The 60,948-nt window shown below is 43.8% G+C and overlaps 2 protein-coding genes across 4 annotated transcripts; both read left to right on the top strand.

The window, feature by feature from the left end:
* The first annotated feature begins 3,075 nt into the window (after positions 1-3,075).
* LIPA (lipase A, lysosomal acid type) lies at positions 3,076-45,575 on the top strand. Of its 2 annotated transcripts, none has more exons than XM_086378485.1 (10): positions 3,076-3,114; positions 6,746-6,857; positions 9,757-9,874; positions 27,015-27,213; positions 28,329-28,438; positions 30,975-31,111; positions 33,158-33,304; positions 34,209-34,280; positions 43,140-43,211; positions 44,087-45,575. In XM_086378485.1, the coding sequence occupies exons 2-10, from the start codon at positions 6,747-6,749 to the stop codon at positions 44,318-44,320; spliced, it is 1,200 nt and encodes a 399-aa protein (XP_086234611.1). In that variant the 5' UTR covers positions 3,076-3,114; position 6,746; the 3' UTR covers positions 44,321-45,575. The 2 variants fall into 2 exon arrangements, with proteins under 2 accessions (XP_086234611.1, XP_086234612.1); XM_086378486.1 differs by having other exon boundaries at positions 3,076-6,494.
* A 9,668-nt stretch (positions 45,576-55,243) lies between these two features.
* On the top strand, positions 55,244-57,575 carry CH25H (cholesterol 25-hydroxylase). 2 transcript variants are annotated; one of them, XM_086378468.1, is made up of 2 exons: positions 55,244-55,616; positions 56,088-57,575. In XM_086378468.1, exon 2 carries the CDS (start codon positions 56,200-56,202, stop codon positions 57,010-57,012), a length of 813 nt encoding a protein of 270 aa, XP_086234594.1. In that variant the 5' UTR covers positions 55,244-55,616; positions 56,088-56,199; the 3' UTR covers positions 57,013-57,575. The 2 variants fall into 2 exon arrangements, with proteins under 2 accessions (XP_086234594.1, XP_086234593.1); XM_086378467.1 differs by having other exon boundaries at positions 55,307-55,689.
* Positions 57,576-60,948: the final 3,373 nt, after the last annotated feature.

Here is a 60,948-nt window from a genome sequence, read left to right as displayed (position 1 = left end):
ATAGTTGCTTCCTTAACTATATTCAGATCTGTGCTTTCTATAAAATGCAAATAAATTCTGTAATACTTGAAAAGACAAATTTCATGAGTGTAATTGTGAGATTGGCTTGTCTGGAACTGACTGGCACTTAGAATTGACACTGATTCCCATATTCCCAGGGTTTACAGTTAACCAGGATCTTGTGGAAGAATTCAGGACTGCTGACCACTGTAGCCTTTATTCAGGTCTCAGTCTGCTCCATTTCACTCCTTTTCTCCTGAAGATCCCAGGGATTTAGCCTGGTTCTTCTCTGGTTTGGAAGATTCTTTCTCTATAATAAAATGAATGGTACAGACAAAAAATGTAATTGCCTACTGTCCCTCTACTTTAATATTGCCTTTTTTCATTTGTCTGAAATGTCATTTTCATTTCATTTGTCAAATGATTCATTTGAACCATGAATCATTTTAAAAATGATAATATGTTACAGAACTCCAACAGAAACTTGTGGATTATACTGTGACAGGTGGTATTGAAGAAGCTGCAGACAAATTGTTAAAGATATCAGCACAATTTCATTGCTTAAAAATATCATGTGTTTTATAGAACAACTGCAAACTCAATAATAACCAATATTAGAATAAGAACGTTTCCAAATCCATAAAAGCCAAAGTTCTCAGAAGGATTTATGTGACCATATATACATAAGGCTACCCTGTTCATCACCAACTCCCAGAGCTTGCTCAATTCATGTCCATCAAGTCAGTGATGCCATCCTCTGTCATCCGTGTCTCCTCCTGCCTTCAATCTTTCCCAGCATCAGGGTCTTTTCCAATGAATCAGTTCTTCGCAGAGATGGGAATCAGTCTTCAAGAGATGGGACCACCAGACCACCTTACCTGCCTCCTGAGAAATCTTTATGAACGTCAAGAAGCAACAGTTAGAACTGGACATGGAACAACAGACTGTTTCCGAATTGGGAAAGGAGTACATCAAGGCTGTATATTCCCATCTCTTGAAGATGGGAATACAATCTTCCCTCATAGCTCAGTTGGTAAAGAATCTGCCTGCAATGCAGGAGACCCTAGAGAAGGGATAGGCTACTCACTTCAGTATTCTTGGGCTTCCCTTGTGGCTCAGCTGGTAAAGAATCTGCCTGCAATGTGGGAGACCTGGGTTCGATCCCTGGGTGGGGAAGATCCCCTGGAGAAGGGAAAGGCTACCCACTCCAGTAATCTGGCCTGGAGAATTCCATGGACTGTATAGTTCATGTAGTCACAAAGAGTCAGACACGACTGAGTGACTTTCACTTCACTTCACATACATAAATGATGGGCTCCCCCATCCTTACCCCCATCCCTGCCATCCTCTGAATCTCTAGCTGGTATGCTCTGCTGCTCTGATATTGACAGGGCAAGCTCCCTATTTCCTTCAGCTTGACTCAACCATCCCCTTCTATGTGATAAAGTGAAAAATGGCCTGCTTAAGAGTTAAACTATTAAGAGGAAATGGAATAGGGAGACCAGAAATAAACCCACACACCTATGGCCAATTTATTTATGACAAAGAAAGCAGGAACATACAATGGATAAAAGACAGTTTCTTCAACATGTGGTGCTGAGAAAACTGAACAGTTACAGGCAAAACAATGAGATTAGGACATTTCCTTCATATCATATACAAAAATAAACCCAAAGTGGTTTAAAGACCTAAATGTAAGACCTGAAACCATAAACCCCTAGAAGAGAACATAGGCAGAAGATTCTTTGACATAAAATCACAGCAATATATATAATATATATAACATTATAATTATATTTTATATATGTGATCTTTCTCCTGAAGCAAAGGAAACAAAAACTTAAAAATGGGACCTGATTAAACTTAAAAACTTTTGCATAGCAAAGGACATCACTGATAAAAGGACAATCTATGGAACAGGTGGCAATAGTTACAAACGATATGGTCAACAAAGTTATGTTGCTTTTTCCTGAATACCTTCCAATGGCTTCTCTTCTTGGTAAGAAGTAATAGAGTCATTCCAGTTGGTCCCCAAGGCCCCCAGTTACCTCTAGGACATCATGATCTACTGCTCTCCACCTCCCACTTTCTGTTCCAGCGACACTGACCAAATTCCGCTTATTAAACACCACTAAGAATATTCCTGCCGCAGGACCTTTGCACTTGCTATCCTCTCATCTCAGAATGCTCCTTCCCAGTATCCACATGGTTCGAAATCACCTACTTTTTGTTTGTGCTCGAAGTGCCATCAGAGGGTCCTTTCCTGATTACTTTAGACATAACATAGCACCCACCTTCATTATCTCTTTATTGTTCATCATGGCATTTTTCACTACTTCATTTTTATATTTATTCATGATGTCTCTTCCCATTAGAATGTAAGCAGGAGATGACGGTTCTTGTTTGGCTGCTATACCCCTAGTATCTTCAAAAGTTAAAGTGTTAGTCACTCAGTCGTGTCCGATTCTTTGTGACCCCTGGACTGTAGCCCACCAGGCTCCTCTGTCCATGGAATTCTCCAGGCAAGAATACTGGAGGGGGTTGCCATTTCCTTCTCCAGGGGATCTTCCCAAGCCAGGGATCGAACACTGTTCTCCCGCATTGCAGGCAAACTCTTTATCCACTAGGCATTTTAGTAATAAAAATAAAATGTACAGAAAGATTGCCCTGCCTCAGGCACGCCGCTGAGGGATTCATAAGTAGCATGTAATTACATCTACAGAGCCCACGTTCTCTGTGCCAGGGGCGGAGCTTAGTGGCTCTGCAGGAGCTCCTGCGGTGGAGCCCACGCAGCCTACTAGACCCGGCCGGCGCGGCCAGTGGGTGGAGCTGGTGATCCGCTCCGCCCGGGAGCCGGCTGCGGGACGCCGCAGCGCTCGAGCGCGCCCATGGCGCATGCTCCGCGGGAGCCGAGAGCCCGCTCGGAAGCGAAGGAGTCTCCGCTGCACTTCCCGGCGGCAGGCTGATCTGATTGGGAGCGCTAGAGCCTGAGCCTGGCGCGGGCGCGGGCCCCGGGTCCAGCAAGGCTCCGCCCCCTCCAGGTTCCCTGCGGCCGCCCCAGCCTCTCGAGCAGGCACTGCGGCTCTCGACAGCGGCCCGGGAGGACGGCTGCAGGTGAGTGCCGGCCCTGCTGCACTGCTAGGGTTCCGCAGCATCGGCCTTCCTCCGCGGGCTCCGAGGGCCTCGTACCCTGCCGGGTGCTCAGTCTCACCGCCTGTGAACCTCTGCAGGACCCCTCTGCGCTGGTTCGCGGAGCACCCGAGGACGGGCAACTTTAGCCCGTCCTTCTCTGCGCTGCAGCGACACCCGGGATTTCTGATTCCCAGTTCCCCTACTTCCTCCTCGTCCTTCACTCGCATTAGCTCCGCCAGGCAGCCCCCAGACCTCGCTTACTTTTTAGCCAAAGGCATGGTCAAGGAACGGCTTGATACCTGTCCTGGTGAATATCCCGGAGATACTATTTAACCACTGGACATTTTGCTTCCAGTAATAAACCTGGGTCAGCCTCAGTTTCCTGGAAAAAGGATTTAACGGTACTGCAGAGAGTTGTTGGAGGCGTAATGAACATAGTAGGACCGAAGCGCTGCCTGCGAAATCTGGAGCATAGCAAGAGCTTAAATGGGAGTCAAAATTACTAGTGTTGTTCTTATTGTTAGCTGAATAACAAGCTGCTTTGGAGCTTATCTTTTCTTCAGCTACTGAACTCTGGACTGCCCCAATCCTGTTTTTCAGAATCTGTTCTGTGTCCACCCTTTGCTGGGTCCTGGGAGTTCAGAGTTGACCCAGAGACTGGCTCTGCCCTCAGGCTGGTGTAAAATGAAGACAGACAAGTACTTAGTTGGGCTGTTAACAGTACCAAAAGAATTGAGATAAAGTTGCAGAGCCCACTGAATCCATCTTGGAGGAGGCTTTTTCTCCTTGAACTTCTTAGTCATCATCCTATGACAGTTATTTGACTGATAGGTTGAGAAACTGTCCAGTGTTTTGTTGGAGGGAAAAATCAGTTGGATGATTTTTCTAGTTGAGTAGCTTCAGATGTTATCCTTCTGGAGCTTTCTTTGCAGACAGCTGCCAAGGCAATGGCAACCCACTTCAGTACTCTTGTCTGGAAAATCCCATGTACAGAGGAGCCTGGTAGGCTGCAGTCCATGGGGTCCCTGGAGGTCGGACACAACTGACCGACTTCACTTTCACTTTTCACTTTCCTGCATTGGAGAAAGAAATGGCAACCCACTCCAGTGTTCTTGCCTGGAGAATCCCAGGGACAGGGGAGCCTGGTGGGCTGCAGTCTATGGGATCGCACAGAGTCGGATACGACTGAAGCGACTTAGCAGCAGCAGCAGCCCCAAATCCAGGAGCATTGGCACTGAGTGGAAAAGCAGCTGCCACCGGAGGTGTTACTATTTGAAACTGTGGTTACAAACTTTTTCTTTTCTTTTTCAATCTACTTGGTATTCCCTAGTAATAATAGGCTTTCGGAAGGTTGTATTTATGATAAAGGTAGACCTGAACTGTACAGCCCTTCCTAACCACCATAAAGAAATGCAAACTTGTGACTTTGTCTGTACAGATTCAAGATAGTATCTGTTCCTGTCTAGAAATTGCAGGTTCACCACTTCTGGGAGAAATCACTCCATCACCAGCAGGAGATGCATCAGCAGACGGGAGCTAGTTCACTTTTGCAATCATCCGAGAACCAATTTCTTAAGACTTGTGGAATTCTGGGTTTAAGCCCATCTTAAAAACAGCTCTGTTGAATTACTGACATATAGTACTAGCAGGACATGTTTAGAATGTACATTTTATGCATTTTGATATGTTTATACATGTGAAACTATGATTATTCAATGTCATTAACCCATCCGTTACCCCCAAAAGATTCCTTGTGCATTGGGTACCCCTTTGCAATGCTTACTTCCTGCCCCTCATTTCCCCAGGCAGCCATTTATCTACTTTCTGTCAATAGAGATTAGGTTGCATTTTCTAGAGTTTTATAGAAATGAAATCATATCTATTTATTTGATCTGGCTTTGTAAAGAATCCACCTGCCAATGCAGGAGACACAAGAGATGCAGGTTCAATCCCTGGATCAGAAAGATCCCCTGAAGTAGGAAATGGCAAACCACTCCAGTATTCTTGCCTGGAAAATTCCATAGACAGAGAAGCCTGACGGGCTATAGTCCATGGGGCCGAAAAGAGTTGGACACGACTGAGCGACTGCACACATCATGTGCTTGGGACTGTGGACTTTCACTCACCAGGATTATTTTGAGATTCATCCATGTTATTTATGTGCATTCCTTTTTATTGCTGAATAGTATGTATATATCATAATATATTGATCCATTCACCCATTCAGGGCATTTGGGTTTTTCTCGTGTTTGGCTATTGCCCATAGAGCTGTTATGAACATCTTTATACAAGTCTTTGTATTGGGATACACTCATCCATATCTTTTTAAAAAATTAATTTATTTATTTTAGTTGGAGGATAATTGCTTTACAGTATTGTGACGACTTTTGCCATACATAGACAGGAATCAGCCACAGGTACACATGTGTCCCCCCATCATGAATCCCCCTCCCACATTCCTCCCTACCCCATCCCTCTGGGTTGTCCCAGAGCACACTGGCTTTGAGTGCCCTGCTTCATGCATCAAACTTGCACTGGTCTTACATATGGTAATATACACGTTTCTATGTTATTCTCTCAAATCATCCCACTCTCTCCTTCTCCCACATAGTCCAAAAGTCTGTTCTTTACATCTGTGTGTCTTTCTGTCTTGCATATAGGGTCACTGTTAGCATCTTTCTAAATTCCATATTTATGCGTTAATATACAGTATTGGTGTTTCTCTTTCTGAGTCTGTATAATAGGCTCCAGTTTCATCCACCTCATTAGACTGACTCAAATGTGTTCCTTTTTATAGCTGAGTAATATTCCATTGTGTATATGTGCCACAACTTCTTGTCCATTCATCTGCTGTCATTCATATCTTTAAGGGACTATATTTATTTTAAAATATATGGGAGGCTGGGGCTGTAGTCCCACTTTTGCCTCTAACCATCAGCGTGTCCTTGAAAGAGTCACTTCATTTTGCCTTTAATATCCATCCCCAAGGTCTTTGCTGTGCTGTGATTTTGTGCCATCACTGTTAGAACTGATCCCTGGAGAGGGTCTCAGAAGCAGAGAGGGGCAATCTTCTTTCCTTCTATTTCTTCTGCATGCTCTCTTATTTTTTTCATTTCACTTTTTTCCCCTTGGGTGACAAATTCAAATCCTAACGTGTAACTTTGTGCAAGAAGGGAAGTGAATAACTAGCGAGAATAGGAGCTCATATCAGCTGAACTTCAGAACATTTGAATCACAGTTAGAGAGGAAAAGGTGGGAGGTTAACAGGCTCTGGAATTTTGGGGATCTTCCCTTTTCTTAACGTATAGTCCTCTCTTCCGCTCTTGCTCCAGGAACATTACGTTTAACTTTGTGGTGAGCAGGTGGGTGGGTGTTCTGGGCTCCATGTGTCACAAATTAACTGAGGGTGGTGGGTGGGAGGTTTCCTAGTTAAAAAGAATTCCTGAATTTTTTCTTTGAGGTGTGGCTTGAGTCATTTGTTCCCTATTTGGCCTTTGCCTAACTTTTAGCTGACGTAAACTGGTTCAGAACCTCGTATGGGAGCATTATTTACCAGTGTAATTTTGTGTAGTAAAATTGGTGTGGGCAAATAACAACAGACTGTTTTATACAGAATGAAAATGTGGCTCTGGGGTTTGCTGGTCTGTTTGGTCCTTGGGACCCTGCCTTCCCAGGCATCTGGATGGAAGCAGACACCTGTGGATCCTGAAACAAATATGAATGTGGTAAGTTTCTTAAAGGCGTCTGCTTCTTAAAACGCATCTGTGATCAATGTTATTTCTGAAATCCAGTTACATAGCTACATGAAGCTACAAACTCCATTCTCTTTATATCTCATTGTGTTTTTCATGTTCTCTGAATCTCCAGTTCAGTTAGCTGGACTTTACCCACTAGGTAATGTGTATTTTACAAACCTCTTTTTACTGATGAAATGATATACTTCTTAATAAGATAAGTGATATTTTTAGACATGCATTTCATTTTTAAATCTCACTGATTGTGTTTAAACAACAGTAAAAAAGTGTTAAAACTTCCGAAGAATGTTAATACTGAGTGTGTTGAACAAGGACAGATTACCGGTGTTCATAGTTCAGTACAAAAATCAAAGTATCTGAAAACAATTTTGTTAGAACAAATAAAAATATAATCCGTCAAGTAATGAAAACATTTGAAAGTTATTCGTCTTAAGCAAACAATTAAATCTGGAGACACTTTATTTAGGCATAAAATATCAGGAAAGTGTAGATTGCTATAGAAAACAGCAGGTTTAAAACAATGACACAACTGAAGAACCAGGTAGCTTTAGAGATTTTGATAAATTTATAGTCAAGAGAGTGCGACCTGTTATCAGGGTCTTAAGGTTGCATTTTATCTCTTGTTCCTGATTTCTTCTTTTTAAGGTTTTTTAAAATTAAAAGCATTTTTCTTTTTGAATTTTTTCTGTAAGAATGATAAACTTAAATCCTTTCAAGTGTTTGTGGTAGAGAGAATCACAAGCACTTATTCACATTGTCTTCTGGATAACTGAGTTAGCTGTATGCCACTGAGCTCCTAATTAACAGTTGCCCAATGGATTAAGTGGTACAAACTGCTATATGTAAAATAAAGAAGCTTCAAGGATATATTGTACAGCACAGGGAATATAGACAATATTTTATAATAACTATAAATGGAATTTAACCTTTAAAAATTATGAATCAGTGTGTTGTATACCTGAAACTTATATTAAACATCAACTATCAGTTCAGTTCAGTCGCTCAGTGGTGTCCGACTCTTTGCAACCCCATGAACCACAGCACGCCAGGCCTCCCTGTCCACCACCAACTCCCTGTGTTTACTCAAACTCATGTCTATTGAGTCGGTGATGCTATCCAACTATCTCATCCTCTGTCATCCACTTCTCCTCCCACCTTCAATCTTTCCCAGCATCAGGGGCTTTTCAAATGACTCAGTTCTTCCCATCAGGTGGTCAAAGTATTGGAGTTTGAGCTTCAGCATCAGTCCTTCCAATGAATATTCAGGACTGATTTCCTTTAGGATGGACTGGTTGGATCTCCTTGCAGTCCAATGGACTCTCAAGAGTCTTCTCCAACACCATAGTTCAAAAGCATCAATTCTTTGGCACTCAACTTTCTTTATAGTTCAACCCTCACATCCATACATGACTACTGGAAAAACCGTAGCTTTAACTAGCTGGACCTTTGTCGGCAAAGTAATGTCTCTGATTTTTAATATGCTGTCTAAGTTGCTCATAACTTTTCTTCCAAAGGGTGTCTTTTAATTTCCTGGCAGCAGTCACCATCTGCAGTGATTTTAGAGCCCAGAAAAATAAAATCAGCGACTGTTTCCACTGTTTCCCCATCTATTTGCCATGAAGTGATCAGACCAGATGTCATGATCTTAGTTTTCTAAATGTTGAGCTTTAAGCCAACTTTTTCACTCTCCTCTTTCACTTTCATCAAGAGTCTCTTTAGTTCTTCTTCGCTTTCTGCCATAAGGGTGGTGTCATCTGCATATCTGAGGTTATTGATATTTCTCCCGGCAATCTTGATCCCAGCTTGTGCTTCATCCAGTCCAGTGTTTCTCGTGATGTACTCTGCATGTAAGTTAAATAAGCAAGGTGACAATATACAACCTTGATGTACTCCTTTCCCTACTTGGAACCAGTCTATTGTTCCATGTCCAGTTCTAACTGTTGCTTCTTGACCTGCATACAGATTTCTCAGGAGGCAGGTCAAGTGGTCAGAATTTTCCGCAGTTTATTGTGATCCACATAGTCAAAGGCTTTGGCATAGTCAATAAAGCAGAAGTAGATGCTTTTCTGGAACTCTTTTGCTTTTTCGATGATCCAGTGGATATTGGCAATTTGATCTCTGGTTCCTCTTCCTTTTCTAAACCCAGCTTGAACATCTGGGACTTCATGGTTCATATACTGCTGAAGCCTGGCTTGGAGAGTTTTGAGCATTACTTTGCTAGTGTGTGAGATGAGTGCAATTGTGCAGTAGTTTGAGCATTCCCTCAATAAAAAAAAAAAAAGAAAGAAAACCTAATTGCCCCATGGATCTTTCCTTATGTGAATTTGATCATTATTCCTTTTCATCTTTCCCCCTGGTTTTATTGAAATGTAATGGACATATAGCATTGAATTAGTTTAAGATGTACAAGATAGTGATTTGCTCTGGGTCTGTATCATTTTATCTTGTTCAACTCTACCTTGACATTCTAGTGTAGATTTATTGGTCCACTGATTAAAAACAGATTAATATTTTTTATCCTTCATTTCCCAGGATGGGGTCTCTTGAAACAAGGAAAATTGTAGATTACAGAATTAACTGGCATATTTAGAAAAGAAAGAAAGAAGTGGTTATTTGTGCCTGGGAGCCAGGATGGAACCAAAGAAGCCCAAAGCTATGGTAAAATAAGGCACAGTTGGTGCAGAACATGTTAGAATGGTGAATCCAAGGTTTAAGTAAGCATCTGTGAGTAGAATGCAGGGGTGAAACAAGGGGAGGATTTACTCTTGTGATGGAGATTGGCTACTAGATAGAGCAGACTAAAATTTCAGTAATGGTTTCTTAAATAAAACTTGGTCATTGACATTTTGTCTTTTCCTTTGCTCCACAGAGTGAAATTATCTCTCACTGGGGATTCCCTAGTGAGGAACACCTGGTTGTGACAGCAGATGGGTATATTCTTTGCCTTAACCGAATTCCCCATGGGAGGAAAAACCGTTCCGACAAAGGTATGGGTATCTTCAGTGCTGAGATAGGAAAGTTCTGAAAATCTAATTGCATTGCTGGAATTTGGCTGGTTTTTATATCAGTCACAAGTTCAGATTTAACATGAAAACATTGAAATGGGATTGTCTTTTAGATCAAAGTACTCAACATATTACATTTATGCAAGATATATAGAAACACTTCTTTTAAAGAAGCAAGGACAAGAATCATCTAATTTCATTTTCACTTAAAGATTCAAAGGTCAGGTTTGTTTGAGAATATGCTAAAATATCTCATTGTTATAAGGAAGCATTTTATTTAATAAAGTGATTTGAACATTAAGTAGATAGCTCTTGCTATTTGAAGATTACTTAATTTTTTGAGTAGGTAATGTCACATAGTTCAAAAATTGAAGAGAATGAAAAGCTACACAGTAAAATACCTCCCTCCTATTTCATTCTTGACCTCCCCAGTTTTTTTATGTATCCTTCCAAAATTTCTTTATTTTAAATTTATCTCTAAAAAAGCCTCTTTAGAAACAAACATAAATTATTATTTTCCCTGCTTGCCTTTTAATTCAGAATGTGGCATATAACGCACATTTTTGTTTCTTGAATTTTTTTGTTTAATGTTTTGAGTATTTTTCATACAGTACAAAGAGTACTTGATCATTCATCCCTACCAATACATAGTATTCCACTGTATAACTGTCATGATTTATTTAGCAAGTGTTCTCTTAGTGGCATTTGGACTATTTCTACTCTTCTGTTAACAAGTACTGCTGCTGTAAATAACCTTGTTTGTGTGCAAGTTTATTTATAAGATACACTTTCAGAAATAGAATTTTTGGGTCAGAGGATATGTGGATTTGTGATTTTGATGTGTGTATGTTAGTCACTCAGTCATGTCCGACTCTTTGCGACCCCATGGACTATAGCCCTCAGAGCTCCTCTGTCCATGGAATTCTCCAGGCAAGAATACTGGAGTGGGTTGCCATTCCCTTCTCCAGGGGATCTTCCCAACCCAGGGATCAAATCCAAGTCTCCTTGCATTGACAGGCAGACTCTACCATCAGAACCACCAGGGAAGACCCAGATATTGTTAAATTACTTTCCATGTGGTCTTGTTCTGGTAACTACACTTATTGGGAATACTTGAGCTTTGGCTTAAAATATATGCATATTTAAGTATTTAAGCTTTGGCTTAAAATATATGCATATTTTTTCTGTCTCATAACTCAAGCAAAACTGTGGTTTCCAGTGCAGATTGAAGAATTTCTAGATAGACTTCTTGAAATCACTGAACAGACATCAGAATAAGGATCTGATCCTTAGTCAATTGTCTCTCTAGATACAGATTTTTTTCTTTTTTAACACTTTTTGTTTTTAGAAACTTTCCTTAGGCTACTAAGGTGAGATTAAGGTAAATGGATAACTGTCTTCTTCAAAATTTTATGTGAGTAGAAAATATTTATTCAAAATGAATTTAAAAGCCCTCTGTGTTAATTGAGCTTTATATCATTGTCTATTTTTCTCTTAATAAAATCTGACTTATCTATGTTTTTCTCCCATAAATTCTAGCCATAATGAGTCTTTTGATGATGTTACCTGGTGAAGACAGCCAGTGCTCTTTTTGAAATTTAATTTCTGACTCTTGAGAGTTTTATGATTTATAGATCCTGCTAAATGTATGTTACAAAATCGGAAATGAGTTACAACAAGGGCTTCTGTTTTTCTTCTGCTCAAGACACGCAAAACATTTCAGAGTGAACATATGATCTTGATTTCCTTCCTCTGTTTTACTTTTAAAGTGAACTTTGTATACAGATTTCAGAGTCAATATAAAGAAAGATATGTATTGATACTGTTTCTCTTAAAAGTGGCTAGTTGACTAATATAATTACTAATGTGAGCCATTGTTAAAAGATACAGGAAACCTCAGTGAAAACAAGCTTAAAGAATGTGCCTCCTTCCTCCAGGCTTTTCTCTCCTATAGCAATCAAAGCAAATAGTGCCAGGTGCCTTCCTGTGGTATTTATCTCAGCCACCGCAGGTGAAATTGCTGTACCCTAGGAAGCGAGCATCCTTCTTGACTTGCTCTCAGGTGATAGAAGAAGAGACGGGGGAATTCTGTCTGCCCATAAGCACTTCTGTGCTTTCACCTCTGTAGGTCTTGGGTTCTTCATTTTTAAAAATAGTCGATTGCCTGAGATGATCTCAGAGTTCCCTGTTAGTCTTTATTGCTCCCTAGTTATATGGGTTAGATTTCTTCTTTTTTTTTTTTGGCAGGGGTATGTGGATTGGGGCAGTGACTATCCTTGGTCTTCAGAATGGGGAACAGATCGAAGGCACTCTTAAGTCTGGTCATAGCATCAAGTCCCCGCCCTTTTCCTCTGCTCTGCAGAGGCCTCCCTGTAGATCAGTGATGTGTATGTAACACCTTCTATGAGCTAAGCTCAGAGACAAGTCTGGAAGCGATCTATGAAGGTGGTCAGTTATCTAAAGGAGTTTGTGAGTGTCCTCAGAGCTGCATAGGTCCTTCTCTGATGGTTTGCGTCTCCTTGGTCCACGGCTGAGCATGGCGCTGAGGTTCTGCCCTGTTCTTCACTCCCATCCTGGAGCAGTGTTGTCAGTGGTGCTAGTTTGGCTTATTTAAGCCAGATAGACAGAAAGAATACATAAAATCCTTCACACCCAGCTTGGAAGCTGGCTCATCCATGCCGCCTCGTCTCCCGACTTCCTCTTCTGTTAATAACACCCTCATTGTCCTAATGACCACGACCAGAAACTGCACAGTCACTCCTGACTCCCATCCTCCAGGAGCTGACAAGTCCTCTCTAGGCTCCCATGTTACATGGCTTCCGTTTAGCCTTTTCCTCTCTGCCAGGCCACCACCCTACCTTATGCTCTTGTGACTGCTTACCTGGCCATCTGAAATAAACTCAGAATCTGAGAGAGAAAGAATTTCAAAACAAGAATAGGGCTATTCATTCTGCTTATCTTTTAAGAGATTAATGCTCTTAATGCATAAGAGAATAATGCCATATATCTGTACTATTTATAAGTCATTACATGATCCTTTAAAACATAATTCATTTATCAAGAATGAAGTGAAGCTGCTCTTCCTACTCTTCTTTTTTTTAAAAATAATTTTTTTTTAATTTATTTTTGACCGTCCAGGCTCTATGTTGCTGTGTGAGTTTTTCTCTAGTTGTGATGAGCAGGGGCTACTCTCTCATTGTGGTTCTCAGGCTTCTCATTGCAGTGGCTTGTGGGCTCCCCTCATAGCTCAATTGGTAAAGAATCCACCTGCAATGCAGGAGACCCTGGAGAAGGGATAGGCTACCTACTCCAGTATTCTTGGGCTTCCCTTGTGCCTCAGCTGGTAAAGAATCTGCCTGTAATGTGGAAGGCGTGGGTACGATCCCTGCGTGGGGAAGATCCCTTGGAGAAAAGAAAGGCTACCCACTCCAGTATTCTGGCCTGGAGAATTCCATGGATTTGTATAGTTCATGGTGTCACAAAGAATCAGACATGACTGAGTGACCTTCACTTTCAGTTTCACTTTTTTTCTGAGCACAGGCTCAGGGGGGCAGGCTTCAGTATTTGTGGCGAGTGGGCTCAGTAGTGGCTATGGTTTTTCCTGTGGTCATGTATGGATGTGAGAGTTGGACTATGAAGAAAGCTAAGTGCCAAAGAATTGATGCTTTTGAACTGTGGTGTTCGAGAAGACTCCTGAGAGTCCCTTGGACTGCAAGGAGATCCAACCAGTCCATTCTAAAGGAGATCAGCCCTGGGTGTTCTTTGGAAGGAATGATGCTGAAGCTGAAATTTGGCCACCTCATGCGAAGAGTTGACTCATTGGAAAAGACTCTGATGCTGGGAGGGATTGGGGGCAGGAGGAGAAGGGGACGACAGAGGATGAGATGGCTGGATGGCATCACCGACTCGATGGACGTGAGTTTGAGTGAACTCCGGGAGTTGGTGATGGACAGGGAGGCCTGGCATGTTGTGATTCATGGGGTCGCAAAGAGTTGGACACGACTGAGCCACTGAACTGAACTGAACTGGGCTCAGTAGTTGGGGCTCGAGGCCTCTAGAGCAGAGGCTCAGTAGTGGTGTCACACAGGCTTAGTTGCTCTGCCTGCTGAATGTGGGATATTCCCCGATCAGAGATTGAACCTGTTGCATTGACATGCAGATTCTCTACCACTGAGCCACCAGGGAAGCCCCTGCCCTTCTTAGTGTAGTTCATTTCTTTCTCAGTTTTTGTGTTAAGGGTAACAACCTTACCCCTGGGTTCAGGGATGCTAACAACCCTTCTATAGGTGGTTGCAAAGTTGGAGTTTCTGTGAGGGGACTAGGGTTGTGCTGTGCTGTGCTTAGTCCCTCAGTTGTGTCTGACTCTCTGCACCCTCATGGACTGTGGCCTGCCAGGCTCCTCTGTCCATGGGGATTCTCCAGGCAAGAATTCTGGAGTGGGTTGCCATGTCCTCCTCCAGGGGATTTTCCCAACTCAGGGATTGAACCCAGGTCTCCAGCATTGCAAGCAAATTGTTTACTCTCTGAGCCCCCAGGGAAGCCCAAGAATACTGGAGTGGGTAGCCTGTCCCTTCTCCATCTTGCCAATGTCACCTCCATTACTTTATAGATACCACATTCCTTGTGGAACCTTAGTTAAAGCTGCGTGGTGAGCATCTTTCAATCCTGTCTCAGTGGCCCCCTCCGATTTTATGTAGAGCCTCACTTGGGGATCATCAAAAGATTTTTATCACAGGCCTTGGCTGCATGACTCCTCTACCATGTCAACTGCTTTCCTTTCTGCCAACCTCCTTGTTCTCATCCATCTCATGTAGTTCTGCAGGATTAAGTTTCTTAGAGCCCAAGTATAATTATATGATACTGCCATTCAACAATCTTCATGAATCTAATGAATAAAGATAACACCATTCCTTAATGTTGTGTCCTGGCTGATGTCTGTACTATTCACCGTCATTTTGTAGAGCAGTGGAGTTTTGAAGTTCACTTTGGGTGTGTGCAGAGAACTTCGTGAATCCCCAAGTTAGTGATTACAGTCATAGGATAGGATGTCTATGGTGTCTTCTTCTGTAGAATGGGATAGACTATCTCTTTCATCTGGTTTATGAGGAGTGCTTGAGAACCATTGATCTTTACCCATTGTCTAAGAAACATTTCTCACTGGCACAGATTTAAATTGGCACCATAGCCAAATTGCAAATGGTATCATTTAAGTTGTATCAGTTTGTAAGTATTAAAGAGTCACTCTTTCACACTCTCAAATCCAAATAATTTATTCCCCTTTTGCTAATTTCTCTCTGGGCCTCAGCTGGTGACTCAACCCATTGGAACGGTGATCACTGTGCCTACCATCTTCATTTCTACACATCCGTAAAAACGCTTTTTTCCCCACCCTTGCCACCCCACCCGGCTTAGTTGGCCACTCTGCCTGGTTGCTTGAGCAGGAAGGAGACCACTTCCTCTGAACTCCCAAAGGCCTTGCTGATACACCTCTTGAGGTCCTTGCCTTACTCTGTGGTGGGGTTGGCTTAGGTGTGTACTTCTCTCTACCCCGCCCCCAGTCCCTCCCGCAGCCACTTTTTGAAGGAGGAGGCTGCGTCTTTATCACCTTTCTATTCTTCACAGCAAGGAGCATGGCCGTATTGTCTGCATGGCTGGCCTCGTTCAGAGGTGTACCTGGCAGTCATCAGAACTAGGATTCTGAGGGCGATGAAGGCAGCAGATCCTCTCTCAAGTAAAATAGAATAGACACTTGTGCACACATAGGTTTTATATTCAGATGCAGAGAGTTTATGAACCCAGTGGAGAATCCCCTGATTTAGACAATCATTTACAATCTGTCTAGTCAGACCTCTACTAATTCAGTTCAGTTCAGTCGCTCAGTCATGTCCGATTCTTTGCGACCCCATGAATCGCAGCACGCCAGGCCTCCCTGTCCATCACCAACTCCCGGAGTTTACTCAGACTCACGTCCATCCAGTCGGTGATGCCATCCAGCCATCTCATCCTCTGTCGTCCCCTTCTGCTCCTGCCCCCAAATCTCCCAGCATCAGAGTCTTTTCCAATGAGTCAACTCTTCACATGAGGTGGCCAAAGTATTGGAGTTTCAGCTTTAGATCAGTCCTTCCAATGAACACCCAGGACTGATCTCCTTTAGGATGGACTGGTTGGTTCAAAAGTATCAATTCTTCGGCACTCAGCTTTCTTCACAGTCCAACTCTCACATCCATACATGACCACTGGAAAAACCATAGCCTTGACTAGACGGACCTTAGATGGCAAAGTAATGTCTCTGCTTTTGAATATGCTGTCTAGGTTGGTCATAACTTTCCTTCCAAGGAGTAAGGTGGTTTGAAATGTGTATTTAGAAAGCTCTTGGTGACCAGTAGAGCATGTGTGGGCTGTTTCTCTGTGTTACACAACCTTCTCTCTCAAGTGTTGAGCTCCCCCTCCTTTACACTAATTCTGTAAGGGAATTGAAATTCAAAAATTCATCCTTTATAGGGAAGTGGTCATATTTTCATCTCCTGAGCCTTATTTCAGAAAGTCATGGGATGCTAGCACTGGAAGGATCTCAGAGTCCTGCCTGAACCGAGGATTTGGAGAGCTTGCATTTTTAACGTAACTCCCTAGTGGATTCCAAGGTAAAATCCTAGGGTTTGGGAACTCGGGTTCTAGAGCAGTGCACCCTCATTTTACTGGGTAGGACAGTTAGGTTCAATGAGGGAAAGGAATTTGCTTTACATCAAAGGCTAGTGGCCCAGCCAGTCTGATTCCAGTTCAGTCAGTATTCTTTGAGCCGGAGTGTGTGACCTTATGTGTTTAATAAGTAATGAGCAAGTTGGATCTATGGGAGTCAAAATATTTATTTTATTTGGCTACAACACAGAAATAAAGGCCTTGTCCCAAATAGGTAAAATAGCAACAATATCAGTGAGGCAGACTTCTTGCTTAACTGTGAAATAAACTGTAAACTAAAGCAGCCATCAGATAAAGTACCAACAGTGAAAATTCATATCTGAAAAGCGGTGGTTCTACTGGCCTGATGAGTGAAGTGCATTCTGGAGTGTAATTGCCTTAGTGAAGAAACAGGCTCTCTGAACTTTGCTTTGGTAAAACTCCTCAGGGGTTGCCCATTGTACTTTTTGAGTTGTAATTGAAAATTCACAACCTGACTTGTGAGTTAGGTTTTGCAGGAAAAGGCCATCAGCCTGTGTTTTTTGTTTTTTTTTAATTAATTTTGGTTATATGTTTTAGGATTCCATCCAATTTCTGAATTTTCTGTTCTTATATGTGATTCCTAAGGAAACCATTTCCAAAATGCAGTGCCCTGCCAAGCTAAACAGAGGCCTTGATCAACTAGGATGCAATTCCTCCCCCCGGGGTGGCATTGGGAAGACGTAGGGCCATTAGGCAGTGCCTGGACTCGTTGACTCTGGCTCTCTGAGCTCATGCCCTTGGACCTTGATGACGCACTGGGTGTGGGGCTGTGTTCAGACCCTCTGCCTAACTGAGTGCCGCGGGGCAGTGTCAGCTGCACAGCAGTTTTCTTTTGTATTTGCAGATTGGGGCCAGGAGCAGAGAGTCAGAGTGAAAGAGAAGATGCTTGGCTCAGCACCCCTTCTTCCCCTGTACTCCCTGTCTTCCTCCTGTCTAACCTCAGTGTTGTATCAGGGAGGAATTCCCCAGCCACTCACACCCAGTCAGGCCTCTGGCTACACATTCTCATAGCTCTCTGTGTTTCCCTCACAGCAGTTAAGACAGTTAAGACAATAAATAATAGTGTATTATGGGGGTGCGGAGAAGGCAATGGCACCCTACTCCAGTACTCTTGCCTGGAAAGTCCCATGAGCGGAGGAGCCTGGTGGGCTGCAGTCCATGGGGTCACTAAGAGTCAGACACGACTGAGCGACTTCACTTTCACTTTTCACTTTCATGCATTGGAGAAGGAAATGGCAACCCACTCCAGTGTTCTTGCCTGGAGAATCCCAGGGACAGGGGAGCCTGGTGGGCTGCCGTCTATGGGGTCGCACAGAGTCGGACACGACTGAAGTGACTTAGCTTAGCTTAGCTTATGTGGGTGATGATGCTTGTAATCTCTGGCTTCCCCACTAAACTGTGAGCTGTCGGAGGCCCAGACCTTTTCTGATTACTTGATAATCTCTCCGGTCCAGGGCTTTAGTCTGCCTGTTAGTGCAGTCCTGGTCCTCCTGGGCCTGGGTTGACCGAAGCATCTACACTTTATGATGACCACAGGGGGGTAGGATCCTCCTGAGCTCAGAGGCACGGCACCTCTGTTTAAAGGCAGGCTGTGGTAACAGAGAAGGGCATGGAAAGCAGAAAGGCAGTTTGGCATGGAGATAATGGGCACTTTAATGTCACGTGATCACACGGTTCCCAGCTCCACCATATACTAATTGTATCTGCATCCTGGGGCAAATTATTTCTTTTTTTCTATGCCTCAGAGACCCCATCTATAATGCGGGAAGAGTAACATAAATGGTCTAGCACCATCGTGGGTACATAGTAAGCTCTAATGAAGGCTGTGCCCTGGAAAGTGCACATGGTGTATCTGTGTGTGTGTGTGAATTTGTTGTTGTTGCTCTGTTGCTAAATTGTGTCTGACTCTTTGCCACCTCATGGACTGTAGCATGCCAGGCTTCCCTGTCCTCCACTATCTTCTGGAGTTTGCTCAAATTCATGTTCATTGAGTTGGTGATGCTGTCTAACCATCTCATCCTCTGTCACCCTTTTCTCCTCCTGCCTTCAGTCATTCCCACCATCAGGGTCTTTTCCAACGAGTTGGCTCTTCGCTTCAGGTGGCCAAAGTATTGGAGCTCCAGCTATAGTCCTTCCAGTTAATATTCAGGGTTGATTTCATTTAGGATTGACCAGCTTGATCTCCTTGCAGTCCAAAAGAATATCAAAGTCTTCTCCAGCACCACAGTTCAAAAGCATCATTTCTTCAGAGCTCAGCCTTCTTTATGTTCCAGCTGTCACATCCATATGTGACTACTGGAAAATCCGTAGCTTTGAGTATGCACTGTTTTTTTTTTTTTTTTTCTTTCCTTTCCTTTCTTTATTCCTTCACTATTGCATTTATTTATCAAATTTCCCTGCCGTAAGCACCACATGGCAGACTCAGCATCAGGTGCCACAGATGCTGCAGTGGATGAGACGAATGGTTTCTGCCTTCTTGTTGCTTAGCAATCATCGTGACCATGGCTACTGCTGGGGAGAGAGGCGCCCTGAGGACGGGGTATTTTTCTTCCCTGCTCTGTGATCCCAGCACTGTTGTGTTCCTTCCTGCTGAGGGTCATGACCTTTCTAGCAGGGTGACTGTGGAATGTGAGTGCAGTGACTTCCCTAGTGGCTCAGACTTTAAAGAATCTGCCTGTAATGTAGGAGACCTGGGTTCAGTCTCTGGGTTGGGAAGATCCCCTGGAGGAGGGAATGGGAACCCACTCCAGTATTCTTGCCTGGAAAACCCCATGGACAGAGGAGCTTGGCAGGCTACAGTCCATGGGATTGCAGAGAGTCCTGATCTGGGATTTCCAGCTGCGTAACTCTGCACAGATAACTTAGCTACACTGTATCTCAGAGTTCTTATCTGAAAAATGAGGGTAAAAGCTAGTACCCAACTATTTCCTTAAATTCCTATTGCTGCTGTAACAAACCACCACAAACTTAGTGGCTTAAAACAGCACAGATTTTTTTATCTTACTGTTCTGCAGGTCGCAAGTCCTAAGATCAAGGTAGGGCTGCCTGCTGGAGGCACTTGGGAAAGATCCCTTTCTTGCCTTTTCCAGCATTGGGAAGCTACCCACCTTACCTGCCCCATTCTCTATCCTCAAAGCCAATAGCATTTTCCAGTTTCTCTCTCATTCTGACCCTCTTAGAGGGACCCTAGTGGTTACATTGGGGCTACTGGATAACCTAGGATGATACCCCATCTTAAGATTCTTAATCACATCTGCAAAGTTCCTTTTGCCCCATGAGGTAACATGTTCACAGGTTCCAGGAATTGGGAATGGGTTTCCCCAGTGGCTCAGTGGTGAAGAATCCACCTGCTAATTCAGGAGATGTGGGTTTGATCCCTGGGTTGGGAAGATCCCCTGGAGAAGGAAATGGCAACCCACTCCAATATTTTTGCCTAGAAAATCCCATGGACAGAGGAGCCTGGCCAACTATGGTCCATGGGATCTCAAAAGAGTCAGACACAACTTAGTGACTAGACAACACAACATCTTTGATGGCCACCGTGTAGTCTGCTGCCCCAGCTCAGCAAGATGCATGGTTTCTTATCTGAGATGGTGCATGTAGCATGGTGCCTGACCCAGTCAACACTTAGTGCGCTCCTGAAAGGTTGTTGTTGAATCACGGGACTGCACCGGGATTCTTGGCCCCCGGAGGAGAAGAATTCAATCCGGGGTCAGAGACGAGGCTTGATCACTCAGAGCTTTTGTGTAATAAAGTTTTATTAAAGTATAAAGGAGATAGAGAAAGCTTCTGACATAGGCATCAGAAGAGGACAGAAAGAGTACCCCCCTGCTAGTCTTCAGCTGGATGTTATATAGTCACCAGCAGTCTGTTAATGAAAGAAAGGAATGTCTTAAAATTCAGAATGGCACCAGGCCCCTCACCCATAAGATGCATTTTGGGATAATCTTGGCGCCAAATGGTTTATCCTGGGCCATAAAATGATTAACTTGAATCTTGAAGAAGGGCAGACCACCATACAAATAGTTTCATTTACATAGATTAGGGGAACAATATCTGAGTATAACATACTGGTTTGTCAAGTAGGTTCTGGGCCAAGAGGCGGAACCGACTTGGAGACAGAGTTTGGGGTAAAGGCATAGTACCTTAGCATAGCTTAAGACAAACATTTCCATAAGAAAAAGGCATTGGTTATCTCTAGGCTCAAGAATAGCTAACTTCAGGGGAAACCGGGTGTCATTATGGCAACACAGTATTTTAAGAGAAACCTCCCTTTAAATTTGTATAGAGAAGGAAAAAATATTGCTAGTTTGTTTCCTCCTGCCGCTTAAGAGAGATAAAAATGTCTGACACTTGCAGGCTATTTCCTCCATTTGGAGACCCCTGGCCTTCCTGCCTGTTACCCTCTCATTTTCATCGACTCCAGTCCCCAGGTCCTGGTCTACAAAGACTGTGAAAAGTTTGTCCTTTCTTCCTCCTTGAGAATTCCAGACCCCTCTCTCCTTGGGGACCCCTAGATTTCCTATCAACCTGCCTAGGAAATGACTCTCTCACTCCTACTGTAACTGAGATGACGTTACCATGGCCAAAGAATGCCCGTTCATGTTGTCTTTCTTCACAGAGCTGTTCTAATAATAATTAATTACAGTAGTACATTTATTAGTATTATTATTATGAGTCACTATTATTTATCAACCACTGTGTCATCCCCCACTTTAGATAAGAACATCTATATTCCAGAGAGATTGAGTAAATCCTATAGGGCTTCATACCCAGTAAGAACCACAGTCTGTTTCATGCCAATGTTCTGATCTTTGTGATCTGCTCCTCCACCTCCTCCTTTCAGTTCTTCATTGGACCTCAGCTGAGTTCTCACAGCAGTTTCCAGGGTGGTGGAGGCACACTGCCCTGGTAGAGAAGGCCAGTGCCCTGGGAGGTGGGAGGAACTTCCGTAGGCACCCAGTCATCTTCGTCTTGTGAGGCTGTGGGCTCAGCAGATTCATTTTTGAAGCCTGAGTAATCCCTTCTGGGCTCCCACCCACGTTTGGCCCTATCAGGGCCATCACGGGACTGCATCTCTTTGCTGGCTCTGTGCTGACTACGTAGGTAACCGATAAAGTCACTCACCCTCTCTGGGCTAAAGGTGCCCGGAGGCCTTTTCCTCAGCCTGCAGCCCTCGTACGGCCAGTTTGGACAAACTCACAGTAGGGCTCTTCAGGAAAGACAGCCCTTGTCCCGCTGTGTTGGTCTGTTGCTCAGACAGACCAGGCTGCAGGTGCTGGCATGCGTGGATAGGCTGGTCCTTGGGAGAATCGCCTGTGTACAGAGGGGTGCAAAGTAATAGCTAGCTGTTACTTCAGTTAGCTTCTCTCAGCAGGATGAAGAGAAATCTGATTAAAGTAATTCACTGGAAGATGAGAATGACAGTAGGCTTAACCCTCCTGGAGAGAAACTTCCTTTTCCAGCAAATCCTTGACTGGTGGTGGGTTGGAGGAGATGACATCGTGCCTTCCTTCCTCCGCCTGCCCCATCTCATGGGAGCCAGGTAGGAGCAGGTAGGAGAAGCTGGCAGACAGGTGGGTAGGCCTGTCACAGTGCCCTTGTCTGTTCTGCTGCCGTTTTGCATTCGCTAAATGTCAGAGGGAAGGGACAGGCAGTTCAGCACGTATTTTCCACCCCAGGCCTGGGCTTGTTAGTATTTTCTCTTTGTTGGTGGCCCACCGTGGCTCCTGGAGTCACAGGCATGGGAAGCCCAGTGGGGTATATTCTCTGTGGCTTCTTCCTCGGAGGCCCCTTTCGTTCTGGGAGGAAGGGGAGCTGGCCCCACGTGCAAGGATATGCGCCCCTGAAGGAAGTCCTTCATATCGCCTCTGTGCCCAGATCAGATAAGGCACCACGCCCTGCCAGTGGTTCCCCAAACCCCTGTGATTCAGCGCTTTTACAGTGCCCTCTGGGGTCCCGTCTGGCTGAGGCCCCGGATACAATGTCAGATCTCTGCAGATCCATGCGGCTGAGCCCTTTGTGGGGAGTCTGTCTGTCACTTGAGATTTGTCTCAACTCTTCCTCTCCTGGCGGAGTGAAATTTATCTTTCCTCTGAGTTTTACTGTGTGGTAGTCTAGCCCCTTCCACACTGGGCTGGAGGGTAATCGTGTCTGTCTCCTTGACTAGAATGAAGCTCCATGGAGAAGGGAGCACTGCTTACCCACTTTCTTATCCCTGAAGCTAGCTCAGTGACTGTCACAGAGTACGTACCAGGACAGAAAATGTAATGTGTGTTTTGAATCACTTGATGTTTTTTTGTTGTTTTTTTTGTTTTTTTTTCTTTTTACTTCCAGTGCTTTGCTTATTATCCAGTGAAACTCTCAGTGAACATTCCTCAAATGATTGAAAAGGACATAGCTGAGAGGCTTGAGGTTGCTGTCAGGCGGAGCCGTTTCTCAACCATGTGCTTCTCCGTGCCAGCCCCTTTCCTCCCCTGTTGGCATTTCCCAGGAGAAAGCTGTGGGGTCTGCCCTCCCCTTTGCAGTTCTTGGCCCAGATCCTCCAGATTTGAAAACACCTGACTTTGAAAGATCAGATTCACTCCTTTCTTCCTGTCTGGTTTCACCTTTGTATCTGTGGTTCATTAGGCTTTTGGATCCAGCTTGAAGTGAGGGATGGGGGAACCCTAAACAACAAAAAGAGAATTAGAAAAAAACCTGACTTTGATCCACTCCCATCCCCTGTGACAGGTATCTTAACAAGTCACTGAGTTTTCTCTACCACATCCTCCCCTGCTTAAAACAAGATATTCCCATTTGAATGCAGAGTTCCAAAGAATAGCAAGGAGAGATAAGAAAGGCTTCCTCAGCGATCAATGCAAAGAAATAGAGGAAAACAACAGAATGGGAAAGACTAGAGATCTCTTCAAGAAAATTAGAGATACCAAGGGAACATTTCATGCAAAGATGGGCTCGATAAAGGACTCGAAATGGTATGGACATAACAGAAGCAGAAGATATTAAGAAGAGTTGGCAAGAATACACAGAATTGTACAAAAAAGATCTTCACGACCCAGATAATCACGATGGTGTGATCACTCACCTAGAGCCAGACATCCTGGAATGTGAAGTCAAGTGAGCCTTAGGAAGCATCATTATGAACAAAGCTAGTGGAGGTGATGGAATTTCAGTGGAGCTCTTTCAAATCCTGAAAGATGATGCTGTGAAAGTGCTGCATTCAATATGCCAGCACATTTGGAAAACTCAGCAGTGGCCACAGGACTGGAAAAGGTCAGTTTTCATTCCAATCCCAAAGAAAGGCAATGCCAAAGAATGCTCAAACTACCGCACAATTGCACTCATCTCACACGCAAGTAAAGTAATGCTCAAAATTCTCCAGGCCAGGCTTCAGCAATACGTGAACCGTGAACTTCCAGATGTTCAAGCTGGTTTTAGAAAAGGCAGAGAGCAAATTGCCAACATGTGCTGGATCATCGAAAAAGCAAGAGAGTTCCAGAAAAACATCTATTTCTGCTTTATTGACTATGGCAAAGCCTTTGACTGTGTGGATCACAATAAACTGTGGAAAATTCTGAAAGAGATGGGAATACCAGACAACCTGACCTGCCTCTTGAGAAACCTAAATGCAGGTCAGGAAGCAACAGTTAGAACTGGACATGGAACAACAGACTGGTTTCAAATAGGAAAAGGAGTATGTCAAGGCTGTATATTGTCACCCTGCTTATTTAACTTATATGCAGAGTACATCTGGAGAAGGCAATGGCACCCCACTCCAGTACTCTTGCCTGGAAAATCCCATGGACGGAGGAGCCTGGTGGGCTGCAGTCCATGGGGTCGTTAGCAGTCGGACACGACTGAGCGACTTCACTTTCACTTTTCACTTTCCTGCATTGGAGAAGGAAATGGCAACCCACTCCAGTGTTCTTGCCTGGAGAATCCCAGGGACAGGGGAGCCTGGTGGGCTGCCGTCTATGGGGTCGCACAGAGTCGGACACGACTGAAGCGACTTAGTAGCAGCAGCAAAGTACATCGTGAGAAACGCTGGGCTGGAAGAAACACAAGCTGAAATCAAGATTGCTGGGAGATATATCAATAACCTCAGATATGCAGATGACACCATTCTTATGGCAGAAAGTTAAAAGAAACTAAAAAGCCTCCTGATGAAAGTGAAAGAGGAGAGTGAAAAAGTTGGCTTAAAGCTCAGTATTCAGAAACCAAAGATCATGGCATCTGGTCTGATCACTTCATGGAAAATAGATGGGGAAACAGTGGAAACAGTGTCAGGCTCCAAAATCACTGCAGATGGTGATTGCAGCCATGAAATTAAAAGATGCTTACTCCTTGGAAGGAAAGTTATGACCAACCTAGACAGCATATTAAAAAGCAGAGATATTACTTTGCCAATAAAGGTCCATATAGTCAAGGCTATGGTTTTTCCAGTGGTCATGTATGGATGTGAGAGTTGGACTGTGAAGAAAGCTGAGCGCCGAAGAATTGATGGTTTTGAACTGTGGTGTTGGAGAAGACTTTTGAGAGTCCCTTGGACTGCAAGGAGATCCAACCAGTCAGTCCATCCTAAAGGAGACCAGTCCTGGGTGTTCATAGGAAGGACTGATGCTGAGGCTGAAAGTCCAATGCTTTGGCCACCTGTTGACTCATTGGAAAAGACTCTGATGCTGGGAAGGATTGGGGGCAGGAGCAGAAGGGGACGACAGAGGATGAGATGGCTGGATGGCATCACCGACTCGATGGACATGAGTTTGGGTGAACTCCAGGAGATGGTGATGGACAGGGAGGCCTGGCGTGCTGCGATTCATGGGGTCACAAAGAGTCAGACATGACAGCGACTAAACTGAACTGAACTGCAATCCAGGTACCTGGGTTGTTTCATTTTGAAACAATTTTCTTTGTTTCTTTTTCTGTTACGCACAGACTCCTTTTAACCATGGATTGCAATAGAGGTTGTTTTAGGCCAGGCCAAGTCCATGGAAATTCAAAATGTGGGGTAAATACAAGTTTTGGGAAACCCTTCCATACATTACAGAGCAAGGGGTCTGGGAACGTTGTAAGCCTCATACAGGGGTAAATGGCAGCTTCGGGGTTCAGTAGAAGTATTTGCAGATGTTGTTGAAAGCCCCTTAGCTGCCATAATTGGCCCCTCGGCTCACCGTGTGTGGTGGGCACATGCCTGAGTTGGCACCCTGCACTTTTCTGGGCTTCACGGTCACCTCTCGCAAAAGCATCTGTGGCTCCTAATTGCTTGTGGGAATCCAGAACTTATTTACTGGTGGCGTTTAAAGAGTTTCCTGGTATATTTTCAAGTTGCCAACTCGACGTTTCAAAAATCCTTTGAACCTTCTGGGGGGATAGGGAGGGAAGTATAGAGAGATTTCAGAGGCATTTGAAATATTCCCTCAAGAAAAGGTAGGGAGCTGACTCCTGGTCCCCACAAACTGGCGCCTGCCTCCCCGTCCCGCTCAGTCCTAGCTGCCCCACCCTTTATGCTGCTCTCCCCTCCTCGGTTCTCCCACACCCACTGGAGCCCATCCTCTTTTCTAAAGACTCTGCCCTGCGAAGTTGGCTACTACGCAGCCTCAGGTTTTCCATTAAGGATCTGAAGAGGCACAGGTTGGAACCAGCAGCTAGGAGTTTCGCTCCCTGTGTGCTAACTTCCTGCCTTCCCTTAACCCTCCCCAGCAGACACCACCGAGCACAGACGCTCCTTCTGTTAGTGAGGACCAGCACCAGAGCCTCTTGGAACAAGGCAGTCCTGCCCCACTGGTCCCTAAGGTCTTTCCTTGGTCAGCCTGACTTCCTGGTCTTTTAATGTCCAATCATCTTTCCCATGACCTTTGTGATAGCTCAGTTGGTAAAGAATCCACCTGCAATGCAGGATGCCCCGGTTCAAATCCTGGGTGAGGAAGATCCACTGGAGAAGGAATAGGCTAACCGTTCGTGGGCTTCCCTTGTGGCTCAGCTGGTAAAGAATCTGCCTGCAATGTGGGAGACCTGGGTTCGATCCCTGGGTTGGGAAGATCCCTTGGAGAAGGAAAAGGCTACCCACTCTAGTAGTCTGGCCTGGAGAATTCTATGGACTGTATAGTCCAAGGGGTCGCAAAGAGTCGGACACAGATGAGCAACTTTCACTTTCCCTTTCCCACGGCCCAGTACCAAAACACCTTTGATGGGTGAGAAGTGTCTTCATGTGCCCAAGAAAAACAGCTCCCACGCTCTCTTCACACATTATGTACAGTACAGTTACCCCTGAATGGTAACACCACCTCGGTCTTTTGTTTCTGTTTCATTATTTGCTTTGTGATCTTTTGCGACTTATCTGGTTAGCATGATATCATGTCAGTTTTGAAGCTTTGTGCTGCTAACTCTACACATGATTGCCTTCCAGGTCCCAAACCAGTGGTGTTCCTGCAGCATGGCTTGCTGGCAGACTCTAGCGACTGGGTCACAAACCTGCCCAACAGCAGCCTGGGCTTCATCCTGGCAGATGCTGGTTTTGACGTGTGGATGGGGAACAGCAGGGGAAACACCTGGTCTCGGAAACACAAGACTCTTTCAGTTTCTCAGGATGAATTCTGGGCCTTCAGGTATCTTTTGAGTCGATTATGGCAGGGGTCTATTTCCTTGGTACCCTCAGTGTAAACACTGGGGAGGCTAATAGATGGGGAATTCAAGACCATATGACAGGAAACCGATGGTTTATGGAAGGTTCTACCCTTAACCTTCTCCCTTCCTTCATAAACGTGTACTCCAAATATGAGGAATTTAATAAATAGCAGTAAGGTAAATTATAAATAAATGGTTACATTGAAGGATTAGATTCAGTAAGGAGTTTTTAGTTATTTTGGCATTCCTGGTGGTGTGGGTTCTGCTGAGTAAATTGTGTCCCATAACCTTCTCCTTTCCTTCATAAACATGTCCTCCAAGTGTTCACTTTTTTTATTTCCAGAAGTTCTCTTCTCTCTTTAATTCCAGCTGGACCAGTTAATCACTGCATGACATTAGGCATGCATGCGGCATGCTCTGTGTCTGTAAAATGGGGATAATAAATACCTATCTTGTAAGGTCACTGGGGGCTTCACAGAGAAGATGCAAGCTGGAAAGAGACTGGCAGAGAGCCTGACACGTTGGGAGTGGTGGTAACAGCACGCGTGCACACGGGCTCAGGGCTGTGTCCCCAAACCAGGCGTTGGAGAAAGTCAGCACCAGGGACTCCTTCGGGCTTGCTTCCCATTTGTAATACCAGAACCTACCCAAGGCCGTAAAACAGAAGAATGAGAGCTTTTTACCAAAGGCCTGTCCAGGAATATATTTGTTGTTACATTATTTGTAATAGCAAAAAGTTGCAAACTCCCAAATGCCCATCAGCAGTGAATGGACAAATAAAGTGTGATGTATTGACACAGTCACCAACCGACAGCTATATGCGATGGCAGAGATGAAGTCTGCCATCATAGAAAATTTCAAAAATGGATCACACTCTGAAAAGTGAGGAAAGCAGTTATTTTCAGGAGGCATGGGTATCAAGAAGCCCAGAGAGGCTTCTGCAACCCGGTGAAGTTCAGTTTTCTGCACTCAGGGCTGGTGTACCCAGCTGTGTTCAGCTTGTAATGACTCATCAGACCCACACACTTGTTATTTGTATGATGTTGTATTTGTGTACCATGTCTCCATGAAAGATTTCTTTTTATTTGGATTACAGTTTTGATGAGATGGCAAATTATGACCTACCAGCTTCAATTAACTTCATTCTGAATAAAACTGGCCAAGAACAACTGTACTATGTGGGTCATTCTCAAGGCACCACAATAGGTATGTATATAGTAAAAACGGAAGGTGGATAAAATGTCTTGTTACAGTGTTTGCCCTTAAAAGTGAAATATTAAAAAATGGTTAGTTCAGATGGAGTTTTATGTTTGTTTTTTAATGCCAAGCAGAAATAGTGAAAAGGGCAAAGAATTTTTGTAAAACCGAGTCTTCTCTGGAAATTCAGACTTAAACATAAATAGGTAAACATGCTGTATATGGCTCCCTTGATTGAAGGAATTAATGTAAGCCACAGCCTATTACGGGGCTTCCCAGGTAGCACTAGTGGTAAAGAATCCACCTGCCAATGCAGGAGAAACAGGAGATACAAGAGATGTGGGTTCAAGTCAGGAAGATCCCCTGGAGCAGGAAATGGCAACCCGCTCCAGTATTCTTGCCTGGAAAATTCCATGACAGAGGAGCCTGGCGCGCCACAGTCCAGGGGGCCACTGAGTAGGACATGACTGAGCACGCACACACACGCATATTACATATCTTCCTAGTTAAATACTATGGGGATGTGAGAGGGCAGACAGACAACAAGGAGTTGTATAAATGTAGGAGCTTTTATAAAGAAAACAAGGAAATATGCTGATTTTTAAAAGTGAAGTAGACTAAACTAATTATAAGGATGCCATAATATGCTTTATTTACAGTTTTTAAAAGTCACATGTATTTTTGATTTATGCTGATGATAAAAGTAATATGGGTTCATTGTAACAGAAACAAAATTTAGCAAAGTTTCAAGAAAAAAAAGAATTGCCCATAATTTGAGCAAACGAGTTCCCCTGAATACGGACTAGAGACCTGTGTCATAATTGGTTTAATTCCCTCTTTAAGGGTAAGTTATGACTAATATCTTTGTGTTCCTATTACACAATCTCCTTAGAATACTTCTCTAGAAGAAAACTATGATATGAAAGGTAAAAATACTTTAAAGTGTCTCCAGATATGTGGTCAAGCAGCCTTGCTCTCATTACCACCCCTCCGCTCTTAGCCAGCTTGAGAGCCTTCAAGCAAAAAGTGACACGGACATGACTGCTCTTCTTATTAATGGACTTAACCGCTTTTTCATCTATATTCCTTCTTCCTTGACTTGTTTATTTGTGTCCTTTGCTCCACTGCTTTCAAAGTTGACATTCTGGGGCCAAGTTTAAGGCAAGAAGTGACCCAAAAGGAAGCTAAAAGATATTTTAGAGCTGCTGCTGCTGCTGCTGCTGCTAAGTTGCTTCAGTCGTATCTGACTCTGTGCGACCCCATAGACCCACCAGGCTCCCCCGTCCCTGGGATTCTCCAGGCAAGAACACTGGAGTGGGGTGCCATTGCCTTCTCCATTTTGGAGCTAGAGAATTCTAAATGTGTAAGTTCCTTTTGAGTCCATAGTGATTGCTTTGAATACCTTTGTACATCATTCTTAGCGATGAAGGGATGGGGACCAGGGGTGGAGCTATTAGGAATACAGTCTTCAGTCCGGCTTACATCATAAAGGAATGGGAAACATCTCCTGGTTCTAGCAACTTGGATTTCTTCCAGTGTATATCTAGGTTGAAAATCGAAACAAGCACTTAACAAATACTTGATTTACTGATTTAACCAAACTCAGTGTGTGCACACGTAGGTGTCTGTGTGTGCATGTGTGCTCAGTCGTGTCCAAATCTTAGCAACCCCGTGGACTGTAAGCCCTCCAGGCTCCTCTGACCATGGAATTTTCCAGGCTAGAATACTGGAGTCGGTAGGTAGCCATTCCGTTCTCCAGGGGATCTTCCCAACCCAGGGATCGAACCCGTGTCTCTGGAGTCTCTTGCGTTGGCAGGCAGATTCGTTACCACTGTGCCACCTGGGAAGCTACATAGGCTTTCAGAGGCCCTCATTTCTAGAGTTTTGCTTCCTGGCATCGCTTGCATAGATAATCAACAAGGACCTACTGTATAGCACAGGGAACCATACCCAGTATCTAGTGAAAGTGAAAGTCACTCAGTCATGTCCAACTCTCGACCCCATGGACCATACAGTCCAAGGAATTCTCCAGGCCAGAATACTGGAGTGGGTAGCTAGCTGTTCCCTTCTCCAGGGTATCTTCCCAGCCCAGGGATCAAATCCAGGTGTCCCACATTGCAGGCAGATTCTTTACCAGCTGAGCCACCAGGGAAGCCCAAGAATACTGGAGTGGGCAGCCTATCCCTTTTCCAGCAGATCTTCCCGACCCAGGAATTGAACCGGGGTCTCCTGCATTTCAGGTGCATTCTTTGCCAGCTGAGCTACCAGGGAAGCCCAGTGTGGGAGACCTGGGTTTGGTCCCTGAGTTGGGAAGATCCTCAGAGAAGGGATCGGCTATCCACTCCAGTATTCTGGCCCGGAGAATTCCATGGACTGTATAGTCCATGGGGTTGCAAAGAGTTGGGCACAACAACCTGAACGACCTTCACTATTATTTGCATGGTTCTCAAGTTGCCACTAGAGGGCAGCATGCACACCCACCCTTGCCTTTGCAGAGGGAAGTCCTGGAAGATGGAATTCTGTTCTTTTCCTTTTGTTCTCACAGGTTTTATAGCGTTTTCACGGATCCCCGAGCTGGCCAAAAAGATTAAAATGTTTTTTGCCCTGGCTCCTGTGGCTTCAACCGAGTTCATGACTGGTCCTGTAGTTAAATTAGCACAAATTCCAGAACTTTTTCTCAAGGTATTTGGACCCACCCCACCCCCACTCCCTTCCTTCACAGATTTCCTTTGGTGCTGAAGAACCGGCCTTTAGTGGAAGAACGTGTCTTCCTCCCCCACCAACGGAGTCGCGGGTTTCCTTCTTTCCATGATTCTTCTTCCCTGCTTCACCCCTACTTCCAGATCCTAGGGAGTCAGGGAAGGTATCCTTAACTCTACACTGGAGCCTCCTGTTCTCATGGTTAACATATCAGTGCAGCGCCCTACCTGCCAAGAAAGAGAGCACGAGGAAGACCAGGAGAAAGGCAGCTTAAACCTCCTTGAAGTTGCCCTCTATTCCATAGGATGGGCCTGAGCGTAGAGGAATAGGCAGGAAGTGGGAGATGGGAGCGTCCACGTGCCTGACGTTGGCCACACTGATGGTGATCTAAAGACACAGTTCCTGTTATATTTTATTATATGACCCCTATGCGCGGGCTGATAACGTCATCCGAGATGAATGCGTGAAGCCCCCAAGCTGTACTCAGGGAGGCAGTAATTTTTATGAGAAGTTGAGAACCAGCTGAGGCCAGATGCACTATCTATATTCTGGACATGATACATTTATACACACACATTTGAAACCCTATACAGGAATATACCCTTAATGTATACATATCTCTTGGCCATTTAAGAAGTATGTTCACAGGACATACAGACCCTCCTCTGACCTCAGAACCCAGATTCTCTGTACCAGTGGTCAGACAGGCAGATAAGACATGGGTCCCTCTAACCAGATTTATTTTAAATACCTTGGATAATAGAAGCTTCAGTTTTCATTATAAACAATTAGAGATTGCAAAGTACCTTCAACTACCAAGGCTTCTCCTAGTACTTTCCTCATGGTGCTCAGTTTGGGGTCTTTTCCTATGGACCTTGTGGGTGAATTTACATACCTGTATAGGTCCAGAGAGAAACATATTTTTTTAACGTATTCAACTGTGTAACTCGAGTACCTTGATAAAGACCCTATTTCCAAATATGTCACATAGTGAGATAAAAGGAATGTCTTTTGGGGAAGGAACACAATTCAACCCATAAAACTGCCTTTATAAGCATTTGAATTTTTCATTCTGCTTATCCTTCTGGATAGGCATTAGCAAAAGTGTAAATTATAAGGAGATAATTTGAGTTCACTATAAGGAAGATCTTTTTCCTGTTTCATGGTATGTACATCTGTGAAGATCTGCCTGGAAGGCATGGTGATTACCCCAGAAATACTTGAGCACAGGTCCAGGGGCCATTGATCAAGCCTGCTGTACACAAGGAGTCAGCAAACATTTTCTGTAAATATTTTTGGCTTTATGGGTCACATCATTGCCATTGCAACCACCGAGCTCTGCCATTATTATGTGAGACAGTGTGTAAAGAGATAAGCTCAGCTGTGTTCTCATAAAGCTTTATAAAAACGGCATGCTGACAGAGGAGGCATGGGGCTTTATTGCTTAATGGGTACAGAGTTTCAGTCCGAGACGCTAAAAGAATTCTGAAGACCGATAGTGGTGATGGTCACACAACACTGTGAATGTACTGATGCGGAACTGAACACTGAAAAATGGTTCAAATGGTAAATTTTATATCAAATATTAAAAAGCCCCCAAAAGGAGCGGGCAGGATTTGGCGCACTGGCCAGTAGGATTGGATTAGACGTATGTGTTCTAAGGAAACACATTGCTGACCAATTACAGTTTCATCTGTTTCTCAGAAGTCACTAGCCATCTATCAACGTCAGATGAAACCTGGGGATGGCCCTGGGATGAGGGATCATTCAGGCCCTTTCCCTCTGTAAAAGCCTTCTGTGGACCTATTTGATTCGCTGCCTTCATTTTTGCATTTGAGATTTTCACACGTGTCATATCTGCTGTTGCCTTAGTAAGCACATCACCCAGGAATCCTGGTTTGCATGACTGGTTGCCCTTTCTCGTCTGAGTCCCTCTGTGGAGATAGGTGGCATGTATCTGCTTGTGAGGCGGGACATGGAGGCCGCTACATCATAATGAAATGCTGAGACAGTCTTTTTATTTTATAGGATTTATTTGGGATCAAAGAATTTTTTCCACAGAATACGTTTTTGAAGTGGCTAAGTACCCATATGTGCACTCATGTCATTCTGAAGGAGCTTTGCGGAAATGTCTTTTTTGTTCTGTGTGGATTTAATGAGAGAAATTTGAATATGGTATGTATGTTTACAATAACACTTGCTTTAAACTTTCAGAGATTTTATTTTATCTGTGAATATGTGTCTTTGTGTTGGAGGATGTGGGAGAGGCAGGAGTGACCTCAGTAGAGCTCAAGAATCTCATTGCAGAGGCACGAGAAGCCACCTTGGCAGGTGCCTGAAGCACCGTCTGCGGCCAGCCTCTGGCCAGTGCTTGTCGGGTTCCTGCCTTGCACCTGTGTGAAAACTATGCAATAAGGAGATTGCTCATCATCTAAATTCTGATATTTATATTTTTTAAGGAATTTTTTCTTTAAAATAATAGACACATTTAGCTGTGTTTAACTTTTGGAATGTCCACTGATACACAAACACCCATTTATATACATCTACTTATTTATTTTATAAAATGTAAACCCTTGGCCAGCAATGTGCTGATATATTGTAATTACAAGTTACATTTGTAATTTATTGAGTTATAGTTTGAAAATAAGTTTTAAAATTCTGAAGTGAAGACTCAAGGACATTTTTAAGGGATGTTGATTTTTCTGATGAATAAAAAGCAGGGTGTGATTGTCATAGAAAACTTTGGAAATTCAGAAAAACATGCAGAAGAAAATAGAAATGACCAGTAATCTCAGCTGGTAAGCACCACAGTTGCAATGTTGCTGTATTTCCTTTTTTTTTAATTTATTTATTTATTTTTAATTTTTTTATGTATTTCCTTTGTGTGTGTGTGATTATGCATATTTTTATAGGATGTATTAATACTTGTGGTCAAAGAATTTTTTCTGGTTCTCAATCTCATGTATTTGAGGTTATGGCTCTGTAGTTTTTAATGCTTCCCAGTATGAACTGTGTTTAATATCAATGCCTCCTTCATGCTATTTTCATTCTTTATTTCCACATATTTATTTTGCAGTCTAGAGTGGCTGTGTATGCAACACACAATCCTGCCGGAACTTCTGTGCAAAACATGATACACTGGCTCCAGGTAGGCCTTTCAGGAGCGTGGTGGGAGGTTGTAGAAAATCAGCATTGGAAAGTTCTGTGCATTCTAAGAAACAGAAAGTCTGCTCACACATCTGGGCTGCCTTCCTTCCAGTGCCCTGGGCTCTTGTCACTGTGTCAGCGTTGTCTGTGTTATCCTTCCTTGGGGAGACTGCATTACATGCAGATTCACCAAACAGCTATTGAGGGCTCCCCTGGTGGCTCAGTGGTAAAGAATCCGCCTGCTGTTGCAGGAGACACAGGTTCGATCCCTGAGTTGGAAAGATCCCCTGGAGAAGGGCATGGCAACCCACTTCAGTATTCTTGCCTGGAGGATCCCCATGGACAGACAAGCCTGGTGGGCTACAGTCCACAGGGTCACAAAGAGTCGGACATGACTGTGCAGCTAAGCACACGGAGCATTTCAGCATTAACCCATGAACACAGTTTACCTGATACATCAGTGGATGAGCAGCTAAATCAATCATGGATATAAATGAGAGTCACTGAGTTTTAATATAGACTTTTGATTGAATGATCACATATCACAAAAATATGCATGTTTATTCTCCTGCTGCTACTGCTGCTAAGTCGCTTCAGTAGTGTCCGACTCTATGCAACCCTATAGACGGCAGCCCACCAAGCTCCCCCGTCCCTGGGATTCTCCAGGCAAGAACACTGGAGTGGGTTGCCATTTCCTTCTCCAGTGCGTGAAAGTGAAAAGTGAAAGTGAAGTCACTCAGTCGTGTCCGACTCTTTGTGACCCCATGGACTGCAGCCTACCAGGCTCCTCCGTCCATGGGATTTTCCAGGCAAGAGTACTGGAGTGGGGTGCCATCGCCTTCTCCAATGTTTATTCTAGAAAATGTATAAATTACATATGGCTATAATAATAAGGTTTCTCTTATATCATTCTGTAATCCCCCACGGAGAAAATGTGTACCCAGGGATAAGAAATGTCTCTGCATTGTACTGTTTCTGGCTGCATGTCATTTCAAAAAGTAGTAGTTAAAGATATAGATAGAGATCATAATTATAGAAATAGATTGATTTATTTTCTTCTCACTCTTATAATTTTTTTTCCCACCTGACAATATGTTAAGGACTTATTTCTACCTTGGGGCGTGTTTTTTCCCCCTTGTACAATTGTACAATTTTCCCCCCAGATTCTTTTTAAATATGAAATAACTCACCATTTAAATACCAAACCAAGATGCAGGGGGTGTCTTGGATAGCAGTTTCCAAACATCTGGCAGTCACTGCCTGCATCAGAATCATGTGAGTTGCCTTTAAAAATACACTTTTTAATAAAATACTGTTTTTAAAAAGAAAGGGGGAGTAGGTTTGTTGTAGCGCTACTCAGTGGTAAAGAATCCACCTGGCAATGTGGGAGATGCAGGTTCAATCCCTGGGTTGGGAAGATCCCCTGGAGAAGGGAATGGCAACCCACTGCAGTATTCTTGCCCAGAGAATCCCATGGAGAGAGGAGCCTGGCAGGCCACAGTGCATGGCGTTGCAAAGAGTCGGACACGACTGACCACACTTGCACGTTGGATTAACTACAGTCCAGGCTTTTGAACCTGCACTCATTTCACATCCTAGCAAGGTAATGCTCAAAATTCTTCAAGCTAGGCTTCATTAGTACATGAACCAAGAACTTCCAGATGTACAAGCTGGATTTAGAAAAGGCAGAAGAACCAGAGATCAAATTGCTAGCATCCCCTGGATCATAGAAAAAGGACGGGAGTTCCAGAAAAACATCTACTTCTACTTCATTGACTGCACTAAAGTGACTGTGCACTGTGTGACTGTGTGAATCACAGCAAATTGTGGAAAATTCTTCAAGAGATAGGATACCAGACCACCTTAACTGCCTCCTGAGAAACCTGTCAAGAGATGGTGATACCAGACCACCTTAACTGCCTCCTGAGAAACCTGTCAAGAGATGGTGATACCAGACCACCTTAACTGCCTCCTGAGAAACCTGTCAAGAGATGGGATACCAGACCACCTTAACTGCCTCCTGAGAAACCTGTATGCAGGTCAAGAGGCAACAGTTAGAATCGGACATGGAACAACAGACTAGTTCCAAATTGGAAAAGGAGTACGATGAGGCTGTATATTGTCACCCTGCTTATTTAACTTATATGCAGAGTACATCATGCGAAATGCCAGATTGGATCAATCACAAGCTGAAATCAAGATTGCTGGGAGAAATATCAACAACCTCAGATATGCAGATGATACCACTCTAATGGTAGAAAGTGAAGAGGAACTAAAGAGCCACTTGATGAAGGTGAAAGTAGAGAGTGAAAAAGCCGGCTTAAAACTCAGCTTTCAAAAAATTAAGATCCTGGCATCCAGTCCCATCACTTCATGGCAAAAGATAGGGAAAAAGTGAAAGCAGTGGCAGATTTTATTTTCTTGGGCTCCAGAATCACTGTGGATGGTGACTACAGCTGCGAAATTAAGAGATGCTTGCTCCTTAGAAAAAAAGCTATGACTAATCTAGACAGCATGTTAAAAAGCAGAGACATCACTTTGCTAACAATGGTCCATCTAGTGAAAGCTATGATTTTTCCAGTAATCATGTACAGATGTGAGAATTGGACCATAAAGAAGGCTGACTGCCGAAGAATTGATGCTTTGAACTGTGGTGCTGGAGAAGACTCTATGAGTCCCAGCAAGAAGATCAAGCCAGTCAATCATAAAGAAAATCAACCCTGAATATTCATTGGAAGGACTAATGCTGAAGCTCCAATACTTTGGCCATCCGATGTGAAGAGCCAGTTCATTGAAAAAGACCCTGATGCTGGGAACGATTGAGGGCAGGAGGAGAAGTGGCCAACAGAGGATAAAATGGTGGGATGGCATCACCAATTCAGTGGACTTGAGCTTGAACAAAGTCCAGGAGACAGTGAAGGACAGGGAACCCTGACATGCTGCTTTCCATGCGGTTGCAGAGTTGGACCCGACTTAATGACTGAACAACAACAGCAGTGCTTTAGAACACTCCTGTGTTCCATCCCTAGAGATTCCAATTCATTCGGACTGGAGAGCCTAAACTTTTGTTTTTTAAAAACAACTTTATCGAGGTATAAGTGACATACAGTATTTAAAGTGTACAGTGTAGTCTGTTTTGCCATATACACCTGCAAATGTATCACCACAGTCAAGACAATAAACATCTCTCTCCCCCCAGAGGCCCCTGTTAACACCCACTCCTGGAGCCTGCTCAGACCCACGTCCATTGAGTTGGGGATGCCATCCAACCATCTCGTCCTCTGTCGTCCCCTTCTCCTGCCTTCAATCTTTCCCAGCATCAGGGTCTTTTCGCATGAGGTGGTCAAAGTATTGGAGTTTCAGCTCCAGCATCAGTCATTCCAATGAATATTCAGGGTTGATTTCCTTTAGGATGGACTGCTTTTGGTGCCGAGTGGTGAGAATTTAAATATTGTTTTAAAATTCTGCCCATTAGATTCTACTATTCAACAGGATTTGAGACCCATTGCTTCAGGACATTACTGGCACGTTCCTGTCCCGGGAACCCTGGCTGTTGGGAGTGCCGTGGGTCACCTCCCCCTAGGCTTGTCCCTACGAACCAGGCAGGATGGGGCGTGAGGCTTTTATTGCCATGGTGACTATGAGGCCCAGTGCTAAGCATCAGTGACTCAGTGTCAGAGTCTGGCTTAGAAGAGGCATCTGTAAGGCAGGGAGCTCGGGACAGGCAGAAGAGCACACACTTCCCTCTGAAGTAATGTCCTAAAACCTTCAAAAGTCCTCAGATGTTCACTGCTAAGTATCCATTCAGGCCCCTGCTTTTCTCCTCAACCACATCTCTGTTTAGCCAGTGGTTTTCTTTGTATGCCCTGCCATCAACGTCTGCTGGTCTGCATGAGCATTTTTACCCTCACCCCTAATGGACATTTTTCAGGAAGGCCCAGCGTCTGTCATCTCAGAGGCCAGTGCTCCTCGTGCAGAGGATGACTGAGCTGAGCTCAGAGCATATGCTGAGCGTCCAGGCATTGCACCCTTGTTTCTTAGCACAGCACAGGGACCCCCAGCCCTGGCTTCTCAGAGCCCCTGGGAGTGTGGCGGCCAGGGCTGTCAGATTCCCCCGTTTGCCCCCCAGGTTGGCATTCCTTCGGCCTTTCCTGCTGCACGCCTCCCCGTCCTCTGGGTTTGCCTGGAGCTCTTGGATGGGCTATAAGCCAGGCTCCTGCTCTTGTCTAGCCCTTTTCTCAAATAGCTGGTGGGAGTCAGAAGCTGCTGGCTGTGGATACGAGCAGCACTCTCAGGTCACCCGGGGGTGACCATGTGGTTTTAGGTCCTAAGTGCATTGGAATGTGCCCCAAGAGTCTTTCTGAAGTCCAGATTCCCTGCAGAAGGTGGCCCTACCCTTTTGCTCTTCTGCTCCTTGTGTTCCCTTTGTCAAGAAGATAGTTGCTTTTTTTGGCCCTTAAAGGCCATTGTATTCATAGTACCTTTTGAAATGAATCTTTTGTTTAAGTAATTAGCATTCGCTGCTCAATAATTCTAAATGTAGTTCTTCACTGGATTTTAGTATTTAGCTTAAAATCTTATCCTCTAGTATAAACCTCACGTGTTGCAGATTTCTTCCAGAATCTCTAATCGCCTTGGTGGCTGTGCCCAGAGCCCAGGTCCTTGCTCCTGTTTGAAAAAGGCAGGTCCTAACATATCTTTTCAGTGCTATTCAGAAGTGTGTGTAGTAGTTGCTAAGTCATGTCCGACTCTTCGCGACCCAGTGGGCTGTAGCCCACCAGGCTCCTCTGTCCATGGCATTATCCAGGCCAGAATACTTGAGTGGGTAGCCTTTCCCTTCTCCAAGGGATCTTTCTGACCCAGGGATTGAACCCAGGTCTCCTGCATTGCAGGCAGATTCTTTACCATCTGAGCCACCCTGGAAGCCCTCAGAATTATTTAGGGCACTCTAAGATAACTTGGGTCTATCCAAGACTTGTTAGGAATCAGAATTCCTGAGGGTATGGCCCTGGGATCTGTTTTTTAATAAGTACCTTGTAAGATCTGATGTTCTCTATTGTTTGAAACCTGCTGCTTAAGAAATATACATTAGTTAGGCTCTTCAAAACACTGTAAGATACATTTAGTAATTCTTTATTACATATATATGTTCATTATGAAATTTTCAAAAATATGTGAGTACAAAGAAGAAAATACATCCCATGTCTACCACCAATGATAACTACTACTAGTATTTGGGTATTATAGGGGAGGTATAATTTTTCCTTTACCCCCTTAGGGTTTCTGACTGGGACTACTGTGGGACAGATTAACAGGAGTAAAGCATATGGATTTTTTTCTGTGTTCATGGGAGCCCTCACAAGAAAAATGAAGACCCAAAGAAGTAACTCTGCCGAGGTGCTAAAATACTAGGTTGAACAAAGAGTAGCAGTTGTGGAAAAATAAAATATCTGGGGAGACTTACAGGATATGAGAGTGATTTTTACAATGTCTGTGTGTTTAGCTTCCCACAGCCTCCTCTCTCAGGCTCTGGTGTTGTGCACGCTTCTTCCCCCTGATGTAGGGAGGGCTTCATTCACATGCAAGTTTTGTTGTCTCCTTTTAGAAAGAAAAAGGAAGGTCAGTGTCCTCCTTGCATCTGCTGTTTTTCAAGTGCCTTTAACTCCAAATGATCATTATGCCAAAGCGGCATGTTTTGAGTTGGCATGTCCTAAACTCTTTCAGTGTAATCTTATAATTTTTTGGTATAGTTGTTTCCATTACAAAAGAAGAATGATGCTACGTGCACTTTTTAATTATTTTATTTTTATTGAATTAAGTAGCATTGTATTTCTTAGGTACAGGCTAAGTTGCTGTATCAGAGACTCTAAAATACAGCAGCTAAATAGTTTTCTTCCTCAGAATCCAGTCCAGACATGAGTGGCCCGTGATTGTGGAGTGGGGGGAATGACTGCTCCAGGAAGTCCTGCAGGGACCCGGTGCCCCCTGCAGTGTAGCTCACCATCTCAGGGGCACTGGCCTCTTCATCTGGTTGAAACTGGGTCACGTTCATGGCAGTTTCAGCCCACACGAAGGAAGCCCGGAGTTCCTACTCTGGCAGCTAGGTCCTTAGCAAAAAACCTAGAAATTTTATTACTGAAAGGAAGAAGGCAAGATTGGGTCCTGGGGGGACAAACAACAGTCTGTGCCATAGTCAAAAATACTTTTCCAGGTCAGTAACTATACTTAGAAATATTTTAACTGAGAACAGCTTTTTATTGCTTGAATTTATTATTATTTTTATTATTACAATGATAGTGTTTTTTGGGCAATAAAACATCCTAGAATAAGTATTCTTGAATTAGACATCTGTTCTTATACCTTAGGGAGATGAGTTTCTTAGGATATGGTCTTGGTAGACTTAATGATCAGAGGATAAGTATATCTTTAAGACTTGTAGATATGTACAATGGCACCCCACTCCAGTACTCTTGCCTGGAAAATCCCATGGATGGAGGAGACTGGTAGGCTGCAGTCCATGGGGTCGCTAAGAGTCGGACAGGACTGAGCGACTTCACTTTCACTTTTCACTTTCATGCATTGGAGAAGGAAATGGCAACCCACTCTTGCCTGGAGAATCCCAGGGACGGGGGAGTCTGGTGGGCTGCCGTCTCTGGGGTCGCACAGAGTCGGACATGACTGAAGTGACTTAGCAGCAGCATGGTACTTTAGAAAGGTTGACCCTGAGTATAACCATAGTGCTGTTCAGTTTTATTTTCTGACTTTTCTCCACTTAATATTGTTTATAAACAGTTTTCTCTTTCTATTTTATTATATATCCATTCACAACAGTGGCATACTATGTGAATATTGCAATATGATATATTTAACTAAGTATCTGTCATTGAATGTTAGCTTATTAATAGATTTTTGTTACTATAAATAATCTTCTTCACATTTCCCATCTTCTGAAATGCCCTTTCAAGACATATGTGAGAAAGGGACAAACTGATGTCTGTCTCCAGGGGCAGAACAACTTGCATTCGTATATTTTCACTGACAATTAGAGTTGGGGAACAGATGTACTAACAAGTGCTGTAAATTCATATCTTATTCTGCTTGTTCAATGTGCTTCAGATATTAATCTCTGTCATTCGTGATGACAAAAGCAGATGCTAAATATTTCCCCTGTAGTACCTCATCTCACATTGTTTTCTGTTGCGTGAAACAGTAGAATTTCATGCAGTTGATAAGAGCTGAAAACTTCTCCTGGGGCTTCCCTGGTGGCTCAGACGGTGAAGAGCCTGCGTGTAATGCAGGAGACCCGGGTTCAATTCCTGGGTCAGGAAGATGCCTTGCAGAAGGGAATGGCTATCCATTCCAGTATTCTCATAAATCAAAAGCAGTTTGGCAAAAATGTCTAGATTTTTTTCCATTTACTGTTTGGAGAAGGAAATGGCAACCCACTCCAGTGTTCTTGCCTGGAGAATCCCAGGGAAGGGGGAGCCTGGTGGGCTGCCGTCTATGGGGTCGCGCAGAGTCAGACACGACTGAAGCGACTTAGCAGCAGCAGCAGCAGGCACCACCCTCTGGCCAAAACGTGAACAGTTTCCAATTCATTTAGTTCGCCCATTTTGAATTTGTTTCTCCACATGTTTTTAATTGGGGGATATAGAGGAAGTATGAATTTGCATTATTTCAAAATTTATGAATAAGTGACTTTTTATTAATATTTTTATATCATGCTATTCAAAATAAGCATACATTTAAGTTTCAAATACAACATCATTTCATGGCTCCAGTATCCTCAAGTGGTTAGAAATGTTCTGGTGTGCAGTACAGTTTGGTGATTATACTGGTACTGGTACTCAAGAAAAATATTAAATAAAATAATTAAAATGTTAAGTAATATGACTAATCAAATAGAATGGATATAGGAAATATGGAAATTGTATGTAATAATATATAAATATATTAACATATTAATATAAGTATATTGTGTTAATATTAGGCTATATATGTTTGCTAATACAATTAATATATTTACATACTAATATAAATATATTTACCCATATATTGCTAAGTTGCTTCAGTCGTGTCTGACTCTGTGTAACCCCATAGACGGCAGTCCACCAGGCTCCGCCGTCCCTGGGACTCTCCAGCCAAAAACACTGGAGTGGTTTGCCGTTTCCTTCTCCAATGCATGAAAGTGGAAAGTGAAAAGTGAAAATGAAGTCGCTCAGTCATGTCTGACCCTCAGCGACCCCATGGACTGCAGCCCACCAGGCTCTCCCGTCCATGGGACTTTCCAGGCAAGAGTACTGGAGTGGGGTGCCATTGCCTTCTGCCATTACCCATATAAATATACATTAATCATGTATAAATGTATATTAATCTATATATTATTTGTAATATGTATTCCTTTCCCAAGTTAGATAGTTTACACTTTAGAAAAGTTTAAGATTCAAATTTCAGTAAGAACATCATCATAAAGGTTACCCAGTGGATGCACTGTTGATCGAGTATCGTTTACAGCACACAGGTGTAGCTGCTTTATTGTGTCATGTAATAGCTACTTTCCAATCATACAGTGCGAAACTGAATCATTTAGGAATGGAGAAAAAAATAATGCCATTTTATTTTAAATCAGTTTGGAAATGAAGAGTGAACTGGGTTTCAGTATAAACTTGGGAGTTGGTGATGGACAGGGAAGCCTGGCTTGCTGCAGTCCATGGGGTCGCAGAGTCGGACACGACTAAATGACTGAACTGAACTAATAAATTTGGTATCTGGGGAGGTGGCTAACTCTTGCAACCTATGATGTTAAATCAAATTTCTGTGTTAGATAACTCTCCCCCGCCCCCAATTATCTTCTATCTAGGTTGTTAAATTGCACAAGTTTCAAGCCTTTGACTGGGGAAGCAGTGCCAAGAATTATTTTCATTACAACCAGGTAAAGTCTTCAAAGTTTTTCGAATTTAAATGGGCCCTGAAAACTCATCAGAGAAGCCAGCCTGAGTTATGAGAATTCTGGCTGGGCTCAGGTGCTGGGGAAATGTCCAGGAGGGTTGACTAGGTAGCCTTTGTTTTGCTCTAGTCAATTCTAGAACAGCCTAAGCTTCCTGGTTCACTCTTTGGACACTGTCCATTCTCTGGCTCTGTATGTGCAACTGTCTTTCTCATATGTCATGGATAGTGATCAGGCACAGATATTAGAGTCAGACAAACCTAGGTCTGGTAGCTGGTGGCTGGTGGTGGCGGGGGGCGGGGGGGGAGGTGTTTGGCCAAATTACATTGCCTAAACCTTTTCTTCCATATACAAATAAATTGACCTTTTTTTTTGAGTGCTAAGGAGTCTAAAGTGTGAGGCCCTACGCCCATATTTTCCTTATTTAATTCTCAGAATATCCGTGTGACATAGATGTCATTATTATTATTAAAGTGGAAGAAACTGAGACTTAGAGAATTTCTATGACTGTGTCACACCCCAGAGGGAGGAGAGGTTTGGGATATGACTCCAAAACCCCTTCCCAACCACTTGGTTTGGTTTTGCAGCTTGGCATCAACCACCTGGGAGAATGATGCCTTCCTCTCAAGGATGTTACCAGCACAGGGTAACAATTCGATAGCCAGCAGTCATTATAGTATTCTTTCTTCTGGGTTAGTCTTCTTGTTTGTTCTGGCAGTAGTTAAAAAGTAACCTGAGAGCAGTTTTCAAAATTTGGTCTTTTATTCTTGGATCAGATTTTCTAGGCAGTGTTTTCAGGGGATCGCATTTTTGTCAATGAAAACAACAGACACAGAGCCTCCTGTGGGTTTTCATTACAGAGTTCCCCTCCCCTTTACAACGTGAAAGACATGCTGGTGCCGACTGCCGTCTGGAGCGGAGGTCGGGACTGGCTCGCGGATGACAAGGACATGGTCCTCTTACAGATGCAGATCTCCAACCTGGTGTACCACAAGCGCATTCCTGAGTGGGAGCATCTTGACTTCATCTGGGGCTTGGATGCCCCGTGGAAACTCTATAATGAAATTATAAATCTAATGAGGAAGTACCAGTGAGTGTCAGACTGGAGACATTCACTGTCAAGTCGCTGTCAAGTGTGTTTGCTTAATTTCTCTAAAATACTAGTTTCCTTTCCCAGGCCTTTTGTATTTTTATAACCAAGGAAATTATGCTGTTGAAGATGCCTGATTCTCTCCAGTTAGGATCAGAAATGCTTTTGCTTTTTTCATTTAATCATGGCCAAATACAAAGCTGGTGCCTCAACCAGTCTTAAAAATGACACTGATTCATAAACGATCATGACCATTCCATTTATCCTTACTATTTAGAATACACTATATTGCCTTTTTACTCTCAACACAGGACGCATTGACACATGTTGGAATTTTCAAGATGCCTTGTTCATCAGTAAATAATCTGACACAGACTTGAAATAAGCTCAGTATATAAGTACCCAGTTCTTACCTGCTTGCCTTAAAGGGCTCTCGGTCGAATGGCCTTGTATTTAGAGATCTAAGTGACACCTCCTCATGTTCTCATGTAGTAGGTACGAAATCAACTTCAGTGACACCTCAGCAGTGCTGGTTATAATGATCCTATGATGAATTTTATCAAGCCTAATTGCGAGAGCTGCTATTTAGCAAATATTTAAATTGCTCAGACTGAGGGAAATAATTTTCTGGAGTCTTCAAAAATAAATTACATTCATTAAAAAAAAATACATTCATCAACAACAACCACCACTATACTTTAAGTAACTTGACTGGTAGAGCCAACCACTGATATGCATGAACTTTTCATTGTGTGGCAGGCCATAAAGCCACTTGTTTCAGAAGAAGAGTCCTATGAAGACACGATAGCACTATTTTTCCTGAAATTGCAGTGTTCACTTCACTAGCTGCTGGAGCCTGGCGATGGCATGTGTAGAGCAGAAGCCCTGATGCCACTCAGGTGGAGTGCCCTACTTCATTTTCACACAGAAGAAATGTGAATGTGAACTTGGTTGTTTTCAGTAAAGCTCAGGGATTGTTTTTTCCTTTTGTATGTGTTCAGATTTTTAATACTCCTGATTTGCATCCCTGTGTCAGGACACCCACATTCACCTGCTTCTCTCGCAGCCCCGTTTCCTTACAGTGCTGGCAGATGAACAGTGACAGTTGCTCTGGTTTTCTGATAGAGTTGCTTTGCGATAATAAACAACACTTGGTATTGGTTAATCTGTGCAGACAATGTAAGACTACTTTATAACATTCAAGTGACCTTATTTAAACTTGTCAATAAAACTCAGCCTCCCAGGCCTGAAGCACTGTGTGCAGGTGTGAGTTCGCCTTTATTTAATAGTCATTCTGGACTTCCTTCTTTCAGCAGGACTTAGTTTTCCTTCTTGTCTTTCCCCCTGCTCCTCCTTACTCTTTGTAAACCTCATTGATACTGCCCGTGGACCTTTGGTCCTCTCCCATAGGGAGGAGAGTGGTCTTAAACCTAAGGAGTCGGGGGATGGTTTGGGAATCTTCAGGGTCTGCTGAGCGAAGCTGTGAGCGGAGACTAAACCCTGATTAACCCCGTCTGCAGGTAGTGGCTGCAGACAGGACCCTAGATTCAAGCTCTGTCCATCAACTGCTCTCCTTAAACAAATGAAGCGACCGAAGCTAGCAGAGGCAACATCACAGGGCTCCCAAAACGTAGATTTAGGGGTCTAATGTGATCTCTCCCACTGCTCTGTGAGCTTTAAGATCTGTCTTACTCACCTTTGTATACCTAGGATCTAACACAAAGCCTGGAATATTCGTGAGTCAATAAATATATGTGGACTGACAGAATGTGTGAAAAGTGGCAGACTTTGTCATTGAGCTGAATGAAATTAGATGCACAAGTAACTGCTGGGAGAGTCTGAAGTGGAATCTGATTTTTCATGGCAACTAAAGTAAAATTGTGCAGAAAAGAGTAAAATTGTGCTAGATGGGAAGGATATATGACCCCGGGGGATGACACTTTTCCTGCTGGTCTTATGTTCCCCTAAAGAAAGAACACTTCTTTCTCCTTTGACCAAGGCAAACTGGTTTGCCAACCAGGTACAAGATCCTTAAGTATAGGGCCAGAAATAGCGTGATTATTTTTGTTGTTTCCCACCAGTAGTGAGAGAGAGCTGGCCAGAGAATGGCTTCCGGGTTTTAGGTGACTTGGTTTCCCTTCTTTGGTTGCTATCATGGAGTCTCCCTCAGATGCCCTGGTGAACTCGTGGGGAGTAAATCTGCCACTCCCCGGAACATGGGAGTGAAGGAACAGGGCCTAAGTTCTATAGAGTCCACCTTTTATTGTTTTGCTCTTCGCCTCCTTGCCAAAGTTTTCTTTGGGGATTTTTCATCAGTACATGGGCCAAGCCAGAGGTGGAGATGTTGCACGGTGGTTCTTACTACAGCTGAGTTACACCAGGGTCGCTAACCCCCCAGGCCACAGACCAGTACCACCTATGGCTTGTTAGGAACCTGGCCACACAGCAGAGGTGAGCATTGGTGAGGGAGCCGAAACCTCATCTGTAATCATAGCTGTTTCCTACCGCTGGCATTACCAGCTGAGCTGCGCCACCTGTCAGATCTCCTGTCAAAGCTCCGATGGGACTATGAACCGTGCATGCGAGCAGTCTAGGGTGCGTCACTCCTATGAGAATCTAATGCCCGCTGCTGATCTGAGGTGGAGCTGAGGCAGTGATGCTAATGCTGGAGGGGGCGGCTGCCACTATCTCCCATCACCCCCAGATTGGACTGTCTAGTCGCAGGAAAACAAGTTCAGGGCTCCCACTGATTCTGTGTTATGGTGAGTTGGATCTTTGATTATGTATCACAATGTAATAATACTAGAAATAAAATGCACAATAAATGAAAGGCATTTGAATCATCCCGAAACTACCCCCCGACCCCGTCTATGGAAAAAATGATCTTCCAGAAAACCAGTCCCCAGAGCCAGAAAGGTTGGGGGCCGCAGGGCATTTGCCTTTGTTGTCGGCCTCTTCCTCCTGATGTGTCGTGTAGGCTCTTGTGTCCTTACAGCCCTACTGGATTCATGTAGGCTTGTTTCACGGTTGGCCAACAGTACAGAGCACTGTTGGACTTTGTGCCTTCAGAAGTCCTGTAATAGGTTGGGAGGAGTTCTGACTCTGTTGTTTTCCACTGTGTTTGATATATGTTCTTTTGAGCAGAACACAAAGATCTCCAGAGACCTCTAGGGCAAGGAGAAGACTAGTTAATATTCTGTCAGCTTGGAACTCCAAGATCTTGTGTGTGCTTGGGCAAAGCCCATGTGCATGTGCATGAAGTCACAATTGAGAATCAAGTCATTTTTTTTTTCATTCTCCATAAGGGGGCACTCTTGGCTTTGCTTCCTCACCTTTTCTGGACTGCTGCTGCTGCTGCTGCTGCTAAGTCGCGTCAGTCATGTCCGACTCTGCGCGACTCCAGAGACGGCAGCCCACCAGGCTCCCCCATTCCTGGGATTCTCCAGGCAAGAACACTGGAGTGGGTTGCCATTTCCTTCTCCATTTCCTGGACTAGACGAGAACTTTGTGGATTTAGGAGCCAGTTGTTAATTTGAGGACTGGTTAAACCAACCATGTCTGTGGTCATTTCTATCTAAGATTACAACTAATTCTTGCCTAATGCATAATATATGAAAAATGTTCTCAAAGAATAACTGAGTCCCAGATGGGACATAAAAATGAAAACCTGCCTAATAGTTAAGAGTGATCAGAGACTCAGACAGGAGGGAGGAACTGGGGAAGGTTTGAATGGAGGCTTCACACTTAATAAGACTGTTGACATTATCTTCAAGCAATGATTATTTTGTGTTTGTGGGTATGAAAGGTGTTAACTTGTTAAATGTAAACATTTAAAATACCCTATAATTGTAACTCATTTTTTTAATATATGGAGAGATTCAAAATGTGAGCCCTGAAAGACATCAGGTTATAATAATACTGATTTTTAAGAAGTTTGTTAATAATTCATTCAAGAGTATTTATTGAGTATTTATTTTACTGTGCAAGTTTCAAGGTCTGTTTCAAACTAAGCAAGTAAAAGTTTTTCTCTGTCAACTTGTTTTAATAGTATTACAACAAATACTTTGTATTTTTACCCTGTGCCTTCCTGGGTTTTGAAGCCTTCTCATAAGGCTTTCGGAGAAGGCAATGGCACCCCACTCCAGTACTCTTGCCTGGAAAATCCCATGGACAGAGGGCCTGGTGGGCTGCAGTCCATGGGGTCGCACAGAGTCGGACACGACTGAACCGACTTAGTAGCAGCAGCAGCAGCAGCCTAAGGCTTTGATCTTTACAACAACTCATTTGATGGGAGAGGGACAGTGGTATGCCTCTTAAAGGAGATGGTTTTATATGCTTTTATATTTCAAGCAGATCGATGAGAATTCCAACAATCTCAGTAGAAGCACTCATTTACACATGACACAGATGGATTGAAATATAAAGTGTTTAAAACTAAATATGCATTAGCATCTATGTCAAATAGGGCGTCAAGGAATCTCTTGGGGGAGTTAACACTGCCCACCCCCTGCCATGTCCATCATCAGCATACCCTACTGTTTGGATGCTGGCAATTAAACTGTTTGGTTTTTGGAGTCTTTTGTAAACTGCCCTATAAATGCATCGTCCATGTCCCACTCCAAAACTAAACTCCTCCTGTAGAGGTGTCAGTCTTGAAACTGACACTGATAGGGTTCTGCTCTCAGTTTGGCTGTAACCTCCTATTGAACCCTAGCTGGTCTTCACTTTTCTGAGACTGAGTCTTCATTTTTACAATGCTGCTGCTGCTGCTAAGTCACTTTAGTCGTGTCCGACTCTGTGCAACCCCACAGACGGCAGCCCACCAGGCTCCCCCGTCCCTGGGATTCTCCAGGCAAGAACACTGGAGTGGGTTGCCATTTCCTTCTCCAATGCATGAAAGTGAAAAGGGAAAGTGAAGTCGCTCAGTCGTGTCCAGCTCTTAGCGACCCCATGGACTGCAGCCCACCAGGCTCCTCCATCCATGGGATTTTCCAGGCAAGAGTACTGGAGTGGGTTGCCATTGCCTTCTCCACAATGAGGGGTTAGATTGTGATCTTTATCTTCCCCTTCTATAGATTTTATGGATTACCACTGTAAGATGTTACAACATGTCTCATTTCTGATATCTAAGAATAATCATTTCAGTTACATAGTTGCCAAGACAGTCTTACCTAATTTTGGAAAGAAAAAAAATCATAAAGGTCACTCATAAAAAGAAACTGTGTTATTGGTAAAAGGTTTTTCCAACTACATGTTCTATATTTTCTGTGAGATGGTGCTTTACACAGTCTTGCGGTGAGTTGGTACCAATCAGCTTTAAGATTGTGTTAAATATGTACACACCTAGTGGGTGTATGCTCAGCAAAGTGATATGATCTCTAGGATAGCTAGGGAAGAAAGAATTCCTACCCTCCAATCCTGTCACAAAGACCACGCCAAGATAAAAATACACAGGAAATCAAAACTAACTAGAGAAGCAGAAGAAATAATGTGGCCAAAATCTTAATACCATCAGTTCAGTTCAGTCGCTCAGTCGTGTCCAACTCTTTGTGACCCCATGAATCGCAGCACGCCAGGCCTCCCTGTCCATCACCAACTCCTGGAGTTCACTCAGACTCACGTCCATTGAGTCAGTGATGCCATCCAGCCATCTCATCCTCTGTCGTCCCCTTCTCCTCCTGCCCCCAATCCCTCCCAGCATCAGAGTCTTTTCCAATGAGTCAACAGGTGGCCAAAGTACTGGAGTTTCAGCTTTAGCATCATTCCTTCCAAAGAACACCCAGGACTGATCTCCTTTAGATTGGACTGGTTGGATCTTCTTGCAGTCCAAGGGACTCTCAAGAGTCTTCTCCAACACCACAGTTCAAAAGCATCAATTCTTTGGTGCTCAACTTTCTTCACAGCCCAACTCTCACATCCATACATGACCACTGGAAAAACCATAATCTTGACTAGACGAACCTTTGTTGGCAAAGTAATGTCTCTGCTTTTCAATATGCTATCTAGGTTGGTCATAACTCTCTTTCCAAGGAGTAAGTGTCTTTTAATTTCATGGCTGCAGTCACCATCTGCAGTAATTTTGGAGCCCCAAAAAATAGTCTGACACTGTTTCCACTGTTTCCCCATCTGTTTCCCATGAAATGATGGGACCAGATGCCATGATATTCGTTTTCTGAATGTTGAGCTTTAAGCCAACTTTTTCACTCTCCTCTTTCACTTTCATCAAGAGGCTTTTGAGTTCCTCTTCACTTTCTGCCATAAGGGTGGTGTCATCTGCATATCTGAGGTTATTGATATTTCTCCCGGCAATCTTGATTCCAGCTTATGCTTCTTCCAGCCCAGCATTTCTCATAATGTACTCTACATATAAGTTAAATAAGCAGGGTGACGGTATACAGCCTTGATATACTCCTTTTCCTATCTGGAACCAGTCTGTTGTTCCATGTCCAGTTCTAACTGTTGCTTCCTGACCTGCTTACAAATTTCTCAAGAGGCAGGTCAGCTGGTCTGGTATTCCCATCTCTTTCAGAATTTTCCACAGTTTACTGTGATCCACACAGTCAAAGGCTTTGGCATAGCCAATAAAGCAGAAGTAGATGTTTTTCTACAACTCTCTTGCTTTATCAATGACCCAGCAGATGTTGGCAATTTGATCTCTGGTTCCTCTGCCTTTTCTAAATCCTGCTTGAACATCTGGAAGTTCTCGGTTCACGTATTGCTGAAAACTGGCTTGGAGAATTTTGAGCATTCCTTTACTAGCGTGTGAGATGAGTGCAATTGTGCGGTAGTTTGAGCATTCTTTGGCATTGCCTTTCTTTGGGATTGGAATGAAAACTGACCTTTTCCAGTCCTGTGGCCACTGCTGAGTTTTCCAAATTTGCTGGCATATTGAGTGCAGCACTTCCACAGCATCATCTTTCAGGATTTGAAAGAGCTCCACTGGAATTCCATCACCTCCACTAGCTTTATTCATAGTGGTGCTTTCTAAGGCTCACTTGACTTCACATTCCAGGATGTCTGGCTCTAGGTGAGTGATCACACCATCGTGATTATCTGGGTCGTGAAGATCTTTTTTGTACCGTTCTTCTGTGTATTCTTGCCACCTCTTCTTAATATCTTCTGCTTCTGTTAGGTCCATACCATTTCTGTCCTTTATCGAGCCCATCTTTGCATGATATGTTCCCTTGGTGTCTCTAATTTTCTTGAAGAGATCTCTAGTCTTTCCCATTCTGTTGTTTTCCTCTATTTCTTTGCATTGATCCCTAAGGAAGGCTTTCTTATCTCTTCTTGCTATTCTTTGGAACCCTCTGCATTCAGATGCTTATATCTTTCCTTTTCTCCTTTGCTTTTTGCTTCTCTTCTTTTCACAGCTATTTGTAAGGCCTCCCCAGACAGCCATTTTGCTTTTTTGCATTTCTTTTCCATGGGGATGATCTTGATCCCTATCTCCTGTACAATGTCATGAACCTCAGTCCATAGTTCCTCAGGCACTCTATCCAAGGTAAGGAGCAGCAGCTGTGGTTTGCTGGAGCAACCGTGAAGAGATACCCCATGTCCAAAGTAAGAACAACCTAAGTAAGATGGTAGGTGTTGCAAGAGGACATCAGAGGGCAGACACACTGAAACCCTAATCACAGAAAACTAGTCAATCTGATCACACTAGGACCACAGCCTTGTCTAACTCAATGAAACTAAGCCATGCCATGTGGGGCCACCCAGGACAGGCGGGTCATGATGGAGAGGTCTGACAGAATGTGGTCCACTGGAGAAGGGAATGGCAAACCACTTCAGTATTCTTGCCTTGAGAACCCCATGAACAGTATGAAAAGGCAAAATGATAGGATACTGAAAGAGGAACTCCCCAGGTCAGTAGGTGCCCAATATGCTATTGGAGATCAGTGGAGAAATAACTCCAGAAAGAATGAAGGGATGGAGCCAAAGCAAAATCAATACCCAGCTGTGGATGTGACTGGTGATAGAAGCAAGGTCCGATGCTGTAAAGAGCAATATTGCATAGGAACCTGGAATGTCAGGTCCATGGATCAAGGCAAATTGGAAGTGGTCAAACAAGAGATGGCAAGAGTGAACGTCGACATTATAGGAATTAGCAAACTAAAATGGACTGGAATGGGTGAATTTAACTCAGATGACCATTATATCTACTACTGTGGGCAGGAATCCCTCAGAAGAAATGGAGTAGCCATCATGGTCAACAGAAGAGTCCAAAATGCAGTACTTGGATGCAATCTCAAAAACGACATAATGATCTCTGTTCATTTCCAAGGCAAGCCATTCAATATCATAGTAATCCAAGTCTATGCCCCAACCAGTAGCACTGAAGAAGCTGAAGTTGAACGGTTCTATGAAGACCTACAAGACCTTTTAGAACTAACACCCAAAAAATATGTCCTTTTCATTATAGGGGACTGGAATGCAAAAGTAGGATGTCAAGAAATACCTGCAGTAACAGGCAAATTTGGCCTTGGAACACGGAATGAAGCAGGGCAAAGGCTAATAGAGTTTTGCCAAGAGAACGCTCTGGTGATAGAAAACACCCTCTTCCAACAACACAAGAGAAGACTCTACACAAGGACATCACCAGATGGTCAACACCAAAATCAGATTGATTATATTCTTTGCAGCCAAAGATGGAGAAGCTCTATACAGTCAGCAAAAACAAGACCAGGAGCTGACTGTGACTCAGATCATGAGCTCCTTATTGCCAAATTCAGACTTAAATTGAAGAAAGTAGGGAAAACCACTAGACCATTCAAGAATGACCTAAATCAAATCCCTTATGATTAATACCATCAGACATCAGGAAATATCTCTTTCTATGGAAAACCATCCCAGTAAGTAAATAGACCTAAATGACACCAACTAGTGACCCAGAAAAAATTATTCCTTTTTAACCCTTAAAGCCAATATATTCTAAAATGAGCATTGAGCACACAAATATCTTTTGAACCTCATTACATGCAAGGTATAATGCTTGACATCGCTGAAAAAACATCCTAGGAGATGGACTTTGTGCCCTAAAAAGACTTATTCATCTAGCAGGTAATTAAAGACATTTTGTGTAAATTAGAAGTGTTTAAAGGTACATGTTTAGGAAAGGTACATGCCAGTTTAGGAAATGGCACTACTTAAGAGTAAATAGGGCTCAATTTTATTTGAGTCAGTTGAATGATACTAGTCAAAATGTTGTGCCTATCTTTTCAGCATCCTCCATAACACAGAGTGGACAACTGATGAGAAGTTAACTGACTGCTTTCCCTGAGACAACTACATTTGTACACAGGAGGACTTGGGCCACTTTGTGGGCTGGAAAGGCAGAGAAGCTGGTAGCTGTTCTTCAAAGTGCTGCAAGTTAGAGGGGAGAGCCAGGGCCAAGCAGGCTGAAGCTGCGGCTTCCAGGTCTTGCTGCTCAGCGTTTTACAAAGCATATTCTAACAGGTTTAGGGATAGAGGGACAGAAGAACCGAGTAAGGAAAAGAACAGGTTGGTCGAGGCTGGGGGCTCAAAGCAGGCAGTCCTGATAGCAATCTAATAATGAAGTCCAAATTAAGCCACCCACTTAAAAAAAGCTGTGAGAGAATCCAAAGCATTCTAGCATAAAGCTGAATCCACAAAAGAACAGCATGTGCTGAACTGAAAGTTGAAGGTTGATTTAATTTTTGTTGATGGCAAATGTGAGTGATATTTTGCCTCTGAGCAGAATTCATTTGTAAGTCTGAGACTTACATATTGATATATTATTATATATTACGATTTGAACTATTATATATCATTCATTTCTAGGCCTATATATTGGTCTGAATTTTTGTTGTACTTATTATTTCCTTGTAGTATAACATATGGCTTTATATCTTTTATTTCTTGTTATATGACTTTGATTTTAATTGCAAGCTTCCTCACTTGCTCCTTAGGTAAAACGTAGAGTATGCATTTAAAATAATAGGTGTTTCATTCTGTAACTGGGCTCCAGGCACTATATTTTCACTTCTGTTAAGATTATGGCAAAAATAATCTTGGCAGCTGGCAAACCCAGCTCTTCCAAGGACTGCATTTAATCACTTCAAGTAAAACACTTAGCTAATGTCTAGCATACAGTACACAGTAACTTTAACAATAGTATTACTATTTTCTCATTTAATGTCTAGCAGACATTACACAATAACTTTAACAATATTATTATTACTATTTTCTCATTTACTGTCTAGCAGACAGTACATGGTAACTTTAACAACAGTATTACTATTTTCTCATTTAATGTCTAGCAGACATTACAGGGTAACTTTAACAATATCATTATTACTATTTTCTCATTTAATGCTTGCAGTAGCCTCATGAGATGGGTATGATTGTTATTTCCCTTTGGAAAGGGGGGTTAAGATAAAGCAGAACTTCCTGGAGCAAGGCGCTGGTCCCAACCTCATAGACACAAGAATGGACAAAGCTAGGATTAGGAGTGACCCTTGGCTTCAGTTTCCATCTCAAACTTCTACCCTCTAGACGTCTCTTTCGTCAGGCCCCCGGGTCAAACGCGGAGGTTGCTCTTCTTGCAAGGCCTGGGGTCACACACACCCCACCCCCCTCCCGGCCCAGCCACGACCCATCTGAGCTCTCCTAAGACCGACTTTCTCAGGCTCAATCCCGGCCAGTTGACCACTGCTGATGGCGGAGAAACGCAGAGGTGGGGGTGGCCTCGCCGCTGGGCTCGCAGCACCAGGGATGGTTTGGGGGATGGCGGGGTCAAGGACGTGGGGCAAGTTGGCGTCGCGGAGCCAGCAAAGGGAAGCGCTAGGAGGGCGCGACATCATCTGTTCAATCAACAGCCTCACCGTAGGCTTCAGGGAACGCAAAATTCTTCCCTTTTCCCCTCAAAGTGGGTGGTTTACTGATTGTACTGCTCTCATCCCAAATGAGATGCAGCGGCTTTTAGCCAAATTTGGGTGGGCAGGCTCTGGATATTAAATCCAGCCCTTGACTTTTTTTTTTTTTTTTTTGGTAACGCGAAGGCTAAAAGTCGCTGTCCCCTCTCTCGCCGCAGTACCCCCCGGTTCCCGTCGCTGCTTTGGGCGACTCGGGCGCACGGCGAAGGGAAGACCCTCCGGCCGGGTTTTGGGGGGCTCCTCCGAGGGAGTCTGCGTGCGGTAGGGTCTGGAGCTTTCCGCGAGCCCGCCCGGGAAAGATACGGGAACTGGAGGAGTTCCCGACCCGCTACCCTTCCCGGCTGATTTTCTGCGCACATCGCCACGGTTCGCGGCCAGCTACCTGCGCGGTTCCATGTAAGAAAGGTTAGTTTGCGGATCGCTGCTAGTTAGATCAATAGAGCGCGCCGGCAGAAAGAAAAGTTCCGAAGTAGGAAAGGTATGTCGCTTTTTAAAGATTTTTTTTAAAATGCAGCCACATTTGTCTTTATTAAAACACACAGACGCAATTTAATGTATGTATTAAAAACACGAGTACTTCTGACTTGATTGCGAAGGAGCTGTTTCTGGTGATGATGGAAATATTCTCTCTTGTTTGGGGATGGTGATAATCCATAAACTGAGTTGTCAAAACTCGTAGAAACTCTGCACTGAAGCTCTGTGCATTGTATCGTATATAAATTGTACGTCCCTTAAAACATCAGAACGTAATCCTGTAGGCATAGAAATTACTACGTGTCATTGCGTAATTGCATATCTGAATGCCATTGAACGCAGCTGTACTTGAGTATTTTTAGCAACTAAGCGCAATTCTGTTGGATTATTTATCTTTGCAAGCTCCGCGAAGACGGGAAAGGGAGGACAAACGGCGGCTGACATCACGGGGGGCGGGTCGAAAGCCCTAAGAAAAGCCTTAGGACCGGAGCAGCCGCGCCGCCACAGCCTCACCATGAACAGCCACAACCGCTCCGAGCTCCACGTCCTCTGCAGCTCTGGCCAGCTGTTCCTGCAGCCCCTCTGGGACCGCCTGAGGACCTGGGACGCTCTCATTCAGTCGCCCTTCTTTCCTGTCGTCTTCTCCATCACCACCTACGTGGGCTTCTGCCTGCCCTTCGTGGTGCTGGACGTGCTGTGCCCCTGGGTGCCCACGCTGCGGCGCTACAAGATCCACCCGGACTTCTCGCCCTCTGCGCGGCAGCTGCTGCCCTGCCTGGGGCAGACGCTCTACCAGCACGTGGTGTTCGTGTTCCCCATGACGCTGCTGCACTGGGCTGTCAGCCCGGCTCTCCTGCCCGCCGAAGCCCCCGAACTGTTCCAGCTGGTGAGCCACGTGGCGCTCTGCCTGCTGCTCTTTGACACCGAGTTCTTCGTGTGGCATCTGCTGCATCACAAGGTGCCCTGGCTGTACCGGACCTTCCACAAGAAGCACCATCAGAATTCGTCCCCGTTCGCGCTGTCCACGCAGTACATGAGCGTCGGGGAGCTCTTTTCCTTGGGTGTCTTTGACATGGTGAACGTCTTGCTGCTCCAGTGTCACCCTCTCACCTCCCTGACCTTCCACGTTGTCAACATCTGGCTGTCGGTGGAGGACCACTCCGGCTACGACTTCCCCTGGTCCACGCACAGACTGGTACCTTTCGGGTGGTTTGGGGGCGTGGCGCATCACGACCTGCATCACTCCCAGTTTAACTGCAACTTTGCGCCTTACTTCACACACTGGGACAGAATACTGGGAACTCTGAGGTCTGCTCACGCCAAGTAATGTGCACACACCCCTCCCGGCATAGTGCGTGCTGCGGTGAGGTGTGGGTGCCCCTCAGACCTGGGACATTTCACACTTGAATCAGGAGAGACACACTTGAGGTGGACTTGAGGTGGTTTTATTTTGTTGTTTCTTTTTCCCGTGGGTAACTTATTATCTGCTAGAAACTTACAGAGAGAATCTGATGTGTTTTTCACAATCTAATATGGTAATTTATTGTAATGTTTGTGTATCAACAGTTGTATTCTTGACGTGCAATTCTAACTCACTTCAATAGTCTTGATTTCTGGGTATAAAGTATCCAAAATCACTGGCATATGTAAATAATCTCTAAAAAGATTTGTTTGTAGAATGAGGAATTTTACTATGTTTGAAGGTGTCCTAGAATTAGGCTAAAAGAATATATTTTTATGGAGCATCTGATCTCTGTAAAAGTGAAGCATGGTCCTGCTGGGCAGTGACTCAGATTATTGTACTTAAAAAAAATATTTTTGTAGACTTGTATATTTATATTGAAATAAATGTTATTTGTGCTCGAAAAAGAGTAAAGCACCTAACTTCAACAAGTGCTGGCTTCTGTCATTTTCACTAGTAGTTTGGCTGATAAAAACTGGAATGGAAGAGAGCAGTGGGATGGTAGAGGCTCACGAGTCTCCATCAGCCCAGTTGTGGAAAGACAGGGATCTGGTGATGGAACTTGAAGGAAAGATGGCCGTAGGAGAAGGGATCTGTGTGTTGGTCTTGGTCTAGAGATTTCACAGAGGGGAAAACACCATTGTTGTGGGTGTGTTTCAGCTGATTTCTGCATAACAGGGAACTAATGAGACTTACTCTCTAAAATTTTACAGAGAGTAAATTTAAAAAGTTTTTGCTCTCTGTAAAATTTTACAGCGAGATTAACAGTGGGTCACCATTTCATTATTTGGGGAGAAGGGCTGTCTTGGGGGATGAATAGAATTAGTGAAGTCCTTTGCTTTGCAAAACTGTTAAGTGTCTGCTTTAAAGGGGCTCCAGGTGGTGCAGTGGTAAAAAAAAAATCCTCTTGCCAAGGCAGGACTTGCAGGTTCTATCCCTGGGTAAGGAAGATGGCTTCGAGTAGGAAATGGGAAGCCACTCCAGTATTCTTGCCTGGAAAATTTCATGGACAGAGGAGACTGGCGGGCTGCAGTCCATGGGATCGCAAAGAGTCAGACACAACTGAGCTTGCATGCAGATAGGGAAGGGATTATGAATGAGCACCCCCCACCCCAACAACCTTTCATAAAGCTGTCTAATACAAATGACCATCACACAGGTTGTCTCTGCAATTTGAGATTTTTGTATGTTCACTTTTCTTTATGAAGCCATACATGCAAACTGCATACTCCTTTCTCAAAGAAAGAAAAAGTGAAATTTCGCCCTGGATCCCTAGTTTCTCACCTGCAAAGAAGATTGATTGTGGCCCAGATGTTTTCACAGATACAGTAATGTGCCTACAACTGACCACACACCAGTCACCTGTTCATATACCCCATTATACTGCTGCCTAATTGTTTTAATTTTATCTTTGGAACATAGTTTAGATAGAAAGGGTAAAGTTTTTAAAAAGAATCAAGACGATTTAAAAATCTGAAGGACAGCTGCTTTGCATGGAATTCTAGGCTCATTATATATGCACCAAACTGTCTTGTTTAAAGATGAAAAAATCCATCTGAAGACTTGATAGCCACACTCTGTATCGGTGCTCCAAACATTTGGCAAAATACAATCAGATTGCCTGGCTGCCTGGCTGATTTTCTCACATTCCCTTCCAATGCCTGTACCTTGTTGGCTTCTGCTGAAGTCACCTCCTTGATCATCTGCAGCAGGACCATGCTGGGACTTAAAGACTATATCAATGAATAAAAGTGAAATTCACAGAAGCAGGTAGTGAGGGGAAAATGCTGCACTGGAGTTAGTGTATTAATATCATGATCCACATGGTGAGTGGAAAAAGAAAAGGAGGATGAGCAGACTGGTGTAGAATATATAGTATTAGTTGCTTTGAGCAGCTTTAAGCATCCAAAAACAGCCTGCAAATCTTAGATAATGACAGTTAATTAAAGCTTGCTTCCAGAGAAATTTTGAAATGGGTCATCCTGTCTCACTGTGTAAGGGAATTTCCCACTTAGGACAAATTGTACACATGGAAATTACTTAGGTTTAGAAACACTTTCCCAGAGTTGGATGTCTTACCAGTTTTTAATACCTCTGAAAGTGGAATGGGGAAGTGGAGAGAATGAGCAATTTCTCAGTTTTGAGAGAATAATAATAATAATGAAATAGTGCACATTTGCTTGAACTTTCTCACATCTTTTCACTTGCTCCTCACAACTGCACTCTAAGGGATGTAGAATAATTTATTATTATTTTTCCATGTTATGAATGGAAAATTGGTACCTGCACCAGTTAAGTGACTTGCTCTAGATTATAAAATATTTGGAGTTAGAGGCAGTTCTTGAACCTAGGTCTCATAGTGTGTACTGTAACTGTCTGTGGATGATGCTTATGATAATATTCACAACTGGCAACTGAGCTGCAAACTCTGCAACACCAATAAATGGGCTCCTTCTGCTATTCCTCCTCCATCAAACACAGCTCCCCCCCACCCCGCCCCCGCCCCAAATTCAAAGCCTCTGCTTGGCAGGGGAGAAAGCCAGGTCAGTCTTAGCAGGACTTGGGAAAGCATGAAGCATGTCAAAGGCTCTATTTTCTGTATTTCTCATTGCACATCAGATTGCCTGGGAGAGGGAAGGGGACTTAATTTGGGACTTAACTAGCTAAGCAACTCTGGACAAGTTACTTAACCTCTCTGTGCTTGGCTTCTTCATCTGTAAAATGTAGATAATTATAGAACCTACCTCCCAGACCTGTTGTGAGAGATTTTGGGCTTCTATATGTGAGTGCTATGAGGGTTAGAGGTCTTGACTGTATTTGTGTTTGCTGCAAATGAAGCTTTACAATGTGAGCCCTGGGACAGCACCAGAATCATAACCTCTGTCCACACACATGTTTGACCTTTTGCATTTACAGAGAACCAAAACAAAAAAGCCAAGTTTTTGATCCTGCTTTTATCAAAGCTGCTTCTCTCATCATCCTTTCAAAGCCCAAGTGTTGGAAAGAGACACAAGTCTGTGTTTGTCTGATTCTGTTTCCTCATCACTGAGTCATCCCCCCACCTCTTCCTGAGGCTTTCACTTCCTATTCACTGGATTTGATTCATTGATCAAATCCAGTGGTTTCCCACCCCTTGGTTTTCCACCTCCCCGGCTTTGTTTTAAAGGTATTTGTGTCTGCTCACCAACCTTCAGAATATGGTTCTTGCTTGGGTTTAGTGAACTTTCTCTAAGCTGTTTTCCTTCTTAATTCTCCAGCTCTTTCTTCTTCCTTCACTCTCCTCACTCTCCTTGGCAGAGAGGCAGCCTCAAGCTTCTCCTCGTTTTACTGAAAAGCATCTATGTTGCCTGCACTGGCCATCCGTCCTGCCCTTCTGCTCTACCCTCTAAATCTCCACTCTCATTGCGTTCTAGTGAACACACAGGCACCCAAACGTGCACAGGCCATGTGAGTGTGCTTGTATGCACCTCATACGTGTACGCACTGTACATGTACCTACCACACACAGACTATATGTCCACATACCGTCATACAGACACAGACATGTATTTGCCCACTGTATATGTGTACATGAGCACACACAATATATGCATAAACACTATATGTGTACAACACACTTTATAACCCTATACGTGCATATCTTCTTGTTGTTTAGTCACCAAGTCATTTCCAACTCTTTTGCAACCCCCATGGGCTGTAACCCACCAGGCTCCTCTGTCTGTGGGATTCTCCAGGCAAGAATATTGGAATGGGTTGCCGTTTCCTTCTCTAGGAGATCTTCCTGACCCAGGGATTGAACTT

This window comes from Bos grunniens, chromosome 26 (assembly GCF_055505025.1).
Source record: "Bos grunniens cultivar Pamir isolate PY7600 chromosome 26, Bosgru_T2T1.0, whole genome shotgun sequence".
NCBI lineage: Eukaryota > Metazoa > Chordata > Mammalia > Artiodactyla > Bovidae > Bos > Bos grunniens.
This window is presented reverse-complemented; position numbering and strand designations above follow the sequence as displayed.

Excerpts from the sequence above, each read along its gene's own strand:
- CH25H (XM_086378468.1), top strand. The coding sequence starts at position 56,200 with ATGAACAGCCACAACCGCTCCGAGCTCCACGTCCTCTGCAGCTCTGGC.
- LIPA (XM_086378485.1), top strand. The coding sequence starts at position 6,747 with ATGAAAATGTGGCTCTGGGGTTTGCTGGTCTGTTTGGTCCTTGGGACC. Across the intron at positions 31,112-33,157 it reads TTCCAGAACTTTTTCTCAAG|GATTTATTTGGGATCAAAGA; the intron begins GTATTTGGACCC and ends TTTATTTTATAG. Across the intron at positions 33,305-34,208 it reads ATGAGAGAAATTTGAATATG|TCTAGAGTGGCTGTGTATGC; the intron begins GTATGTATGTTT and ends TTTATTTTGCAG.